Genomic DNA, 72089 nt, shown 5'->3' with positions numbered 1-72089 from the left:
ATGAGCTGTGCAGCTCTGGTCAAATATAAAATATTCTTATTCGTATGAAAATAGTATTTTTTATTTATTGTCTACATGAGAAAAAAAAGTGAATAAATAAATAATGATTCTTGTTTAGAAATCGTGTAATTACGTTTTTACAAATAAATGAACAACCTGAATAAAATATTTTCCGTATACATACAAGCATGTGTATAATATAATCTCATTTAATTTTTTCCGTCTCGAGTTTTAACTCGGAGGAACACGCAAATGATATTATATACTCGCTTTATAAGCTCGGCGTGTGTTCCAAAAACATCTGTGGGATGTGAAAACACTTGTTTAATATGCATATTATGCGTGTATTAAAATACTCCACCCCACCCCACCCCACCCCACCTCTTGTTATATTCTGGCATTAATTCAAGCCACCCACCCCCCACCCCCCACCCTCGGCTAGTTTCAGTGTAATTAAATACCTCCATCCCATTGTTTTACACAACAGCCTGTGCAACGGAATGCATTCAACTTGTTTTTTATCCTCGTGTGTATAATATCACGTATATATATATATTGTAACACTTTCGGAAGAGAGGCTGCAGTCGGTCAAAGGAAGACGCGGATGAATTCTTCCTCGTGTTCTTCTTATTCTAGTTTCTTCTTCTTCTTCTTCTTCTTCTTTTATCACTCGGCGTAAGCACACTCGCAAGACGATATTATACCTTCCCTCTTACTACTCTCATTCGTCTGTCTGCCCCACACGCGGGGGATCGTCTTCTTTGATAAAAATATATATACAAAAGCAATACCAGGCGCATCGTATGCATCGTATATGCAGTAGCACTTGAAAAGTTACATCTTTTAACATCGAGGCTTTTAGATTATGCGTTTGTGTGCATGTATATGTATATGTATGACTATATATATATATACATACATATATATGATCATATGTCATTTACGGAGTGACAGGTACTTTTCTGACACGCTCTTGTTATATCTGTGTCGAGATTTCCGTTCCCTGTATATCCATCACTCTTCGTTCATCTCATTTTTTATTTTATTTATACATTCTCTTCCTCTCTCTTTCTCTCTCTCTCTATTTGATAATCAGTATTCTTACATTTTCCATCTTAACAAAAGTTCGAAAATTTCGTTTTTCTTGTATCGAAACTAGACGAGTAATCCTTACGATTATAACGTCAGTTTTGCTTAACTAACGACGGCCACTAATCGTAAGTTAAAAATAATCAACGCATCGATTAATCGAGTATCAAAAATAATAATCGATTTTTTTTTTATGCTCATTCCTACCGAAATTATGTTAACCCACATCGCTGCAGCATCAGAGCTTAACTAAAAGTACGTACAAAGTGGATTTAATCCTTCATACGTATGCGCTCTGCGATCCATGCAACAACAGTCCGGATCTCCTCTGCATCCGCATGCAGCGGATGTTCGAGGTCCCCCCCCCCTCCCCCCACCACTCTTTTACACACCTATTAAGTGTACCGGGTGTGTATTACAGTTTCATACTCGTTAGTGTCGCGACATCGGTTCAAAAACGTAGAGTTTAATTTCCATCTTTTGAATTCGAACTCGAATTCCTCTGATCTAATTAAAGGAAAAAAGGTAAAAGTTTTAAGAAAACGGTGACGTTGACACGAAGAGAAAAGAAAAAGAGCAGATTTTACGAAAAGAAAGAAAAAAAAAAACTGCAGAAAAAGATGGACGCATCAGAGTTTTTGGTAAAAAAAATTAAATACAAAAAAAAAAAAAACAAACACCTATCTGAACAATAATTTTTTAGTTTAAATAAATTATAATGAATGAAAAATAATTATTCTACGGTAAATTTTACATTTTACGAGCTATATTTCAACGAAAAATCCTGACTCGTTCCTTTTTTTTTCCTGCAGGTTTTAGTTGTAAAATTTATTCTTTTACGTTCTCTCTCCGTGAAAGAGAGAGAGAGAAAGAGAGAGAGAGAGATTGATTGATTGATTGATTGATGTTTATTGGCTTTCTCAGCTATTTGTTGTAGCATCATATTACACGTTACTCTTACTTCTATATTGCACTTATTTCATTTCAACAACCCAGCAACATATATTTATTGTTCCCCCCTCTCTTATCCGATATTTCTTTATATTTAATCTCTGTGATTAAAAAAGAGAGAAAGAAAATAGAGAGAGAGAGAGAGAGAGAGAGAGATAAAGAGAGCACGTGCTGCGACCTCCCAGGTGAAACGATGGAGTCTTCTCGATTTGATAATGATATCGAACGGTGTTAGAGACGGACCTCGAGACGGACAGATCGGAGGGGGAGGGCGTGCATTCGTGGGACCGCATCGCTTCTGATCGTCGAGCCTAACGTCGGCCATTCAACTCTCAAAATCGCCCGATATAGGCATCATCATTGAAGGAATCACTCACGTCAGTGCATCATACCGCAGCGTCGTCGAAACGGTGCATCGTGTTTGTTCTGTACATCTACACATTCGACATCTTCTGCTGCTGCTGCTGCTGCGACGACGAGGAGGAGGATGAGGTGGAGGAAGAGGAGGAAGAGGAGGAGAATGATCGGCACGGTGTCGAGTTCCCCGTGTTACATTGTTACCGAACCATTCGGTTCCCCGATCGTTCCACTCCTCGGTTACGAGGCGTGTTCAAGGAGCCTCCCCTCGACCCTCGACCACCTCCTCCTCCTCCTCCAGCACCGCATCGCATCGCTCGATTCATACGCTTGACAATCGACGCGACGAACCTGCTGCGAAGATATTATACTACACTAGACACGCGCCCGTCTTTATTATCAGCTTCTTATATCGCTCCTGCACATCGTGCCAGGGACTTCTTCCGACTTACCGGCATATAGGTAGGTATGCAGCCTGCGGACCACCTGTGCTGTCATGTCGCACCGCGCGACACACACTCGGAAGTACCTAGTACGTCTAATTATTATTATTATTATTATTATTCCTGCTATCGAACGGAAACCGTCGAGGACGTTCTAACAGGGCCGACTAATTGCGGTTGGTATTAATTACGTAATTCACGCGTCAATTCATTTTCACAGATATTGATATATATATATATATTAGGGTGGCGCAAAAAAACCGACTATTTTTTTTTTTTTTTCTTCTTCTTGAGTCTCGTGTGACAAAATGTTAGTTTTTGATGTTTTAAGAGCCCACTCCGGAGAACAGCTCAAAAAAAAAAATTTTAAGAGGTTGCTCCAAATTTTTAAAAATGTAAAAAATCGTCAAAAAATTAAATTAAAAAAATTATATTTCAAGTATTTTGTTTGATTTTTAATTCATGTCATGGTGTATTGTTATCGATTCTTTCTTACTAAATTGAAGAAAAAAAATTCGTGAAATTTTAATATGAATATTAAAAGGTCGCTCGAAAAGATCTAAAGAAATGCACGAAAAAATTGAAAAACAAATTATGAGCGATCTTTCAAAATTCAAATTTTGAACTGAAACTTTCGGAAACTTATTTTTTTCTTGTCTATAAAATTATACCGTAACGAGAAGTAAAAAAATTAAGAAAAAAAAAATCGATTTTAGACGATTTCTGACGTTTTAAAAAATTTGGAACGACCTCTGTATACATATATTTAGACGTATTTTCAACATTCTATATCGTACTTTGTTAAGAAAACGATTTAGAAAAAAAGAAAAAAAAAAAAAAAAAAAAAAACGACGACGGTGACGACGAATAAGAGGAAGAACATTTCTCGTGGATATATGTATACGTACGACATGAGACATTTCCTTTAACCGAGTACCTATGTATGATAATTGTGTTACGCAATGATTGCTCTGGCGTTTACGCCGCCGAAACACGTCTTAAGTTTACCGTTCGATAATAGATAAGATTGGTTGGATATCTCGCTCGGCTCAAGCCTGATGCCCTAGTCACGTTGACGAGAAACCGCGTGCATCGGTACCTACATGTATATGTATAGCATACATATTTGATATCAGATTGTACATACATGCATACATATATTCGTCACTCTAGTGCCACTCGTTGTAGGTACAACACCTACTATGTATAAATATCATCGCGGTGTGAGAATTCATATTTCAAAACGGGAAAAATTATTTTTTGGTTAACTTCCATGTACATGCATTCGCAGGAAAAACTTAAGGTTTCTATATATGTGTATAATCGAAAAACGCACGTTGCGTGTAACTCTATGTATATATATATATATATATGATAGGTATACCTACGTACAATATTTGAAAACGTGAAGAGGAGAGATAAGTTTTTGGCAGTAAACCGTAAATAGTTGTATAGCAGGGTCGTTGTTCGTTCTTTAAATATATATATAATACAAGATTTGTTTGCGCTTAAGGACACGTGTATAATAGCAATATTTCAACGTCGTATCAACTCGCGTTTTTGTCACGTGTTTGCGGGGTATCGCAGGGTCTCCCGCGTTTGATAGTATACACATATAGCATGCAGTAATAAAACTGTTGACGAAAAGAACGAGACAAAACTTGTCCAAAAAAAAAAAAGAAAAGGGTTATCAACGTGACACATTTTCCACGTGCGATTATTATACAATGTATGTATTACACGATGCTTGTTTGACTACTCGCTGTGACTTATTGTTAGTCGTGCTGCATGGCTGATACGAAAAAAATTATGTCGCAAGGGGAAACCAACGCTCTACGAACCCGGCTGAAAAGAATAGAAATTTTAAAATGACCGGCTTTAGACTGCCCGTGAAACGTTCTTACACTGCAGGTTTCAAGTTCATAGAGAAAAAAAAAAATTACGTTCCATTGGATTTTCGAATTACAAAATCCAGATTCGTGATCAAAGATTTTAAAGCCCGAGGATACCATGTTACGTGAAATTGGCACGATTTTTTTTTAAATTTCGAAAGTCTGAAATTGGATGACCCAAAAATCTCTGCCTACCGAATTTCTACCAAAATCGAAATATTTTTAGATTTTTTTAACCACCATATCCGATCGATTTCACGATCTGACTTCAGATTCGTGATCAGGCACCCAACAACCCGACGAATACCAAGTTTCATCAAAATCCAAATGTTTTTAGTTTTTTTTTTGTTTTTTTTTTTTAGCTTATCGAATACTCGAAATTTAAATTTTTCAAATCTGATCATAGATTCGTGATTATCGACCTAAAAATCTCACGGTATCAATCTTCATTCTAATCGGTTAATCACTTCTCAAGATGTGATTATTTGTATTTCTTCTTTTTTTCGGAATCTCATTATTCAAATAATCGAAAAAGCGCCGAACCGATCAAACCCAAAATCTAATCAATTCTAATTCTAAAAAAGCCTCGTCGATCGAGACCAAAATCATTGAAATCCTGTAACCCATTCTCCACATATCATCGAACAAAAAATCGATCACACACCCACACACTCCCACAGACTTCGATCTGAAAATGATCGAAGATCATTCTGTAAACTCTAAAACCTCGCAAGATCAATTCAAAACTCGAAACTATCATTTCCGGCGTGATTGTAATACTTTTCTTTTTTCTCTGAGCGCGCAAAAAAAAAAAAACAAAAAAAAAAGAAGAAGAATAATCGAATCTCCTTAACTCACTTCCTGACGCACCTGGTACTGGTGTGCTACCTACCTACCTACCACCATGCTGCATAAAGGTCCGAGTCTGCCATGCAGATAATAAAGCATACATAACGGTGCCATACGGGGCGAGCAACGCACCACGCGGTCAGTACGAACCGAACTTGACTCGGTGTCAGTACGTCGGAGTACCTCACCTGGGGAGGACACGATGGACGACGGCACCTGTCGTTCACCTCCTTGGGTCTGGTGGCTCTGGGTTTTTGGTGCCATGCCGATTGACTGACTGTGAGGCGATCCGATGCAGTGCGCAGCGCTGTACACCCGGCTCAGTAACTCGCTGCCACTGTCGGTCCTCTTTCTTTCCGCGAGCCGTGCCGCGAGTCACGCTGAGCACGGGTACCCACTCGACACTCGTGCCTTCGGTACTTCAGTATACGTTCTTCACTCGGGCTGATAAGACCTTGAACATATTACCGTCGCGCGTAGCTTCGCCAGTTTGGTTATCCGGTCACGCTTTCTTTCTTTCTTTCATTTTCTTTTTTTTTTTTTGCTTATTTTTCTGTCATCGGTTTTATCAGTTTCGTTACCGTCGTGACGACAAAGACAGTAACTCGCGAAGAGCGAGGAATTTTCTTTTCAGAGAATTTGTTATATAGATATAGTCACGAGTCTGGACTATATCGTAATTTCTGCATATATGATTCTCGATTTAATTTTAAATTCTCAGCAAAGTACGGTATATTTGATGGGTGTAAACCATATTATTTTTTTCGTTATAATACGACGACTGTTATATATTCAATTTCTCCGTGAAATCGATACGACTTTACGCACGTCGATTGAAAAGGTAGATAGTACGGTATAACACCAAGTTGCTTCGGACGATCGGTTGTGACAAATCACCGTTACCATTACAACTTGTGGTGTTTCACGGTGAGAGTAGGCGGAGTAAAATAATAATAAAAAACAAGAAAAAATAAATAAATTTATGCATTAAATGTAGCGATGTTCAGTTTACTTACATCGGTTTTAACACACAACGCATATACCTAGTTCATGCTTGAGCTGCAATGTTCGTCATCGAGGGCCGTCGAGGGATGTATTATAAAACGGAAAAGTGCGAGTGCAGGATATATGTATAAATTCGAAAGAATCCGATTGGAGATATATAATAATATAATCCAGTGATAAAAGATGCGAGGCATGGACGTTTAGAATTTTACCACTTTTTAAGAAAAAATACCTAAAAGTGCCTAAAGTTCGAGATACAGATAAGTGCCGCGTGGAGTGTTCCGTTGTAAATCTTCTTATCTCTCGTGGCTGGTCGTCTTAGTGAAAATGACGGGCGTTTCGTTGGATTGATGATAAAAGCACTATATCCACGGAGACGGGACGCGGCGCTAGTTGTGGATTAGACCTTTCACGCTTCAAAGGTAGGAAAGGACACAGTGCCACCGTGTCGTGTAATTATGATCGATCGAATGTTTGAACTAGAGTGCAGTCTGCGTCTCTTCTTCCCTCCTCACTTCCACCACCTCTCTCTGTTTACACTCCCCCACTTCATTTCCGTCTCATGACGTACCTACATCTGTCGTATAAATAATAGACCCGAATCTCACGCTTAGCCCATCGGGCCAACAGACCTACGTGCCTATAGTCTAAAACTCCGGAATCGTCGTCGTTCCGTTTCGTGGCTCTACGAACCGTTAGGAAAGTGATCTTCTCCTCCACTCTCTGCTGACGCTTTCGACTCCTGGACCACAGCAGGCAGAAGTTGGATCGTGGCTAACCAAACCTTACTTTGTACTTTATATTAACTATTTCCGTGGAGAATGTTCTAACAGCTTTTCAAGGGAACTTACCTCGCGTCATGGGTCAAGCTAATTTGTGATTCCAAATACTCTTGCGAAGATGTTTATGTTCCGTAAGTTCGTCATCATATCCGTGATACACAGAAAGTAATCCCTGATTTGATAAGTAGGCAGTTTTTACTGCGCAATCGATCGGCCTCAATTCAATTATAGATATTCGGCACGATTTGACGGGTTAGGATTTACCTGAAAGCGATAAGTCAGATTGATCAGCTACATTTCACCCGATCGGGACGTCGGAGAGTTCCAATTTCCAGGGTGTCTAGAGTTGCTTGTACCTACAGGGTGTTAGTCGACGACACCTCGAGCGAAAATCTCTCTCCGTAAGGTTCAGACATGAGGGAGAGACTATTTGCTCGTTAGAATCTGGTCGCTAAGTGAGTGTCAACGGGAGAATATACGTAGAAATCCATCCATCCTTCTCGAGCCTTAAGTGTACCGCATGGTTGGCTTGGTGCACGGAGGGCTCAGACTTATGGGTACTTGAAAACTTATCGCGAATTGTAGGGTTCTTGTTCTCCTTTTGATGGACGAAGCAAGTGAAAAGTGGAGGCGTTTCGTCTTCCTTACGCCTGATCGATAAGCTCAACAGTGTAAAAGTTGGATCATGATTCTTCAGCTGGATGATGATGATTCGTCTTCGTTTTACGTGCGTGCGTAGTATGAACCTGTAACAGGTAAATGTCATGTATTACCATACAGTTGCCTCTGGATAACCGTGCGAAATATATGCAGCGTAAAATTTACCGCCAGTTATCCATTGTTCAGGGTGCAAACAGCGAGTTACTCTTAAGTAAACTGTTTGTTTAGCGAGTTGGTACCAAGTCTCACGCGTTACACCTGTTGCGCGATTGTCATGATAAATCACCGCAGGTATGGTACACGCGTGGTTTGCTGATTGCCAGACGAGGATCCTGAGTATGTATCCTCCACGTACACGGCGATTGGTGCTCACTATTATCTATGCTCAAGATTTACACTTCAATAAACTCCGGCTATTTATCAGCAATAATTTAAAATCATTCAGGGCTACTCAAGGATCGGTGTATTTATTAGGGGGGTCCGAAAATTTTTCACTGGAACGCCCTTCACGTCTGTTTCAAATCATCGCAAATCATTGGAGCAAAAATCTGTGTAAAGGTCCAAGTCTCTACGTCAAGTGCAACACTTGCCTCTTAGTTTCGAAAGTTTCAAATGTAAAATACATATAGTTTATATAACCACTTATTTTGTCTTGTATGACATCGGTATAAATTAAGGTTAACGATATAGGAACAAACCTTGAAAACTTAAAAATTTTATCATAGTTTTATTTTGTATTTTTTTTTTTTTTTTATATAAGCTTAATAGCATCACATTTATTGAATAATAATTATAAAATTTTGTAATTTTCAGGGTTTATTCCTATCATTGTAAGCAACAACTGCCAAGTTTTAAATCGACCCCTTGATTTATACCAAAGTCATACAAAACAAAATAACTTGTTATAAAACCAGATTTTTTTAAAAATAATTTTTCCAACACCTAAGTAAGGACCACCCTAATATTTATAAATACGTATAAAGTTTTGAGCAGCGCATCATTATTTTCCATTTGATTTAGGACGCGATTTTCAACAACGAAACTGCAGCCGAAGAACCGGCAGCGACAAGAACTCGTTCTTTTCTCAAGGAGAGAGACACAATTGGTGCGGTGCTGAGGAGGGTAGGGTGTGGAACGCTTTTCGAATGAATGGTGGAAAACGAGCCGAGAAATATTACGCCGGTGCTCTGGATGGTGTCTAATGAGTCTAACGCTCTGTGGCAGCCGCCGGAAAGCCGGGAGTCTCGGTAATGGCCACGTGCGATCATTTGCACCGAGTCAGTTCCTTCTGGCCTCTGCGGTATAAATCGACCGAGTATTTGACCAGTCTTTAAAATTTTCAACTCACCGTGTTCCCATGACTAGCAACCACGTCTTTACCGTTTGTTACAACAACTCAGGTGCCTCGGGCTCACCGCATCGCCTAAGGTCATGTCGTACATTTGATTGTCTCCGAGAGGCTCATGTCGATCGTTTTGCTTTCCCAAGTCGGTCGGCCTCTCTGATTCCCGGTCGTCGCCTCGTATTGAATGATAGGCACTCACTTCCTGGTAGCAACAGCCAGTCCATGATATTTAAACCACGTTAAACCACTGATCTCTATACTAATTGGATTGTTGACTAGCGTCCTTGCCCCGAGTCGACTAGAAGCAGATGAAATCGACACCAGCGCTTCGATAGCTGAAATGGACTACTATCGAATCACGTGGTTCACCGCGTATGGTTAGAGTGACAGAACCACGTGACTAAATCTGTTTCTGACTGGCTATCGTGAGCCACGTGACCCGTTATTTTAACTTCTGGTATCACGGCGCTAGTGTAGCTTCTTGGTGCTTCTAATCGGCACAAAAATAGAGATCAGCGCGTGAAATCCTCCGAGTCGATGAATTAGAACGAGGAAAATGATCGGTGACAGGTTCTCAGTGTTATTGTTCATATTTTTTTCCACACCATATCTGCGAACGGCGAGAGAATGATCATCAGTCACGGTACAAAGCCGAGTGAAATATGCGGAGGGATCTCGATGGAAGAGAGAATTAAGAGCCGGGCATTCTTGCGGAGATTAGGAGGTTCCAATCCGGCTAAAGACGTGTTTGAAACTGGCATCGTCGATTGGTAATCCTTATTCTCGACTTCGCTGTGTGGCGGCTCGTGCCTCCAGCTGTCCTTCTCGCTCTCGAAGACGTCCTCTCTTCTCTTGGTTCTCCTTCACCCTATGATAAACTGAGCTAGTCTCTGAACCCCTAATACCGAAAAAGAGGAGCTGAGTTAGTTATTCCTTGATCCCTTCGACTCGCCGTGTTGTTTACGCGAGCTCGAGCTTTAGCCGACGACGGGCAAAGGATCTAAATATTAGGACATGTCGGATATATTAATGGAGCCGTTGATTCGTCAAGGGGATTAGGTATACGGAGGGGTGCTCACTTCGGAGGGGTCTTCCTCCTTCGTTTACGGTGTTATTATTATTTCTCACCGTATGTATTTCATACTACCGGCAAACTCTGCTTTCCTTTTTACCAATTTCATTTTGCAATTGAGTATAATTGAGTGCTTGATTCGGCCTTAGATATAACAAATACCGAAGCTTACGTGATTCGGCGAGGAAGCTAACGATCAGTATCAACATTTCATGACGATTAAACGGCGATTCGACTTCGTCATCGTGAGGCGATAAAAAGGAAACGTATTCACCTGGTGACATAAGTTTACATAATTGAGTAAACCAGCGAATGATTTTGCGCTCTCGTTAATGACTTCTGTCAAGGAAAACGCACTCGTGATAAACGATCATTGCATTCGGAGCTACGGGCTTTTCTCTCGATTCTTCAAAAATTTAAACGTCAATTAATTTAACGAAATAATTAACCAGCGGCAGCCCCGGCCTTTTAATAATTCCAACGCATTCCCCAGGGATACGAAGTAACTAGAGTCGTGGGCCTAAGGCCCTAACCACAAGCCACTTTGTCTTGCGTACAGAAGCTGAATATTAACGAGGCTTATAACACGCTGTAGCCGTTGAGCACATGCATTATTCTATCTTTCTCTCTAGAGAGAGAGAGAGAGAGAGAGAGAGAGAGAGCGAGCGTATTTTCAGACTACGTTCGTTGCATAATCAGGAGTTTATCGAATCAAGGGTGAAAATTATCTCGCCACCGTGTAGCAGGTCAAAACATGATTTACAATCGTCTGCACGGCGCTCACACGAGGCTTTTACACGCGCTTTGCTTATGATCAATTCATTACACCTACCGGACACGAAGGGGATGGCGACCAACCTCCAAGCAAACGTGAGCGTCTCACACGATCCTTGATTATCATCACAAGATGCTGGCCAAGAATCAAGCTTCGCGCAGACTTAATTTCGCTTAATTGCAACCCGCGGTGTGCATAAACGATGAGGAAGGGGGTCAACCTTCCAATACCATCGTAAAATAGTAATTACACTGTAGGTATATTAACGGGCAAACATTGTACGCGGAAGTAATTTCACATTTTCGCCATTTATCAGACCGAGACTGAGGTGTGGCGATGAAGACGAGATAAAGTGCATATTGCATAATCATCATCATTATCATCCTCGTCATCGGCACTCGCCGACTACCTTTCGTCCAAATCTACACGTGCACTCCATCGTTGATAGTCTAGCACACCATGCGATGTAGTGTATAAGGTAGGTACCAATGACACGTTAGCGTTGTTAGTGCTCGGCCTCCAGGGTATAGAGAGGAGCACTATCGCTCGTGAGGAAAACCTCTCATACACAACCAGCCGACCTTGTGCCTGGTGGTTACCGATAAGCGGCAGTCCCGACGTGACTGCTAAGTTTGCGTCACGGATTCTAGGTAGGTGTGCGCATCTGTAGTGCAGCACACGCTTGTGCCCCATGCCTCGTTGTGCGCACACGCGATTGGAGGTGAGTGACCCACTTACGCCTCGAACGCCAACTGCACACACTTATTTACTCACGCTCCTCGGCTTAGGACCCGGTGATCGAACGGTGCCCTGCAAGTCGCCACAGGTGTTGGTGACTTTCGGTATCCACTCTACTCACTATGCATCGACTACGAAACACCGGTTAGCGATAGTTTGTTTGGTGCTATTGAAATATACTCTTCATACGTTAATGGCTTTTCAATGGTTCGTCAGTTAAGTTGGCGATGAAAATTTAGATGATGCTTGATGGATGTACTCGCGGCAATTCCTTTTCAATGATTTTCGACGCACTTAACATGGCTCCTCGTAAGATCCATGGTCACTACGTAAGGAGCAGGAACTCAAATGGGTGAATTGACAAAACTTGTCACAGTAATATTATCTTAAGCATTAGATTTATTATGTTTAGTACCACTTTGCACCGAAGTGTCATTGGTTGCATGGACACCCAATGTCGACTGATCGATGATCTTGCAATATTTGATTCGTAGAAAGTTTTCACTCCTTCCACTGTCTTCGGTGTATCTTCCAAATCCAATGGAGTTCCTGCTCCTTACGTAGTTTCCATGGTAAGATCGCTGTTTCATCGACAGTTAGACGGTGTCGTTACGTGGAAATATCATCAGTCCATGTATGTTTCGGGCTCGTCGTAATTCCTACTACAAATCTCTGAATGATCGGTGACAAGAAAGCTTGGAATCGATCTTCGGGTTCTTTTCCACGCTGTAGGCTGTCACAACGACGCTTCGGTTGTGTCGGTGATTGTTTGTCGATCCGAACGTATAAAGTTACTGTAATTGAGTGGAAACAGGATTCTACGTTGGTTTAAGTGTATCGCCTTTTCCTCCTCGTGTTTCGATACCTCGCCTATCTTGTACACGGATTAGAACCCGAACTCGACTCGGTGTGGATTCCCCTTTTTCTGCCTAAATATACTTTCGTACAATATAATTTTTCATCGCGTTAAGTCCGCCAGCATAGATACTTGTTTTCTAAATTCTATCCGTAGTCGAACATCTATCATTCCGTTAACCCGCAGTGGCTTGGCTTGCACAACAAGACGTCTGGAGTCTCCCGACGATTCTCCTCGACTCGACGAGAACCTCGTATAATTATTTTTACTCATTTTCATCATTTCACGCAGCATCGTCGATCGGCTCTCTTCTCATGCAGCAGCCTTCTAACCACTGGAATTTCTATGATATCTTCTTTATATACCGAGATCTTCGTTGACCTAATGCCACCCGCTATAGTCATCCTCGTCTCTTCCATACATACTTGGTTGGTTGAACTTGGTTCACGGTTCACGAAGACGAGATTTTTAGAGAAGTGGTCAGTCTTTCCGGTCAGAGAACCTCCGAATTATCGCCTCTCAACTACTTAATCCGCGAGTTTCGGTAAACGGTGCCACTTAGGGTGCTCACCCAGCCTCCCTGCCCCCTTTTTTTTTCTTCGTCTCTCGCTTTTTGTTAACACCTGAGAATACGAAGACCGATTACAAATTTTCGAACATGTAGAAGCAACGCTTGGATTCGAGTTTTACGACGCGTCGTTTATTCTCACATTTCCCCGTACATCCCTCGATCATAAAGCTCCTAACGATCCTTGTTTTATCATCCGTCAAGTACGTGGCAATCTCACGATCAGTATATACATTAGGGTGGCACAAAAAACCGATTTTTTTTTATTGTCGTGTGACCAAATGTTAATTTTTGATGTTTTAAGAGCCCACTCCAAAGGACAGGTCAAAAAAAAATTTTAAGAGGTCGCTCCAAGTTTTTCAAAATGTCAAAAATGGTCAAAAAATTCAATTAAAAAAATTATATTTTCAGTAATTTGTTTGATTTTTAATTCATGTCGTGGTGTATTGTTATCGATTCTTTCTTACTAAATTGAAGAAAAAAAATTTATGAAATTTTAATAGAAATATTAAAAGGTCGCTCGAAAAGATCTAAAGAAATGCACCAAAAAATTAAAAAAAATTATGAGCGACCCTTCAAAATTCAAATTTTGAACTGAAACTTTCGGAAACTTATTAATTTTTTTGTCTATAAAATTATACCGTAACGAGAAAAAAAATAAAAAAATCGATTTTTGACAATTTCTGACGTTTTAAAAAATGTGGAGCGACCTCTTAAAATTTTTATTCGAACTGTCCTTTGGAGTGGGCTCTTAAAACATCAAAATCTAACATTTTATCACACGAGACTCAAAAAAAAAAAAAAAAAAAAAAAATAGTAGTCGGTTTTTTCGCGCCACCCTAATATACATATATACTCACCAATGATCCTCCACGCATGGGCATTTGACGAGTATCGTGCGTCGGTCGTCGGTTGGAGACTGCGTTTCACGCTTGTTAACGGGGCACGTGGTTAGCTTAAATTATTACAATTTGGCCGGACATTTGGCCGTTAACGTACACGCCGCGATTTCCGATCCTCGCAAGTATTTCTCACAGATTTTTCACCGGTCGTTCAGGCTCAGGCGACCTAAGGTGTTGCCTACCTGTCGCCGTGCGAGACAAGTGCTTCAGACGACAAAAAATGAATCTAGTCTCAGATAAGGATGTTGGCTTTGTTGCTGCTACGTATTGTACACCTTATACGTAGTAGCGCTGCGCGTTGCTGCTCTCTTTTTATTTTTATTTTTACTATTTCTTCGATTTTTTTTCGTCCCTACGTGTATGATGTTCTATAAAATTCTAAATTGAAATTTTTATTTATCATCACATTATGTATATAGGTATATGTATGTATAATGGATGTCTTACATTCACGCTCGATTCATTCGCTTAGATATTCTTCACTTTCGTCATTTTGTTCGGATAGATTTTATCGCCAGTTGTAATAAGTACACTAATTAACTGTTATTGTCAGCGTAGAGTAATATCGTTGTCCCGGATTTCAGACCTGTTCGTACTTCGGTACAGAGAATGTGTCGTTCGGCAATATTTCATCAGAATTTATCACGCAGAAGTTACTTATAATTTTAATTGTCATGATTTTATCGTTACTGCAGATTCCTTTGCGCATTCGTTGTCATTTTACCACCGATTGAAAATCTGCACTTTTCAAATCAGTAAGAAGAAATTTGCATTATTTAGTCACGGGGCTTGTGCGTAATTGGTTTTTTCCATTCTTCTTTTTTTTTCTTTCATCAGAGAACAACCATATTATGGGGCAAAGTAATGGAAGCACTCTTTTTCTTTTTCTTTTCCTTTTAATTATTTATCATACTATACCGATTGTAACGGTATAATACAATTTTGGAATAATGAATGTAAAAAAAAAAAAAAAAAAAAATCAACGACTTCACGTGGCAACATGATTAAGCACACCATTTGAATTTCTACTTCGTTATTTTGATCTTCTTATTTTCATGACAGCGCCAAATTTGTAAAGGATATATTCAGTTTTCTATTAGTAATTCAAATCAAGATTTCTATTCCTTTTTTTTTTTTTTTGTAATAATTTTACTGTACTAATTGCGTCTAACGATTGTTATTATTATTATTATTATTGTTATTAAACGCATGACGCGAATGACGAAATTCTCAACCGTTCAAACAAGCTATTCCAACAGTTTATTGTACTTCTATAAGGTTGCTCTGCCCTGAAAACATTAGAAAGCAAAGTCAGCACAAAAAGCTTCGTTGGTGTAGTAAAGAATAAAAGGGGAAAAGGAAAAAAAAAAAAAAAAAGAAAGGAAATGGTCCTACTCGAACGACCACCCACAACCGCATTCAATACCTTCGATAAAAAAAAGTTTCCGATCCAGCGATGCAGATCGAAATCTTTATACAGACGTGATACCAATAAACGTAAAACGCATTATTTCACTACAACAGCAAATCCGTGACGCAGGCTTCGACTCACTTCGTTCGCGAGAAGTATTCGCCACCTGTCGTCACGTGTGAAACTTAACAGGCTTTGAATCATCCTCTAGTAACAATTCTCCGACAAAAAAAAACGCGGCTGTGGAGTGAAGGGGGGTTGGGGTTACAACATGGATTTATGATTGACGGTGAACGTTGAACGTCGTTGCCAACGATTTACGACTAAAGAGTTGGCATTATCCTTCGTTGATTATGAGCCAAGATTCTCGTAGCGTTGGGGGCACCGCGTTTGGCAAGTACGAGACTGTCGCGAATACAACGAGAAAGCCCGGCTCGGTCTCGTGCGCAATTTTCGCGGTTTGTGGCCTGCTGGCCACGTGGTGCTCCAATTCATTCCTCCAGCAGCGGCCATACTCGCTGCGGCGAATCGCACGTACGCCTCTCTCAGCCTCGTCGTCGCGATCGGAACTCGACTCTCGCTGAATTTATTACAGGTTTAGTGCCACGATCAGAGGGGCGGGGGAGGAGGAGTGAAGGGGGGAGGGGGAGGAGGTACAGAGCGAGGAGGACGAGGCCGGGACTCCGGCTCTCCCGATAATCCAGAGTGCTGCTTTTTTAAAATTTTGTTTATTCTTATTTTTCGCATGCACACTCTTCTTCGTACGTTTCGCCGGTTGATCAGCTGCTCGCATTGTTAATACAGACAGTGTTGAGCGTGTCTGAACTCCGAGAGCAACGGCGGCTATCGCTATCGGTTGCTGGTGATTTTTTTCTTCTATCGTTATACATGTGTATACTATATATGTATATAGTATATGTGTAATATTTATGCGGTGAAATTTAACGATCCGATAAATAGAGGCAACGGGGAATATCATTCCCGGGGCGTTTTGGCTGCGTAGAAAACGCAGAATCTCAGAGACAGAGAGAGAGAGAGAGAGAGAGAGGGACAGTTTTCAAGGAAAATATCTCAGCAACGATGATTGCCGCTCAGCAACATGGTGTACGGCATCATGCAGTTGTTATAATATAATATTATGCCTCGACGAAATGTCAGCTGCAGCATTTAACGCCGATAAATCAATGCCCGTGTCCCTCCAGGCCAGTCTATGAATGTCCTCAATCACTGCAACCATCTAACGTGGTCTTATATCATGTACTCTATAAACGAGTATAATATGTATTCGCGTTCCCTGACAATGAGCTGTTTCATGCCTTCTGAGTACAGGCAAAAACGGCACGTGTCCCGACTCGTTAATCCTCGTCTTTCTCCAACCCCCTCTGCCGGTAGCGAAGAAAGGATTAAAGTTATTCTTTTGGTGATGGGAAATGATTTGTAAAAATCACAGGACCGTTTTTTTTTTCTATATACAAAGTTCGGAGAAAACATTTTCAACATTGACAAGTTCTCTCAAGTATATATCGAAATCGAGAGTGCGAAATACTTTCGTTTTCAACCGACTACAGAACGCTTGCTGAAAGAGAGAGAGAAAGCAAAAAGGTAAAAAAAAAAGGAAGAAAATGAAAAAAAAACAACAACAACAACACTGTCAATTATCGGAGGAATCAGTTAAAGTAGGAAGGAGTCTGGGCTTGTCTTTGTCAGGAGGTCGTCGTCGAGTCCGCCTCCGCGTTTGCGCTAGAAGGACAGATTTGTCACTAATTAAAAGGACTCGGTGATAATGAGCTTGATTGAGGCGGCGATAGCTGCTGGGTGGGTGTGACTAGACAGACGGAATGGCAAAAGCGTGATGCTAAGGTGTGGGATTGCTCGGACTTTATGCTACAACGGGGATAAATTGGTCTCTTTGGATGCCTGCAGCGGTTGGATAGAGAGATGGTATCGATCCGCAGCGATGTTTGTTGTCCTCCTCCCCTTCGAACACCGGCGTGGAAGGAGTGCAATTAAAATAATTAGCCTCCGCGAGGTGATATTGGAATTCTTTATATCGCATCGCGGCGATGTGTGCCGCGACGATTCAAAAGATCTTGGCGACGTCGTCCTTTTCGTCTCTTTCCTGTTGTCTGTTGTTGTTTTTTCGTTTTTTTTTTTTTTTTTTTTTTTTTTTTTGTTTTTTACTTCAGCAACAACAGATGTATTCGCTTCGATCGTTGCCTCGATTCATTCGTGATCGTTTTGCGAGATCTCGACGGAGTCTTATTACTTTATCGTTAGTATTATAGGTAGTTAGATGTATATATATATATATATATATACGTATTGCTGTTTTACAAACTTTTTACATACCGTAAAGTCTATTCGAACCACGTACTTATGTCGGCACATATTTAAGCAAAGAGTATTTAAACATGTCTCTAATGCGTGACTTCACGCCGCACGTGCTCAGCGTACTGTGAAAATAAAAAAAGGACCAAAAGTTAGGAGGAAATAAATGACCGGCTTACCACTGCGCTGCGGCGCTGTCTAGGGGACTTACGTACTTATGAAAACTTGAAACAATACTCAAAAAATGACAGCGGAAGATTTAAACAAGAACAAAACAAAATAAAATTTTTTTTTTTAAGTTCGTTCCGAAAACCGATTCGTCGATCTATAGATGTAGTATTATTTGCCTCAAGGCAATACTTAACTCGCGTCTCGCGTCTCGCAGAACTTGTATATATACATATAAGTATAACTGACCTACGCAATGAAATTCATTCCCACTTTATAAGATAGTAGCATCTCGCATTAGAAATTATCGCGTGTGATGTGTACGATACTGTTTATTTTTATTTATTTTATTTTATTTTATTTTTTCTTACTACACATATTTTACGAAACTCTGTCCAAACTTGTAGACAGGTTTGCGTGGCTGTTACAAATTCCTATTCGTGGTTAATAACGTGAAACTAACTGTCAAAATGGAAGAAGAAAGAAATGCCGAGAGAAGAAACAAAACACTGCGGAGGTTGGAAGAAGAGGACACCGGGTGGGATGGTCAACTGGTGAAAGGATTGAAACGGTTATCCAACAATGGAGCTCTAATCATTCTTTTAATTAGACAAAACTTGCCGGTCATGCATTGTCCGGCCGACGAACCCCTCCACCCACCCCCTCGTCGTTACACCCCCGCACCTCTCGCGACAAACAATACCTCGTCATCCCCGATGAACACAATACCTGCACATCCACCGGCTCTGTCAACCCTGGTCTCGCAGCCTCGAGCCACCCACGACTCGAGAATATCCATCCACGAAGACGAGGAGTAGAGTGTCGACCCAACCCTGAGATGAAATGAAATTGAATGAAATGAAATACAGACCAGAATCAGCTACGAATGGTCTTTTACTCTGGCCGAGTGTCCATACACGGCACATGGTGTCTGTCACTGACACGGAAGGTATCTCAGATCGATCTCTCCCATTTGATTTCTTTTGTAATATGTTATAGTAGACTAAAAACTAAGCGACACGTGTTTTTTTTCATCTGCCGTTAAACACTTTAAGGGGGTGAAACCACCCTCCAAAGTAAGGCACATTTTACATTTCTCGTTATGAGAAGTCTTCTTTTCCAGTTGGATTGGTTGAAAAATATTATGTTCTTGTGGGTGCAAACTGACAAACCATCCCTTGACATGCCTTACTTTGCATGGTGGTTTCACCCCATTAAAAAAAATACACCTTGTATGGTTTTTAGTCTACTATAGCATGTTACGAAAGTAATCATATCGTAGAGATCGACTTGGGATATACTGACTTCCTTGTGAGAGTAACGAGAATTAAAGTCGGCGCAGCAATCTTTGACGACACCAGAAACTAGTACCTTATTCTATTCTTCTCAGCCCGTGCCGCGTTATGGACAGTCGTTGAAGAGGCGCGGGCGAGTACAAGCCGCACCACACCTTGACGGAATAAATTTCCATACACTCGGCATGGTGGGGCGATAGATAAGCGCTGGTACAAGGCGAGTTCCCGTGGTACCTTAGCGTCGAGGTTGGAACTGCTCCGGAGATTTCAGTTTTCAAGAACGATGAGGAAAAGCCAGGCGGCTGGCCTTCGTCCGAAGGCATCGTCGCCCCGACGATTAACTTTCTTACGCTGTAAACCCTGAAGCGGGTAATTAAACGGCCATTTCTCTAGACTGTCACGGGAAAATCCAACGATTTATGCCATTTACTTACTAACTACCATCCATCTCGGCTACACACCGCGACGCTACGTGCTTCGACCAATAAGTCACGAGCCTCTTTAGCTTCGTCGATTCCTCGCCTCACCTTGTGTGCTGTAAATGCCTGCAGCATGCAAATCGGATTTATTGCCGAGAATTTATTCCAGAGCAACGCTGTGCCCACCACCACCAGCACGCACCTCTCGAGTACGTCTTTCCTTTATCTTTGGCCTTGTGGTCGTCGTCTTCCCAAAGACCGTTCGGAACGGTCTTAAGGTGCTTATACAGACACGTTGTACACCTCGAAAACGCGGGGATGCAAAACTCATATACCGCTCAAGCGATCAGAGTGAAACTTGGGCAGTTAATGCCTTATTTTGGCAAAAAGTGGAGCGTCTTTTTACTTTTTCAGAACTTGGCAAAAAATTTTACAGATTCGTTACCACCCACAGAAAGTGACCAAATTTTCACAGTTGCACTGAATGGATCAAACTATCCGGTATGATGCCACTCGGCGGTGATGAAACACACATTTTGAGCCTAGTTCCATGAGATTTGATGGTGAAATGACGAAATGGCAGCTAATTTGGTTTTCGATTATGAATAACACCAAAATCTCATTTTGGCGACACTTGTTACCGATCTTTCACGCCTGCCGGTAATTTTTTACCGACAATACACGCATACATTACCGGCATGCGCGTAATGTCGGTAACAAATGTCGCAAAAATGAGATTTCGGTGTTCTTCGTAATGGAAAACCAGATCAACTGCCATTTCGTCATTTCACCATCAAATCTTATGGAACTGGGCTCAAAATGTGTGCTTTATCACCGCCGAGTGGCATCATACCGGATAGTTCGATCCATTCCGTGCAACTGTGAAAATTTGGCCAATTTCTGTGGGTGGCAACCAATCTGTAAAATTTTTTTCCAAATTTTAAAAAAGTACAAAGTCGCTCCACTTTTTGCCAAAATAAGGCATTAATTGTTCAAGTTTCACTCTGATCGCTTGAGCGGAATAGGAGTTTTGCATCCCCGCGTTTTCGAGGTGTACAACGTGTCTTTATAAGCACCTTAAACAGTCCCAGAAACCACTCGGATATTCCTCCAATCTGACATGCCCAAGTGATCCAGATCAGGACTCGGTCCCAGGTGATGATCAGGACTCTCTATCCTTACTCAGCGGCACCCAACAATGCGAGAAGGGTATTTCGAATTCACCGTCGGCGGTGGGTCTCCCAGATGACTCCCGGGTCCCGCAGGGCGTTGGAGTCTTGCAGGTCGAAGAAGTTATGTGTCTGGACCAGGCCAGAGTCCGCCGCTCGGAGTTTCGTTTCCTCGGTTTGTCTCAACCGCGGCTAGAATAATGGGATCGTAAAGTAGCCGGGATTATCAGTCGGCGGTACATGGTCGGAGGGAGTTCCAAGTGAACTTCTCTGTCCGATGACGGATGACATAATAATGCAAAAATCTCGCGGCTTATCACTGGTTGCATCTTTCCTTTACGTATTATATTTGTAATAAATTACCAGCGCCGTGGTGTAAACTCTCTCTCTCTCTCTCTTTTTCTCTCTCTTTCTTTCTATACAGTATAACTTGAATACCGAAACGGGGTACTTGTAGCTACTATATATACGTGTAAGAGGTATTTGCGAAGGATATATTTCTGGGAGGATAATTCATTCGGTGACTACGGACCGCTCTATTCCCTACGTCCCTGCTACATCGCACCCGGCGCGCATAAGGTATAGCGGCGTACGTATTTCGCGAAATTATTTATTACCTATGTTTTACGTATGTATTATAGGCGCACGCGTTCATACCGCACACGAGCTGGTATAAATTATGCTAATCCGTGACCTACCGGGTCATAAGTTTTGGCGTAGGGAAGAATCTTGCGCTTGGAAAAACAAGGAGCTAAAAACAACGGGGGTTGTTATTATGCACATCCCACATGCATGCATGCACCCTCTGACCATGGCACATCGATGGATAAATATATTCGTCTTGCGTCTTTATCTCGGCATGGCTAAAGTCACGTCTCTTATATTCTTATTCTTCATCTTTTAACTGAAAAATTTTTTCCATGCATTTTATATATCATACATTGCTTTAATTTTTCATTCTCTTCAAGCAGATACCGAAGAAAAGGTAAACGCCAACCACATGCCTACCCATCGACTGACTCTTCCCTCCTCTTCCCTCCTCTTCTCTCCTTTTTCCTTTCTCTGTCTTTATTTTCCCCGTCGGCCCACGCGCAGCAGCCCTGAAGGACACTAATTCAGCGGTTGAGAATCGAACTTGTATTTCTTAGGGGTTAATGAATAATTTATACCTATCATGTAGGTTCCTCTCGCACCGGCAATCAGTGCACTGCTCGACTAATGTCAGTTCAATAGCACCCGTGGGGTTGGGACGAGGCGTAATTTCAGCCATGTATTATCCACGCCATCGCGCAGCGATTCAACTATAATGTATCCCTTTTCCGCCACCCTTAAACGACCTCCTCCACTTCACCCACTTCACCCGGTTCTCGTGTCAAGGGAAATAACTCAGGTAGGCAGAGGCAGCTCGCCTATCGACTCATCCTCGTCGTATATATATACACGACGACATCTTCGGAGAATACAAAAAGAGAAACGAGCGGCGGTGAGGGAGGGGAGAGGGAAAAAAAGTTGTAACAAGTTAAAATTGAAGTAGGTTCTCGTGTAAGGATCATCATTGATTGCTCGTCCCGTTCGGTTCTTCTCTCGTCAAATAGAATAATGACTTTTCTTTGGTTCTTTGCTCATTGCCTCTCGGATCCTCGACGAATTTCCTATTTTATATATATATGTATACACATATATGTATATTAGGGTGGCGCAAAAAAGCCGACTATTTTTTTTTTTTTTCGAGTCTCGTGTGACAAAATGTTAGTTTTTGATGTTTTAAGAGCCCACTCCAAAGGACAGTTAAAAAAAAAAATTTTAAGAGGTCGCTCCACATTTTTTAAAACGTCAGAAATCGTCAAAAATCGATTTTTTTTTTGATTTTTTTTCTCGGTACGGTATAATTTCATAGACAAAAAAATTAATAAGTTTCCGAAAGTTTCAGTTCAAAATTTGAATTTTTGAAGGTCGCTTATAATTTTTTTTCAACAATTTGGCGCATTTCTTTAGATCTTTTTGAGCGACCATATAATATTCATATTAAAATTTGATAAATTTTTTTTCTTCAATTTAGTAAGAAAGAATCGATAACAATACACCACGACATGAATTAAAAATCAAACAAAATACTGAAAATATAATTTTTTTTTTATAATTTTTTGACGATTTCTGACATTTAAAAAAATTTGGAGCGACCTCTTAAAACATCAAAAACAAACATTTTGTCCCACGAGACTCAAAAAAAGAAAGGAGTCGGTTTTCTTGCGCCACCCTTATATATATATATATATATATATAGGTAATATACACATACTATATATATGTATACAGTCAATTAACCGCAATTAATTGCAATTGACCATTTCACAACGTCAATTCCAGCCTCCGCGAGTGCGTTTTATAACTTCTTCACAGACGCGAAATGGGGTGGATAAGGACGAACGACAACTGTCCGTATTCTGTATATATACATTGTCTAAGCTCTGGGTTTCGGGGCGGTTGACACCCTACGGGGCCCCACGGGACCCTTCGCCTGGGTCCTACGTCGGCGCAGCACACCTAGTGAGTTTGACAATGGACACGCGGTGGCATTAATAACGACTCGCAGCCAAACTGGGGTTCTGGGTTATCTTTGCATGCATTTGTCACCGAAAGGGTTGCGCGCGAGGTGTAGGAAGACACGGTTAAAACCATTTCCTTCAACTGACGGGTGTCGTAGATCTTTCATATTGCGTTTATGAAACTCGATATTTTTCCGTTCCTTAAATTTATCCCCTCTTCGTCCACCTCTACTATCGGATTTGCCTGATCGCATGCAGGAAATGATCGCGGTCAATTATCCGTGGGGGTAAATAAGTCTGCATGTATGTACATACCTTCGAGTATAATAAAATATTCACCCCGGTCGCAGTCGTCGCTTAGCCCATCCCTAGACCACTGAACTGGCACCGCCATTTTTCTCGAATAATATAAATAATGGATGGGATCCCGAATCGTTTCATCTTCCTTAACCCGGCGGGGAAAAGGCGACCCTTGCAGACTGCGGGAACTGTGTCATCTGATAAGGAACCGGGACTGCGTGGAGAGAAAAAATTCTTGGACTGATTTCGTTCCCACTTACTAACTAAACCCGGAGGAAAAAAATCTATGAGACTAATTTCCTTAAACCCCTTTCGTTCATAAATCACCAACGAAGCATGGCGCCGTCGTCGATGTTTGATACACAAGCTGAGCGGTTGTTATAAAATTCAAATTTCAAGTCCGGTTGGACTGTCGATCAGCTTCAACAAACCGAAACGTTTTTCACAACAGCTCGTCGTTGTTTCAAAAGGATAAAAAATTGCGTTCATTTACATTTTCGTTTGAGATCAAATGAAAATAGAGAGCCAGAGGAGACACTCCGTTCTCCTGGAACAAAGGATGACGCGGCCCGTTAACTCCGTCGACGATACGGAAGGGTGGACAACCACGCGGTGCACGCGTTTCGACCCTCAGGAGTGAAAAAAGTAGGGACTCTCCACGCGACCCGGTCAACTCAGACCGAGTGCGGCTGCAGTCACCTGTTTGAGCGATTAGACACATCCATCATAAACGTGGAGGGAATAGGTATCTGATTTTTCAGTTCAACTTGTGTGGTATCGGGGCCTGGATTTTCGGCCTCAGCTACATGAACGAGCGTCAAAGGGTGCCCTTTTTCATTGTCTAGATTTTCGACCGATTCAAGTCACCCGCTTCCCTTTGTCCCATTCTCTCCCAGTCTCTCTCTCTCTCTCTCTTTCTCTCTCTGTCTCTCTTTTTTTCTCTGTCTCTCCAAAGCTTCTTCATGACGCAACTTTCCAGCTAAACGGTACGTTGTTTGTCAGTACGTACGTTCAAATTCTAAACATGCGCTGCTGCATAAATAGCTTATCTTACGAAATTTATGGAGACCTTGGAGCGTCGATTTGTCTTTACTCGTGTGGTGGAATTTTTATTATTCGTCTTCTTATCGCGCTACGGCTCTCTGCGCATAGTTGCAGGTTACAAAAAACTCGGGGAGATTATAGATCCAGAAAGTTTAGCTCGTGACTCGGCCAACTTTCGCCGCGAGTCACGTCTAACGGATTAATTTCTGAAATATTTAAATCTACGATCAACAAGAACAGGTGTCTAAATTTAGGGTCCTTAATTTCTTGCATATATCCCATAGGGTACACGTGTCAGGTCGACTCACGTCAAGTCTGTTTTCGTGATAAATCAAGCACTTTATATTTTCCCCAATACAGTATTCTCTAAGTAATCCTGGGCGCAGAGACAATTTCAGTGATATTAGCTACTGTTTCGTACGCGGTTTAAGCCGGCATTTAACTTTGCATTAAACCTTGGTACCTAATCTGGGGAGTTTAAGGCAGGAGAGATTAGAATTGAGGGAACGATCGGTCTGGTCGAGTAGCCATGGACGTAAGCCGAGCATAAAACCAACTTCGAATCCCGATTGATAGACGCAAAGATTCGAGCGTTGTTGGCATCATGCATGATGCAGGTATTAAATTCCTAGAAACGAGGCTTACGAAATATTCGAGTCAGGCCGACGCGACGACGGCTGGAATCGGAATATTTTCGAACAGGTTCGAGAACACCCGTTTTGAAAGGCCGAGATCAGGTTCGAAATCACTCTTCGTGCGTCATCGGTCCGAACTTTTGAAATATACCTGCATTTCTTATCTCTTTAAAAGGTGTTCGACCTGACCAAGTTTTCGCAGCCCTCAAGGGCCGTCGTTCAACCAAGTCCAAGTAAACAAATTTTTTCTCTGAGACCAAATACCGCGTCGCATATCATTAAACTTGAACCCAAAAAACCGCCGTCGGCGGAATAAGAGAGTTGGGCAACTAAGTAATTGAATTCACTGCCTACTCGTCGTCGAAACTTCGAATACACGTCAAAACTTATTTCGAATCGTTCTTGCAGGCCACGCTTTCGTTCGCCAGTTGTCGAAGATCCTGTGTAGTGCAGAAGTGCAGACAAAAAACGGGCCGACGGAAAAAAACTCGTGCGGAATCTGCGGGACCAGTTTTGTCCGCGAGTATTAACGACGACCGGCCAGTTATACGGGTTTGGATTACGTCGTATAATCGAATACCTCCCACGTCTACGGCACCTGAGCCGTACGTAGTATTAACGATGATCGACGACCTGCATAGGCTAATGCATGCTAAACCATGCGAATAAGTAGATGATTCCATTTTTACCGACTCACGTATGTCTTGTATGTTTCTTCGCTGTAAAGCAGCTGTTAGGAGATACCAAAATCATTCGTCATTGGCGTCAGGAGTCCAGTAACGATCATGCAAAGGTCGTGAAACCCACTCGTTTCCTTCATATTCTCCGTTCATTCATGCCGTAGTCGGTGACGAGACGTCGAGTGAGGAGAACAAGTTCCGTGTAGGTCAAACCCACCAGTCTAATTAGAATTTGAACTCCCATTGTGACAGACGCCCTTGAGTTAGTGGGCTTTTGTTTCCTGTACTTCATTTTGCTTCATCTTCTTTTATTCCCTCTGCATTTCCTTGCTCGTTTATTCCTTTTCGTCTCGCGCAACATCGGAACGCAACGGAGATGTGAAGAAAAGAGAGACACCGCACGAGTAGGTATGTTGTAGGTACCTACGCAGAGAGAAGCCGCGACGCCTTTACCGAAATGATTATAACATCATCATTATCCAAACGACAATGACGACGACGACGACGTTCCGCTCGCTTTTTCTCTGCAGGGCGGTATTTTTGGTCTCACCATCTCATTTCAGCCACCCTGAGAAGAGTAAAAAACAATTCAACCCCGTCGTCCAATTAGGTCTTGTCATGATCAGCTGCGTGCGTATAACACTTTCCAATAAAAACATGAACCTGTTGCACCGTCGTTTGTCACCGGTGATGAGCGATCATTATATCACCTTGGATGGATCGAAGTGGTCGATACCATCTCACAGTCTGTCTCTAACTCCCGATGCCGAAAGGCGGCGCCTGATGTTCTTCTTCCGAAGGACCGAGGCGACCGACTTTGAGCGATCATTACTCGACTAGGAACGACACTTTTTCGCTTAATTGAACAATTTTTTTTTCTCAGGGGGTAGGTTAAGGGGGAGAAGAACAGGGTCCGTTTATCGTGTATCATGTGCAAGCAAACTCGAATGGAACAACAACAATTGGCCGTAGCTAGCAAACAAGAGCTCTTGATAAATTCGAGAGAGAGAAACCATCTACCTACAAAACTTCAAAGGAGAGGTGCCCATACTTTTTCTTATTTCCATGAACCGAGTTTCCGAGTCGTAAAGTTTGATCAAACACCGTCTTTAGGTTTGTTTTCGCACCTAGTAGAGCCTGTTTACCGGATCCAACATCACCGGCGTTGAGCTCTTTGATACCCTGCTTGCTGGCCACAAAATTACATTGTTGGCGCTAAGGAGAATGTTGCCAGATACTTTTCCGTATGGAGTAACAACACAAATTAGGCAGAAGCACACACAACGCTTCACTCTTCACCGGCTGTTGCTTCGAATACCATTCACTACGAGAATAATTCTCGCTTTATTTCTCATTTGTCAGACAAGTTACGGGTATCATTTCCCACCCGTTATATTATATAATTGGGTGTATGTATGTATTGTACTTGTTACTGAAATGATGCTGAACAATAAGACGCTGAGAACGATTAATAATTGTTCATATTCAGCTTCTTCCTCTCCTTCTTTAGCTTCGAACTCTTACTTCTCATACATACACGAACACACACGTGTTGCCCAATATCTGTAATTATACCTCCATCATCAGATAAACGCATCGCGATGCAGGTTTATGGCTGACCGAGGAGTTTTGGTTCTTCGTTTCAAACGGCAGCGGCAGCGTGAAGTTGGTTCCTTGGGTTTGACGGACATTAGACTACTTTACGTAATTAATTCGAACAATAAGACGAGTGTCGGGTTTCACCCAATTTCTACTTCCGCTCCTTGTCTCCGCCTTCTAATCTAACTAGTATAGTTCCTGGAAACTTGAAGATAGTTGAGGTCTTTTTCCTCGCGTGCTTCTATTTATCGTAAATTCTTAACCAGCTATTGCAGTCGAATGCACGCGAGTGCAATTATTCTTCTCCTGTATGGTTGTAATCGGTGCATTTCGAACGTGAAAGGAAGAAATTACTCTTCTGTAACTCCCGTGTCGCTTTTAAACCCTTTTCAAGAGATTCACTTTGAAGCTGCGACAATGAGAGGTCGCCGAGATGTTGGAAACGCGGAAAATGGAAAAACCGAAACACTTTCAAGATTTCATCGTATCTCAGCTGCTCTTTATCGCAGCGTTGCAACGACGATACGATTCTCGGAATCCTTTTGTTCTCTAGCTTTCCTAGTTTCTCAAAGTCGTAGTCGTTATTTTGATACACAGTATATATAGGTATCGTGAAATTATGAAGAAAGGAATCTCGACCTCGTTATTATCTGTAGCAGGATCTCTTGGATATGTAGGCCACTCAAAAAAACAGAAGGCTTGAGACTTCGTCGATACGAAAATTGATTTTTTTTCTTTGAGAAAGACTTACGTATCCAAGATCCTTTTAGATTGTACAATTATCAATTCAGAGTCGAGATCTCAGTTGGTTAGAAAAATTCACTGCAGATGAAGATAGAGATGAGAAACTAAAAGAGAATTGAAGAATATAAGATGAAGGAGGAGGAGGAGAGCAAGAGGTCGTTAAACGAAACGCTTAGCTGTGGCCTGCGGACTAACCTATACACGTGTAGACATTTTGTACGAGTTGTTACTTCGCGGGCGAGCGCACTTGGAGAGTCAGATGAGAGAGAATTAACGGTCGATCGAAAGACCGAAAGAAAGTATTTCGGTGCGGCACAAAGAGGCGAAGAAACGAAGCCCGCCCCGAGAGCATGAGTGAAAGACTCCTTCCTCTCCTCTCCTTTCCTCTCCTCTCCTCTCTTCTCTCGGATAAATGTTTACGCTCTTTCCTCAAGTTGGGAAAAAAAGATGCCGGGTGGTTTTTCGATTCGCGGTTTATAGTTTATCCCTGAAGGATGCAGCGCCGGCGACGTGCAGGGTCGAGACGCTCACCGCAACCCCATAACGTAAGCACAAATCGACCTTGAGGAAGACGTTGCCACTTAATTTGACTTAATTTTAGATCCCTCTCGACTCTTTCGAGGAGGATTAACGACACCCACGATTGATATACGAGCAGGTGGTGAGCTTTTACAGTTGGTAGGTACCTACGGCACAACAAAATGCCTCCCATCGTCTTACGGAGGTCGAATCTGCTCTCGATCGTTGCTTTTCTACCTGACCGACCGTCGGTGCGACTTTCTTACCCTAAACTCGTTATCGTTTCACAATTTTTCTGCCCTGTCAAAGAGAAGACGACCGAGGGCTTCTCTCGGTCACCTATCGCCAGTTTATGACCTTTTGGTAATCGACTCTCCAAGACCTGAGTGACGTTTAAGTGACTCTGGAGCCACCGTGCCAACTCGAAAACGAGTCATGCCGTTTCGACGGACACGTCGCGTCGTCTCGGATGACTGACGAGCACAATCTCCTCTAGTGGCGTCAACGCTGTTTCCTTCCTCTTCTTTTTCTTCTTCTTCCTCCACTTTTACGTCCTTCATCTCCTGCACCGTTTTCTTCCTACATCACGTATCTCTGGCTGCTGCTCTACGGACTAGCTAGTTGGATGGTATTATCTCGTAACTAGAACGGCGCCTGAAAGCGTTTGACCGAAGAATTCCAAACGACGGAACGATCTTTTGCTCTCTTATATTCTTTGCACCGCGATACCAATATTACCTTTTTTCACACTGTTTTCAATTCTTGGGATACGCGAGCCGAAAAGTCTTCCCACGTTGTGTCGGACCTTCAACTTTCGCGCTTATCTCACAATCGGTTTATTCCCGATATCATCCGGACCTCTTCCTTCCGACAACTCGATTGCTTGCTCGCCCGTTCGCTCCAGTAAACAAACAACTCACTTCCCAGATGAGTCCGACGCTTGTGGCTCGTTGCGGTTACACCTGAACGGTGATTCGTACGACGTTCCTTACACCGTTCTCTTATTTCGTCCCCGGGTGATGATTCTTCTCTTTCTCAGCGTTGTACCAACACGCAACCTCGTCGTCGTCGTCGTCGTCGTCGTATCGCTTCCAGGAATTCATCGCTGACCCTGTGAAAAGTCAGGACATCAGCCCCACTACCGATAGAGAGAGAGAGAGAGAGAGAGGAAGACAGAAATACCTACTTATTAAAATTGTTTCGTCTCAAAAATTGACTACAATAAGAAAAAATCTCGTCCCCATAACAGAATTGTCAAAGATATATTTCTGAACCTATATCACGCGCCGATTGTTGTGTGAGAAACTGTAGACTCTGTTCTTCAGGTCACAATAACATACCACAGATAAGATCGGTTTGTAATTGTATATAATCTTGCATGTTCCAGGGGCGAAAAAGGGATCAAGATACTTGGCGATCGTTGGAGAATTGGGAGATAACAATTGGCCAGTGGAGGGGAGAGGAGAAGAAGAGGATTGAAGATCGTCTGGGGCGGTCGCGTGCTGTCTGTCCGAGATTCATCCTCGTCGAGTCGCATCCTCGCATCAAATCACGTCACACGTCACATACTGGCAAGACAGTGCGAAAGTGCGTAGTATGAGAGAGGGGAGGACGAGGGAAAGACGAGGGAGAAATAATAAGAAAAAATAAAGAAGTAAGAAAAGAAAGAGGCAACGAGAGAGGAGAGGAGAGCCGTGGATCGTACCTACGCAGAACGCACGCATAGAGATACAACGAGAGAGACTCGCGCTCGGGATGGCGCAACGGATGCTGCGCTGAGTCTGGATCTCTTCTGGCGTTGCCGTTTGATGCTGCTGCTGCTGCTGCTGCTGTTGCTGCTGCTGCTGCTGTTCGCTGATGCTGCTGCTGCTGCTGTTGGTCGTCGCATCGCCGAACCCGCGGCAAGCCGGCGTTCTTCGTTCAGTAGTTTCCCGGACGTCGTACCGGCATCATCCGAACTGCTACAGATTCGAGACACGAGCAGTGCCAACCCGACCACCGGGACACACCGCGACTCGCTCTTATCGCGCCGAATGAAACAATTCTAATCGTTCGCACGTCGTTTTTCATTTCATCGTTTCCTTTTTTTTCGTTCAGTTTCAATTATTTTATTATTACTGATTTGTTTGTTTGTTTTTTTTTTGTTTTTTTTTTTATTTCTCTTTCTTTCTTTCTTTTTCACATCGTCTATCAAATGTTCGCTTTATATACTCAAGTATATAAACGTGTATACCGAGATAATATTTTCGCGGATATAGATTGAAATTTGATCGAAAATTTTTTAATTTATATATCTTATTAATTTTTTCTTTTTTAAAAAATTTTTTTTTTTTTTCATCTCGTTTTCTCTCCACTTAAATTACCGGTCAAGTATTATTGTTATTATTCACTATTCGATTGACATTATTTTATTTCAATGCCTTGCGTGTCCTTTAAAGCACGTTTGTGCAAAAAGAATTAGCTTTTGTTGCATATTTTTTTTTTTTTTTTACGGTCGTTTTCTGATTTTTGGATTGAATTTTTTTTGCAATTTTTTTTTTTTTTTTTTTTTGCAATTTTTTTCTGTACTAAAAAAGTTTCGTGGTTGTTCAACGTTTGTATTAGTGGCGGGATGTGCTGCAATATATGAGGTGATCAGGGATCTCAAAACGCACCGAGTTGTTCAGCCGAATGAATAATAATAATAATAATGATAATAATAATAATATGAATTGTGTGATTACATGTAAACAAAAGTTTCGTTAAATTTATTTTCTTCTCATATCTTGTTTTATCGGTGTGTAAATCAACATCACGGGAATATCAAGATTTAAGAGAAGAAGAGTTTTACGTACGCATACGAATGAAGAAGAAGAAGAATGTTCGGACAGTGAAATTACGTAACTTCGTAGTTTATTCATACAACTGATTTGTAGAATATCGCTCGAAGGTACGCCGTTACTTCGAAGATTCGAAAATCAGTAATTCGATAGCATATTCGAAAATCAGAGAATAATAAAAGAAATTGACAAAAAATAAATAAATAAATAAATTGTAACATTTTACGAAACCAGGATATAAATGAATAACGAACAATAATCAGAGAGTATATATATATATATATGTGTGTGTGTAACAAACGAATAAATAAATAAATAAATAAAGTGAAGGAAACACGAATCCGGCACAGTGACAACGATACTGCACGAGAGAGAAGACGAGAGATAGAATATAGTATCAAGGAAGGATAAAAAGGTGGATCGGGGATTAAGTGACGAAGGTTAGGGAGACAAATGCGACCGCGTAAGCCGATACCCTGGTTCCCAATATTCGCGAACAAGCCATTCTGAATCGTAAAATCAGCGAATCGGTTGTGTCGCGATCACCGGGACACTCGGCTGCCCGTAATCGGCTCGAACGATGATGCCCTCGGAGTTCCGGAGGATTCATTTCACCAGGACGATACTTGAAAGCGACACGACGTTGCCATCGATGATCATTCCCTAGACGACCACCATCGATGGCTAGGCTAAAGTAAGGATCTCGAAAGTGGAAAGAACCGCGGAAGCCTCATCCTCATCCGCTGACAAGGAAGTTCCACAACTGTGAAGCATTACAAGGAACACAAAAAGTCCGGCGGCTATTCGGCCCCGGCAAGGGAGGGCAGAGCAGGCCTCATCATCGTCAATGAGACCGTCATGCTGGCCTTGACCTACCCGGACGGGTCCAGGGTTCAGCGCTGCGACAACCTCCCCGAAACCCCGGCGTCACCTTCGGGACGTCCTTCGATCCCGCGGCACCGCCGCCGCGTGGAAAAGCCTCTTTTCCTCACCTGGAGCTCGTACAACGCCTCGAGGCGACGACGACGACGCACCTCCACCACCCCCGGGGATGACGGAGTCCCGAACGAGAGGCGGGACGGCGACCCCCGCCTACCGGAGACCGGGGAGACGACCACCCTATCCACCGACGAGAATCCGTCGACGACGGCGACGGGCGCCTGCCGCGATTACACGCGACCATCGTCAACGTCATCGAAATCTAGTCATCATCACCCGGATGCAGATCCTTGCCGGCTTTCCCCGCCGGTCAGGAACCCCCAGGAAACCAAAAGATCGTCCTCTTGGCCTGGAGCCGGACCCCGAGCCAAGGATCCATGCCTCCTCCAGGTCCTCCTCATCCTCGTGCTACTCGCGGTTGGGTGCAACAGACACTGTGGACCCTTTGGGTCGAAGGTTAATCGCACCGCGTTCGGTGCCCTGGCGATCGGATCTGTAATCGCTGGCGCCGGCTGTGCTCCCGTCGACATACTCACAGACTCCGGTGTCAGGTCAGAGAGGTCCGCTAATTTGTCACACATCACCGGCACCTCACGCAAGATACGGTTGTACCTGAATTACCGGTACCTTCAGATACTTCCGGATGGCACCGTCAACGGATCCGAGGACGCAGCTTCTGATTACAGTGAGTTTTACACTTTTGATTCTATGTATTCTTACTTTTATGTATATGGAGGGTAGAGGTGCGAGGAGGAGTATATATATCAGATGAGCTTTTGACTGAAAAAATGGCATTCGACTCTGTCAAGGTTCATGTAAACCTACTTTGAAAGAAACTGAAGCTAGAATTGATGAAGGAGGGTTTTAAGCAAGCAGGTTCAAAGGTAAATCGGTCAACTTTTGACTCTCTTATTGTCAAATTAGGGTCTGATAGAACCTTATTTACTATCCTCAAGCTCTACGTATGAGCTTTTTTAAGGTAGGCGTTAAATTTCGTCTCGAAAAGTCACCAGAATGGCGCTAATAAGTAAGCAGGGTGTCGACCTCATCTCGGCTCTTTCTTTTCAATATCAAACTTTCGCTATGGAGTAAAACCATCATCAATTGTAGTTTATTTTATGGACACTTTCTATCGACGGAGAGAGTACACCTCACCTGTACCCTCTACCCTCCATAATCCTGTTCCAATGACGTTTTCGATTTCTTGGCTAAGATGACATCGCGAGGCTCATTGGTCTATAAATGTAACACCCAAAAGACTCGAGACAACTCGTTTACTTTCGAGCTTACTGTACATCAGCATCGGTTGAGTAATCCGTTCCGTAAGTCTGACCTTTGCTGGTTAGTGCGTGTGACTAATTGCAAGCTGCTGCAGTCTTTCTGTTACAGAAGCCTCATTTTCTTTTCTTTCTCTCTCTCTCTCTCTCTTCTCTATCATCGTCTTTTATTTTAATACACTCCGAGAGATAAGTCTTTGTTATTATGCTGATTCCGCACTGCGCTAATCAATTATCATACGCTTTCGTTATAGCGGCGTTTTGTTGTTCATCGCACATGTGCGGGATGGAATTCACATTATACGAGTAAAACTTTTCAAAAATTAACCGACCATATTTTATCCTACTGCTGATTTCCTCGTTTCTCTTGATCAACCGAAATAGAATCAGGAAAAGTGTGTATCATATAAAAAAGAGAAAAAAATATGTCCGCATGAAATCGCGGTAATTGCGGTTTAAATCAGCGATGTAATAACGTAACACAGACAGAGACGTAGAGGAATAAAAGGGATACGGGAATGAGAGAAAATGAACGAGACACTCGCGTTCGTCGCGAGATTCATTGATAAGTCTTGAAACGCGTTTATCTTGAGTATAATTCATGTTCGTTTCGCCGCCGCCACCGCGCGAAAGATTAACCCGGTTTACAGTCAGATATAGATGTACGTGTAAAATAAAGTACAGATATACCTGCGGTTTACCTGGTGCAGCAATGTTATACTACAACAGGGAAGATCGCAGAGTTGATATTCCTGATTTACTTCGCTACCCGAATCCGCCTTATATAAGTAATACGTATCGATCATCATCGTAAGCCCGTGTACAAGAAAAAAAAGAAAAAAAAAACCACAGTTTGAGTCTCTCTCTCTCTCTCTCTCTCTCTCTCTCTCTAATTGATCACTCCTTCGGATTTACATTCTATGCATAATATAATATGCGCGAATATATATATGTATAATAGCTGTGCATCATTCTGCTATGCTATATGTTGATTCATATTCTCCACCGCTATAATCCAGAAGACTTATTTTATTCACACCGATCAAGTGGCCAGGCTAGATCCGTCTTAATCCTCATTAACATATGTGTGCGATGGTTATTAATTAGGTTTATCATAATTGGCACTCGACTGCCACACTCACGTATAACGAGAAATTTATTGGTACGGAATTTGATTTTCTTTTGCATTTTTTTTTCTTCCTAATTCAATTTGTTTTTTTTTTTATTTTTCGCCAATTGATCCACAGTCATTAGATATAAAATTTATGCGGCGTCCATTCATGACCTGCCTCAACTGGCGCGCCTCATCATCATAAATTGGTTTGTTGATTATTTCCTTTCCATTTGAATTGGCTTCGGAGAGTAGAGAGAGAGAATAAAACGATGATCATACTTTTTCCCCAAGTTTTTAACAAGCTATGCTGTATGGGATGATTTTTTCTTCCTTGTCGGTGTGTTTTTTTTTTATCTCTCTCTCACTCTTTTTTCTTTCTTTTTTCGTCTTTTACGCGGTCCTTTTGACCTGCCTCAACTATCAACCAGCAGCTCCTCAGACACGTGCTTGAATGCAATCGTACAGAGTGTACAACGTTCATCGCACTCAACTACCGTGAACTATTAGATACGAAGTCACGTACGTTAACAGACTGGCGGCGAGTTGGCTAGCTTACTTATAGCTGTTTTACAGCGAAAGTTGAAAACGTGCACAAAGTTCCCCTGAAAGATAGACTGCTTTTTTGTCATCCGGTATTCGAGCAGCGCAACAATCGGATTAGATAATAACTTTCGGAGGCACGCACCGTATATATGCGGCAAACACGATTCACTCGAGCGTAAAATATCGCCGTATGTGTGCGTATAACCACACTAAACGGTTGAAAAAAGGTGGGCATCATCGAAGAAAAGGAAACGCACCTTGTAACAGCAATAAATGCAGTATAAGCATCGCTTAAGGTGCTTATAAAGATACGTTGTACACCACAATGTCACCAAAATGAGATTTCGGTGTTCTTCGTAATCGATAACCAGATCAGCTACCATTTCGTCATTTCACCATCAAATCTCATGGAACTGGGCTCAAAATGTGTGTTTCATCACCGCTGAGTGGCATCATACCGGATATTTCGCTCCATTCAGTGCAACTGTAAAAATATGGCCAATTTCTGTGGGTGGTAACCAATCTGTAAAATTTTTTTCAAAATTTAGAAAAAGTAAAAAGTTGCTCCACTTTTTGCCAAAATAAGGCATTAACTGCTCAAGTTTCACTCTGATCGCTTGAGCGGTATAGAAGTTTTGCATCCCCGCGTTTTCGAAGTGTACAACGTGTCTTTATAAGCACATTAACGATGCAATTTCTCGTTAAATAAAGCCCCTTTATTCAACAATGAGATTGAAACATTATACCCGCTTGATCCTGTGATTTGTTACGGAAAGGATTACGCCGCTTCAGAATCGTTCTTTCGATCTGCATATCGTACAGCCAAGAGACACCAATGAATATCGTTTTTACGCCTACGGTATATACGTACGTATCTACACGTGTATCTAAACGTCATTATTTCACCTTGCAAAGATAAGCTGCGTGGCGTTTGATTCGATTGCTTGGGAAATTCTCTATCGTTCAACTGACTCGAATCAACAGGTGGGCTTCACGCTCAAACCCAAGTGGCTCTCTCTCTCTCTTGTGGGGTTATGGAAGTTTATAATAGACTCCGAGGACGAAAATAGATTAGGATAATACGTTTACTATCAAGTGTATAGACGGAAACGCAATCAGGCGGATTGTTGTTAGGTGTGGAAACAGTCGCGCGCGCCGGGGGGGGGGGGGGGGGAGTGATTAACTGCGAGATAAATTGCGAATACCAAGCATGCAGTCGAGGAACCGTGCAATTATCCTCGCGTGTAGCAATAATTCTTTACTACCGTCGCGGAATAAAACGAACTACGACGAAGGTGAATTTGTGGTGAGGAAGTTAAAACACCAACGCAACGGTGTGTATACATGGGAAACAATGAAACGGGCAATTAGTAACGCGAAGTTGTTTTTTACACCGGCTACTGTTCAGTGCGCCATGTAACCTGGATTTATGCGATAGTAAATGTGGGTAGTATTATATATATATATATATATATATACACTGTGTAGACACGTGTTAAAACGAGTAAATATCAAATAAATCAGAATACCGGAGATGTTAATTGGCTCTGAATGCCTGGCAGTGATTTAATCAACCTATTTAACGACCATCGAATCCAGTCTCGCGGGTTATTCGTGAAATGCGTTTAAACGATCCTCGAAACTGCGGTGAAGGGTTTGGACACTTTTACCGAGGGTGTGAAGAGCCTCGTTCCTCGGATTCCTGCGGAACCGTAAAACGAGGGGGCTGTGCTAAGTAAACGGCGATCAAAAATTCCTTAACTCTTTGCGCCGCTTCATCATCCCTCCTCTTCGTGGAGGAGGAGGAGGAGGAGGAAAATAATGATCGGTAAACGGCGGTGGTACGAGTCAAGAGCGTTAAGAAGAGCTGCAATGCGAAGGCGGGGACGAAGGCTCGATTTAGGCAAGGACCAAGATAGAGATGAGGGTGAGAAGGCGGAAAGGTTGGGTCGTTGCACCCCGGACGGTGCTGCTGCGTGTTTGCTTTCGGTTTATTGGGTTGGTTTGTTTGAGTTTCATAACGCTGACACGGTATAGACAAAAGGAAACAACGAGAAACCGTCTCTCGTACCTGAAGAGAGTGAGAGAGTTGGAGAGTGAGAAAAAGAAGATAGGGAACGAACGGTTTTTACTCCCGCCTTGAAATAGTCGGACGTAAAATTATATCCTCTTCCTTTTGTCTGGTCATGTTTATTCTTCTCTTGCATAGACGCAATGTACCCGCGAAGATGGGTCGTACCGTTCATTCTCGTTCGCTTTACAATGCTTGGTAAAAGTAGTCGAGCTCTTAGGGAAGGAAACACCTCTTTTCTACCAAAGTACACCTTCAATAACACACCCTCTTCATAATCTTTCGACTTGAACAAAAAGGGGCTGTAACTTTACTTGCAGTATCACGAGTAACAACTTTCACACAATAGCTGCACGCTGGTGGTGGTGCTCATCTTTCGTTCGTCTGACTGTCTCTAAATCAGTCGGGATAAACGTTTCGATTCTCACGCATATACAGTTATCCTTGGAACAAACGCTGGGAAAGGTGTCCTGGTGAGGTCCTTAAGCACCCCCGAGTTGAAATCAAATCAAAAATCCTACGTTGTTCCTCCAAGTTCTAGAAATTTCGGAATAAATTCTACATCGAACCTCCGAATCCTAAAAATTTGGAAAAGGGTTGCTGTAGCTCGTAGTAAAAAATGAAACCTGCTGCTCGCTCCCCGAGAGGGAAGGAAGATATGAAAAATAAATCAGGATCAGTCGTAAACGCTGTGCCCTGGGGTTACACGTTGGACTGCAGGCTGGGCGGTTAAGTCGCACTTAAAAGTCGATAATGAATGGCTGCATTCAGGAATGATTGAATCCGAGTGTTAAATCAAAATCGCTGTTAGAATATATCGAGTCCATGCAAATTTCGTACGGAGAAATATACGGCCGCGAAGGGGTTCGCCGGTCCTGCGTGCTTACACGCGTACAAAGCCGTCCGCCACCCCCCTCTAAGCACCGGAATTGATTACGCGGCCGTCCCCGCGGGTTGGTTTACGACGTGCCGTGTCCCCCTCATAATCAGCCCAAAAGAGCGACAGAGAGAAAGAGAGAGAGAGAATCCGACCAACTTCTTCGGGCGACTCTATATAGTTTAGTGGTAGGACCGATCTTGGAAAGGACACCGATGCAGACGATGAGGTCGCACGCTGTGACCAGAGATTGGGGCAATTCTAGGCTGCATGGTTGTTGTCGTTATGGGTCTGGAGGAGGAGCAGAGGAGCTGAGAGGACCGCTTCTTCTTCTTCTCTTCTCTTCTTCTCTTCCTCTTCCTCCTCCTCGGCGAACTGTGTAATCGGTTACGAGAAGTTTAGATAAACTCGGCTGGACGACAGTAATGCATGCATGCGATGACGACCCAAGCCTCGTGCCACTTCTTGTCCCTTGTCAATGGGGATATAGAACGGCAGATAAAGACCCTGCCGGTACGCCACTGAGCCAGTTAATTAATCCCGGACACGCTACATGCTTCTGTATATGGGGACGGAAAAATCCCGCGTCCCATCTTCTTCCTGGGAGAAGTTGCTGGCTGCCCATTCGACGCCCTTCGTTCGTACCTGCTGCTGGTCTGCGGAACCGCGATGCTCCAGGCAATGGACCAGCTGCACGCCACCGAGATTCGAGATTGGCTAGCTTACGACGTTTTCGATTTTTCTCGCAATGATGGAAAGGGTCGTTCCTCTTACTTCGAGATATATTCAGCATCTGTGAATCACTGTTATAATAAAAACTACGGTTTTGACTTTTTTGCTGTCAATCTCAACACCATTAAATGTCAATTTAATGATATCAGACAAAAAAAATCATTCTATAGCAGTTCACACCATCCACTTTTACTAAATTTTAACATCGTCATTTTTTACAGTCAATTTCCTTCTCTTTGACTATATTCATAGGTGGGTTGGAGTTTTATGGGATAATCCATTTTCCTCTTTTCCATTTCAATGTTTTAGAGCAAATCGAATTCCACTCGTATTTTTATTTTACGTAGTTTTCTTTTTCTTTTAGGAAAATTACCGACCCGCTTCTGTAGACACAATAGAAAAAAAAACATTTTTCGATTCCTGACAGGGTATTCCATGCTAATTCGGGCAGGTTTTGATCCTACCGCATTTTTAACTCGATTGAAATTTTTTAGCATCGCAAATTTTTGTAATTCTACAACACTTCGTTCTTCGATTTTTTTTCCTCTGAGTCATGAATATTTCACTTTCATTCAAACTCTCAACATATCTAGAAAAAGTTACAATCCTCAAATTTTGTTGATTTTTTTTATATTTTTTCTGTTATTCAGCTCTTCGAAGTTGAAGAAATTTAAAAATGTTTTTTCAACTAGATGTAAAAACAATAAACCCGTTTATTCCCTTCTGAGCATCTTAACATTATTCTCTTGGGAAAAAATCGGTTTTGCTCAACTATGTAAAAACAAAAACACGTTTATTCCCTTCTGAGCTTCTTAACATTATTCTCGCTACTCTAGTTTTCGTCCCTTGGGAAAAAATGGGTTTTGCTCAAGCGAGCGCGACTCGAACCCATCGCTGGAATTGATCGCGCGTTTCCTGTCATTGAACTTTCACGAGGCTTCGGTCGCAACTATACACACTCTCGGACCGAGAGGAGCCGCTTTCGGTCTTTTAGCCTCGTTTCAGAGAGCGCAGCATCGGGAGGATCAGGAGAAAGAAGAGCAGGAGGGGGAGGAATTCGCTCGATTCATTTGATACCGCACGACGACGACGAGGAGGAGAACGCGTGTGTACCGAGATTAGCACCACGTCTACTCGTCGCTCGCTTTTGTGTCTGCGAGCTTTTTTTCTCTCTCTCTCTCTCTCTCTCTCTCTCTCTCTCTCTCTCACTGCAGTTGTTGCTTTCGTTCTCGTTCGTATTTTTTCAGAAACTGCGCTCTCGACTCTCGAGTGCGTGGCTCTTATCTAATGTTTAAAAGTCGCTCCTCCTCGCTCTTCGTATTCGAGTGGCGAGGAGAGCCTCCACCGCAGCAGAGAGACTCCTGGAAACACACGAAAATACAGAGACGACTACTTACCGTAGCTTCCGGATAGTTTTTTTCACCTCCATCAGACGGACTCAGAAACTCGCGTCTAATAATAATACAAGCTCGTGTCTGGGCTTGTAATGGATGTAAGAAACGAAATTCCGCCCTTTCTCTCTCTCTCTCTCTTTCTCTCTCGACAGAAGTAGGAAGCCTGGGTTTCTTTCCTCCGAGAGACTCTCTTCAACCCCCCGGAATCGTTTCGTTCCGCGTCTTCGGGGCGGGCCGTTAATCACATGGTATTACGTATTACGTCGTTGACACCCTCAGGAATGCCGCGGCTTTCTGGAAGACCAGAAGAATCTCGATGCGGCATCTATCCCTTCCCATACAGGGGAGGTTAATAAACTTTTTACGACCCGCTTTTCTCCCTCTCTCTCTCTTTCTCTTTCTCTTTTTATCCCAACCACTGCGGGGTTAACCTGCCTCCGGAATCTGAGAATAATCAATGAAATTCAGGGAGGACACGATAGATTATAAAAAATTATTTTTTCCCCTCAACTCGATCTCCGTTTAAGCGATAGTTCGATTCAAAATATCGTACGTTATTCCGCTCAGGGGAATATCTCCGAGTAAAAATTAAACAACATTGTTTACTTTGTGTAATATAATTACCGAATCATCGAGATCAATTCGAAGATTTAACATTTTACTTTCAGATTATTATTAGCCATGAAAATTAACTGTCTGGGCATCAACTCTCTCTTTTTTTATTTTCTTTTTTCTTTTCACTTATATAAAAATCGCCTTGTTTTCCAACCATGTTGTATGCGATGCTTTTAATTAATCATCAGGATTCCACCTTAATAGGACTTGCTTAATTAGAACTCGAGGTGTTTCTGCGGGCGCATTTAAACTCCGGTGTTATTCGGCATCGAGCTAATTGGTTACACGCAGCGAGCTTCGTCCGATACTTCGAGGCGGTGGAAAAAATGATTTTAATCACATCGTAATGCGTTCTCGTAATAAACATCTTTCTGCATCTCTTTTCTCGCTCTCCGATCATCGATCATTGATCATTTCCTGGACCCGTCGTCGTCGTCGAGGTTTTATGGGATTCTATATACAGGCACTTGTAATCGCGAGTCGTTTGATTGGACAGGTATTTTATAAAAGAACTAAAAACATATAAAAAAAAAAAGAGAATACTATTTATATGGCGCCTCTGGTTTTTTTTTTTGTGTACGAATAATTGTCGACAGTATATATCTATGTGCATGTAAGCGTTTTTTATCGGCTGGCTCGATCTGACTCTCCCTTTTAAACTCTCTTCTCTCCAATTATAATTAAAAGACAATTTTATATACCCATATTAGACACCAATTATATAACATGATTACCATCCCCCTTGTATTCCTTATTTTTTTTTTTCATATCTACTTCGTCTTCACTTTCGAGGGGCTGATTAAACGTCTCGATAAAATATCTTTTTATTCTCGTGTTCCAACGCAACAACTGGATTTTAAAAATAATGATAATCATTTTTTATTGTAAAAACGGTAAACTATCGTGAAGAAATATATATTTTTATAAACGAGCTTCGGAAACTGTTTCAAGATTTCTTCTCACCTGCATATGTAAGAGAGAAAATTGTCACCGTTCCAATATAACCGAGTAATAAATTCTGAAAATAAACTGTCGTCGCTGCAGCAGTCAGCCGTGGCGAAAAGGTGACACAGAAAATATTCGACGAAGTCGAATCCCGCTTTGCGGTCACGGTATTTGAGTTAGCAAGGTTAATGTTACGGAATATTGGAAGAAAAAAATCAACGTTTCGCAACTTTAGAAAGATTTTCAAGCAGTTATTTGCTTCATCGCTCGGCTGTTTATCCGCTGTCTTAAATAGAGAATTCCAAAGCATCAAAGTGACGAGGCTTAAGTTAGTAAAGTTAAATCTTTGAAGCGGATGAATTTCCTTAAAATTCCTTGAAACTTGGTATGTAAGGGTAGTCGAGATCGGTGATTTAAAAAATCGCGTTAGATCAGAAAAATTTTTAAAATTCAAAATGCTGGATATAATATCAGCGAATGGGATCAATTTTTACATTTTTAGTCCGCCATATTGGATCACTATTTTGAATATCTTCTAATAATAATAATCACAAAGTGACGGTTTTTCATTAAAATCTAAAAAGTTGAATCCCATTTCCGAGTCACCCCGTAAAACGCTCTTCTTCTTCTTCGTCTTCTTTTTCTTCTTCTTCCGGGCTCGTGCCGAGTGAACAGAGCGCATTATTACGTGGCATAATCCCGGCTCGCACCCTGTCGCGAGTATTAGCCCCGTGTAGGTGCGTATAAATATGTATAAATACAGGGCGCCCGACAGCCTCAGCATCGGCATCAGCATCTCCTCCTCAAGTCGTCGTTGTCCTCATCCCACGAGTCTCGATAATCCTTTAGAAGCGCCGACAACGACGAGGAAAGAGCCTCGGTGCACACATCATATAATATATTATGTATCTTTGAATCTGTCGTCGGTGCTGCGAGGGAAAAAGGCTAGTCGCTTCGCCCTTTCCCTCCCTCCTTCCCCCCTTCACCCTTACACCCTTCATTTTTCAATATTACCCACGATACATCATTTAATAATAAATAATATAGTTAAGGATAAGAGCCAAGGACCTGCAACACCGCCGCCAATAGGCTTCGATCCTGATTAGAAGGATGCTCGGGGGTCACTGACTTCCCATTCTTCTTCTATTCTCTGCTCTTCTCTTCTCTTCTCTTCTTATTTCCTCGTCCTCCTCCCCCTCCCCGTTTTCACCTCTTCATTTTTACTCACCCTTTTATCATCATCCCCCCCCCCCCCCCCTGCGACTCGTCTGGGTTCATTAGTCAGCCGAGGTGAGCGGCTCGTTCGATCACTTTCCGATCTTCATCTGTCCCGCTGTATTTTCGATCGATTTGTGGCGCATGCTTCGAAATTCCTGAGACATTTAGGGACCCGCAATTACCGATGACGTTCGTTCGGCTCTGTGGGGGGTCGGCGTTTCTTCTTCTTCTTCTGATTCTTTCTCTTCGTCTTCTTATTCTTATTATTCTTCTTCTTCTTCCGATCTTGTTCCCCCAACCTCCGGCAGAAACAAACGATCGGTTATCGAACGATCTGACCTCTTCGACCTTGCGACTCGAAGTCCGACTCTAGAGAGGATCGCCTTTCGAGTCACTATTATGTATTTTATTTCACCTTATTCTCTCCTCTCCTCTCTCACTCTCTCTCGGTGATTCCTTACACTCTCTTCAGCAGCAGTTCTTGCGGTCAGATCAGACAGACGATAATCGGGGTGCAACACGGTTGGATTCGAAGGCCAGATCCGTTCGCTGATAAATCATTATAAAATGCAGAAGGAAAGTTTAGTATTAAAGAAACCATATCAGCCAGCTCTATTAACCCCGTCGTCGTCGTCGTCGTCTAAACTCGCTTGCATTATACAACAGCTGCGCTGCAATTATTTCATTGGTTCCTATTATACTGATATATAATAGATTCGAAAGAATCACTCGAGGAACGATGGCATTCGGGGTTATTTACGGGTGATCGATAGTCGAAGCCGCACGAAACTGGACACCTTAATCCCTCTTTGCTCACCTCACCAGCTTCGGGGATCAGAAAACAGCTGTTCTGGACCTGAAGTTATCGGCTCGCGACGGTATTTCGGGATCACTCCGCTTCGTAATCGATTCATTCGCAAACCAGAAAGGAGAAAAAAAAGAAAGCCCAATTTTTCTGGAAGTGCGGACGGTTACTAAACTGCAAGTCCTTAACGTCCTGGAAATGTACTTGAATTTTGCTCGTTCTTAAAAAAGTCCTGGAAATATCCTTCAATTTTTCTTCTATCCCGGAAATATTCTATTTTTAAAGTTCTCTGCGAATCATAAAATGCATTTGGATTCTCATCTTGAATCGCATTTTTCGTTACCCTAAGGTTGTATTTAAGTAATAATAATAATTAAAAATTTGGTGTATTTTTATTTTTCACCGGACACAACGAGACTCCAGCGCAGATCTATAAGCCCCCCCCCCCCCCCCCCCCCTCCCCCAACTTTAGTCCCGGGGCTTCGATCCGCGTCGCTGAATGCGTCAAAGGATTACCCGATTAACCGATTACCCTTGATCACCGCCTTCACGATCTCGTTCCTCACGAGATAGCTCAGTTATTTACTGATGAATAATGCATCTTTGCACCGCAAGGCGGCAAGCCGGCAAAGCTGCTGCTTGTATGACGTCAAGGTGCGAGGTAAAGCTTGTTGCTCGCATCGCGCTTACTCTCTCTCCTCTCTTAACACTGTGAAATTCCACCTCGTGTCAATCAACGATTTAATCAGCGAGAACCTATCTCTCCTCTCCTCTCCGACACTCCATGCTGCTATACTATATACGTACAAGCGTTTATATATATATATATACTCTGGTATATCTATCGATCTGAAACACTCGGGACTCTCTCGCGCCGTTTTAACAAGCCCTTCAAGACCTCGGATTATCTACATCATCGCTGTTCCTCCACCTTGCCCTTCCCCCCAGTCTTACAATACGCCTGCAATGATGTAAAATTATAATTTACCACACACGGGTTTGTTACAATATCGTGAAATCTTTGAGGATATTTTCTTTTTCTTTTTTTTTTTTTTTTTCTTACACTAAATTTTGATTAGAATAGCTATTTATGTGGCATGCCCGTAAATCGCCTGTTTTTTTGACAAGGATAAAGATTTCAGGACGAGCTGAAGGCGAGCCGGAAACGAGTACTGAAATTATCCGAGCCAAAAAATGTTTTACGGGCTAGCCACGTACAATATTTTTTACGGTATGGGCGTTGAAAAGCAAAACGAAGAGTGAGGTTATGTCGCGATCTGTTCGACGAAGCTACTTTATTCCCCAGTTTGGGATGCGCACTTCGAACTGCGCATCAAAACTGAGGAATAAAGACTTTATTCCGCAACTTTGTTCGCTGCCGTATAAAGCGTCACTTTACGGTACGAAAGATGCCACAAAAAGTGGACTTTTCAATGCCCATGCCGTAAAAATCATTCTTTCTTCACTTTTTTTCGATCCGGGTATGAAATATTCGTATCCTGCTCTCTAATTTTACGGTGATAATATTGGACAGGCTCGTTAAAATCTTACCGCGTTACAAGTTGGCTAATCGCATAGCTGCATTCTGGGTGCACTGGAACGAGAGCCTTGTAGCAATAAGTTATGAAATAACTTGAAAAGAAATGGAGAATTTTACTTAGCTATGGTTAGGTGTTATGTAGAGACCGTATAGAATTACCCGGTGCTGTAATATTCAGTAGCGTATAATGTGCCAGCGATATATTAGGTGATATGATGAATGTAATGTACAGGGTGTAACGAGTAGAATAAAACAAAACCTTTTTAATCTACAGGGCGTAACTTTCTGGGAACTCTGGCGGTTGTCTGATTAGTAACCGGCTCATAAATCGGCTTTAGATTAACGTACCCAATATCGATCGTGATCTAGAAATCGAAAATCGAAATACCAAGTGAACGCCAAAGTCAGTACCAACGCGATTCAACCGTTTTTATCACAAGACGATAAGGACTCTTACCGATCACCTGCATGGTAACCTGCGATGTGCAGCGTGCGACGAGACGAGACGAGACGAGACGAGACGAGACGAAACGATTTTGAATGAGACGTTCACCGAGGTGGGAACCAGACAGCGACGGCCTCCATTTGTCTCTCGGTAGCCCGGAGGCCGGCTTCTCACTCACATACATGATGGTTATATTTAGTCGGTCGATATTTCGGGACACCCTGTAGCCCGAGGGAATCTTCGGTGTCCGAGTAGAAAATCCGCGTTACGCAGTATCGGGCTAAGATTCTTTGGGACGTTGCAACGTCGTTTTGAAATTTGTTGTTTTTCTACCGATCTGACAAAAAAATTTTACACTCGATACTCCGTCCGCAGTGTCATCGAAGCTACGAGGAAATTCGAGACGTCTTACATGTATTACATTATACCTACTAATACGTCTGACCAATGCCAACATCTGAGAATCTCACGACATAGTTTTGGGAAAAAATCAAAAAATTTTGAATGTAGTAGTAGAATAGGTAAGCATTCAAATGCTCAAGAATCACGATTCACCGTCATTGATATTGAAATTTTACAAAGTTAGGTTATGTGCCGATAAAATGGCGCGCGTATGACGTCACGAGGACGCTTTCCATCGGCATAAACTTATCTTCTTCGGTTGTGTTTATCCGCGTTGACAGGAAAGTTTTTCTTCCATCCCCTGCGTTGCTGGATTCCCGCTTCTGACCCAATTCTAACGAACGGTTTGTCTTTAAGGCTACTTTTAACCAGCGTCGTTCCACGTGTTCGTTCCTTCTTAAAGATTGAAAAGAATATATATATATATATATATCTGTCTCTGCTCTGCGTTCAGTGGAATTTGCGATTTACGTTGCTGCGTGGGCATCTCTTGTGTATCAAGAGAGAGGCACGCGCCAGGAATAATGAAAACCAGACGAAATTGAATACCGAACAGATGTGAAGATACAAATGACGATAACACACTAACACACGCTGTTTTTTCTCACAATTTAGGATTTTTTTCTTCATCCGTTCTCACTGCAGATGTCATTATTCATTGCTTCGAGGAGGAGGGGGAGGAGGTGAGCCGATGGTAATAAAATCGAGTATCGTATGTATCTATAAACTTTGGAGAATTATACCCTGAGGGGTGCGGGGGGGGGGGGGGGGGGGGAGGGTGAGGCATCCCTTCGCTGATGATTTTTTGCCCTTATTTCACTACTTTTATCTTCCACCTTCTCACCCGTGGCGTCAATCTCGCGCATGGCAGCGTGCTGTTCTCGATAAGTGTACGGACCTCATATATATATATAAGTTATTAAACAAGCCCGAAAGTGTTCATAAATTCCGATCTCCACGATAAATTCCTCCCGACTTCGACACCAGACGAACGGACTACAATTTTCGGGTAACACTACACTGCTCCCATCATGCCTTGAGGGCATTATGGAAACATTGCGATAACCCGGGGCGACCTCGGGACCTCGGGAGCGTTAACTAGTAACTAGTTTACGAGTGAAGATTACACGCGATGGCGAAGGACTTTGAAAAAGAAATATATGCTGAACGGTGCGGCACAAGGATTAACCTGCAGCTGTAAATTTTTATGAGCTGAATTTTAATCAGACGGATTTTTTTACCCCCCCAAACGCCCCTCTTTTTTAACCCTTTCCCACGACTATCGATTTTCGGGGAACTAATCCGAGCAGCCGTATCGATGTTCTTGGTTACTTATCGACTGACTCACTGACTCATTGACTGACTGACTGACCGACTGACTTGACTCGTGATTCACCCGGAGGTGTGAAAACTCGGCATTATAATCGTCTAGACGTCGTCGATGAGAACGCGGTTCTTTACCTCTTCAGGTACAAGCTAACGCACTACAGAGAAAGTGCGTGGGCGGTTCTGATCGTGAGAGTATAAAGAGGAGCTCGCACTTCCTCCTCCTCCTCTTCTTCTTCCTCCTTCTCCTCCTCCTCCTTCTCCTCCTTCTTTCGTTCGACCTTGGCCTCGAAAGTAAGACCTCGCCGCTCGCGATGCAACGACGGCGGTGGCGGTTGCGATGCCGTTTTCACTTTCATCCTTCTTCCTTATACATACGTAAATGCGATTAAGGAAGTGTGGGATGTACAGTCGGGTGAAAAATGCGATTAAAAAGAAATCTTTACCAATCAATTGCGGTTTAAACATCCAAGTGTAACGGAAGTAAACGCAATTATTTTATGGCAAAAAGAAAAATAAATAAACATATATCTATATATATATATATATATATATATAAAACACTTAATTTCATTTCAAATCCACACAGACATAATTGTATATTTATAAAAAAAAAAAACATTTTGGTTGCTCGATTCTGATGAACGGTTGGCGAATTTTTTACAAATTGTTTCGAATTAGATTACGGTTGAAATAATGCGGTTTCTCAATAAACTTTATTTTCATGACAAGGTGTTTGGAGATGAAATTGAAAGTTGAAAATTTTATCTTCTTTCATCGAAGATATTCTACTGATTGTTATAACTTCAATTCAACTTTTTCGTCCCGGTTATGTTTCGGGAGATTTTTGATCCGACTGTACGTCCCACGCATTCTTAAGTAAGCGTTCGGCATTACAGAGCAGCGGCATGCGTAATGCAACTGCATTGTGGGAGTTTGTTGTTGTCCAGTTACCCATTAAATGTCGTGATTGCAGTGAAATTAGGGGAATGCCGACGTGGTTCGTTTATCTCAATTATCGTACCCTCGGTAACAATTGATTATTAATTTAAAGCGGAGCATGTGTAATAACTCGGATGATTTCCGGCCACTCGTCGGCCTCTAGGGATTCCAAAAAAAAAAGATGAAGAAGAAGAAGAAGAAGAAGAAGAAGAAGGACCTTTATCTCGAACCAGTGATTTGATTACTCTTGTTTCAACGGTGCCACGCTCGCGGTTCACTTCTCTCGCGATATACGAATGTTGCACTCGGGAACGAGTTTACAGGCATTTCGGCTCCACCCCAACCCCCGTTCCTCATCCTCCTCCTCCTCTTTCTCTTCTTCTTATTCTTCTTCTTCTTATCATGGATTCAGTCACTCGTGTACGATAAAGCCCAATATTAATGGACTCGCCTCGCTATCTGGATTACAGAAAATACTTTTCTCCTCCCTCGATATATATATATATATATATGTATACAATTAACCATATATTATATAGTATAATTTTCTTTCTCTGTCTCTGTCTTCTGCCGCTTCATTCCCCTCCCACTGCAGCAGCTGCGTTGCGCGATCCTACTCTAAATTGGTATTTCAATTTGTCCCTGTTGGAGTGATGAAAAAACGATACACAAAAAACGAGAACAGAAGTCAAGAAGGAAACGTGCAGGATGTAAAAAACGAAAAGAAAATTGATCAGGGTGAAGAAAATTGTTGCGTATACACGTATACGATTTCAATATCACGTCATATTCCTCATGAAATCTGGATCGTCATCTTCACGCTTGTTAACGAGGACGTTAACGCCCTGCGACAAGCGGTTGAAGTCTGTTTTCCATGCAGCTCGGCCAATCAGCTTAGCTCTTCTCTCATCGTTAATGCATCACGGTTGCAAATTAACGTGTGTCGGGGATCAAACGTGTAAGTCGGTTTACAGCTGCTGCTCCTGCTGCTGCTGCTGCTTCAGCTTCAGCATGCCGGTACCTAGACGACTTGTAATGCTCACACCAACTACTCGGATAAGCATCAAGTTATGTTTATTTCATCGTCACGGTGGCTCAGCTCGACGATTACTTCCTCCGCCAACCGCTTCATTCATACCTAAGTACATGAATCATTATTTAGTCGACCAGCGATTTCGCCAATAATCGTCGTTTCAGTCCCTTGGGCCGTAAAACAGAACCGCGTGATTGAACTTGCTTTTCAATACATAATTTTCACTCAGTTCCTCATCGTGCAACGAGGATGCATCGCGTGTTTCATTATCGGCTGCTCCCTCAGCTTCGGCATCTACTTCGAGCACCTGGACCACTCTCCAATTTCCATTTAGCACCACAGAGAAACTGTTTGCGGCTTGTTTGTTGCGTCCGATTCGGATCCCCTTGGATTCTTTATCCCTCTTTGGTTAACTCTCCGTTAATTCCTCTTTTTTACGTGTCTCGTTTTATTTTTGGCTCTTTATTCTCCACAGGATTTCCCCTCTCCGACTATTCTTGAAAGGAAACCGACTATCCTCTTTCACAAAATCTCCCCTCTGAACGATTGGATTCTTCTTTATTCACCACTGCACGAGTTGACTGGCCAATTTTTTTATCCCATAAGTTTCTACAGCTTCCAGCTCTCTTTCACGCCTTGAAAAAACACCCCGAGCGATGCCTTTTCACAGTCCGAACATCTCAGACGCGATACGGAAACACAATCCAGAAGCATGTAATCAGGATTTAAGGTGCTTATAAAGAAGCGTCGTACACCTCGAAAACGCGGGGAAGAAAAACTCCTATACTGCTCAAGCTATCAGAGTGAAACTTGAGCAATTAATGCCTTATTTTGGCAAAAAGTGGAGCGACTTTTTACTTTTTTTAAATTTGGAAAAAAATTTTACAGATTGGTTAGCACCCACAGAAATTGGCCAAATTTTCACAGTTGCACCGAATGGATCGAACTATCCGGTATGATGCCACTCGGCGGTGATGAAACACACATTTTGAGCCCAGTTCCATGAGATTTGATGGTGAAATGGCGAAATGGCAGCTGATCTGGTTTTCGATTACGAAGTACACCGAAATCTCATTTTGGCGACATTTGTTACCGACCTTTCATGCCTGGACTGAGATTTCGGGGTTCTTTATAATCGAAAACCATATCAGCTGCCATTTCGCCATTTCACCATCAAATCTCATGGAACTGGGCTCAAAATGTGTGTTTCATCACCGCCGAGTGGCATCATACCGGATAAGTTCAATCCATTCAGTGCAACTGTGAAAATTTGGCCAATTTCTGTGGGTGGTAACCAATCTGTAAAATTTTTTTCAAAATTTTGAAAAAGTAAAAAGACGCCCCACTTTTTGCCAAAATAAGGCATTAACTGCCCAAGTTTCACTCTGATCGCTTAAGCGGTATAGGAGTTTTGCATTCCCGCGTTTTCGAGGTGTACAACGGGTCTTTATAAGCACCCTAATCAAGGCGGTTGAAAATCTATAACCTAACAATTTTCAGACAAAATAACGAGATTTCTTTCGTCGTAAAGTTCGCGAAGATTGACCCTGAAAATGCATCAAGCTATGATGGTGATTCGAAAAGGATTCCGAAGCCCCTCATTATGGTAGACAATTTAATGCTGCACCTTTGGAATCATTTTTTGTGTTTCCAACGGTACGATCCGCGTGTAGATATGCAGATATAAATGGTCGAGGAGACCGATGATCCGCGGAGTTGATTCACATATATCAATTAACGCGGATTGCGTATATACACATGCATACGTGAGTTCGTTTATTTCTCGTGTTATAAATAACGTGATTATGCATCGCGCGCGTGTGTGTGGGTGTGTGGGTTTCTTCTCTCTCTTTATTTTTTCACATGCTCACGAGGGCATGCAGTTATCTCTCTTCCATTCCAGCTTCTTCTTCCTTTCCGTCGCTGCTGTTGATCGGAATTATGCTGCCGCGATGAGAAACTCGTAACAAGACGCGGTTACAATTCAACTATAATTGGCCACATTTCGATAAAAATGCATAACGGTCACACACAACTAGGGTGAAATTCACCCTAATTCCAAAAAAGTGATGTCCTGCTTCAATAATGACTTCTAAAAATCTGATAAAAAAATGGTTTTCTAACCAAAATTCATTGTTAAGTACTGTTAAACATCGGCAAAGTCAAACTACCAAGGGACTTTACGAGGGAGTGGAAAAATGTTTTGGGTTCCAACTTCGGTTAACTAAATCGAATAATTTTTTTCTGCACGACTCAATCTTGGCCAGTTGATGATCCCCCTTCACTATATCCCCCTTTTTCTCCTTCGGTGAGTAATCGACGTTGAGGGCTAGATTCCTCCTCAGCTTCATTCGTTTTCATCTCGAGTAACGAGGACGCGGCTATTGCTCGGGTTGATCAGTGCTTGAAAATCAATTTCACGGTCATCCCGACTGTCCGGAATCTCTTTCCGGATTCCGTAACGATTAGCCGGGGGGGAGGCGACTCGATCTTCGAGACTTCCTTGGGGAAAATAATGAATGTCGATTCGTGTGCGGTCTTCTCTCCTCCTTGGGAGTTCGGTTTCATTCCATTCCATTCCATTCCATTCCATTCTCTTCCGTTACGCCACGTGTTATACCTTCGAATCCGAACAGCCGTGACAGTGTTCTCTCAAGGGTGTGGATTTTACGCCATGGGTGATAAATCAAAAAAGTGGGTCATTAACTGACATGGCGATAATTCAGAACGAAGGATTCAACGCGGTTAAGAAATCATATTCTACATTCTCTCACCGGTAAAATTCTCCTTCTTTATCCACTGTAGTTCGTTGACCTCTTGGCTACCGCAGGTACCGATGTGTTCATAAATTATTTCTTTTTCAAATTTTTTCTCCAATCATTTCGAGGATGCACGGAAACGACGGGATGCTGTAAAAGAAACGCGAAATCTGATCAGACGATCGAGGCATCCGAAGAGAGAGAGAGAGAGAGAGAAACGAGGAGGAAAAAATCTCGGGTCCAGATTTCTTTGGCTTCATGATTTGTCAATCGATATTTTAAGGCGATTCATTTCTTACGAGTCTTCGAGACAGTTTTACCTGCCATAATTTATCGATTGATTAGGTAGAACTCAATCGGCAATTTCTACACCGGATTTGTTGCTCCGAAAGCTCGACGGATCTTTCGTCGCGAGGATGAGAGAAGAAAGAAAGAAAGAAAGAAAGAAAGAATGAAAGAAAGAAGAGTCGAAGCTCGGGATGGACGGAGATGAGGGGGAATAGAGTCTGAACGACAACGGGGAGAGCCGATTCTATTTTCGAGCAAGAGAATGACGCTAAACTAGTGCTTTGCAGTGACATAACCACCGGGTTACTGGCCTGCTGGTTCCTCCGCAGTCCCCATCCTCTATCTATATATCCTCATTTTCGTCTAATAATAACAACAGTGAAGAGAGTCAGAGAAAGCTGAGTACGACACGTGAAGCTTTATCGTCGCTGCAAACGTCGTTTGAACGATGATTATGGAAGAAGAAGAAGAAGAAGAAGAAGAAGAGACGAAGATCACGACGAAAAATTCAATCCCATTTCCAACACACCGGCCTATTTTCGCAACTCATGATCGGTTGAACTCTCTTTCTGCTTCTATCTTACTCCTTCTCCTCCTCTCTATTTCTCTTTCTCTTTCTCATCGTCAGGTTCAAATGATTCCGACTTTATAAATAGGCTGCAAGTAGGTAACGGTTCAGCGCAAATCTGTCATCGGTTTGAAGAACCGCGTGACTTTGAAGCCAAGTCTGGATGCGAATCGTTGTCGTTTTTGTGCCGCACTTCCGGACGATATTGATACAGAGATCTTTGACGAATCGGAGAACCAGTGCAGGTTGGAAAATAGCTCTTCCGTTTCCGGTAGAATTTAAAATCGAATTTCTTAGCTTCTTTAGTGACGACCTGAACCATCCTTTAGAGCAACGACTTATCCGAGGACTAAAACTCAGGAGTCAGAGTAAGAAGAGAAAAACGAACAACGTGACCGACCACTTTCAGGAGGGATGCAGCGAGTCACTGCAATCAGCGAAGATGTGTGACGAGGGTCTTGCGTTAAACGTGATTATTGATTAATGCTGCATAGCCATGCACTAGACGCGAAGTTCGAACTTGGGAATGTCAGCCTTGATTGTCTCTTCGTGTCGTCGAATTCGCGTCTTGTTAAAATTTAGCGTCTACTTTTCACTCTACCAAGGTTCATGTAAACATGCTTTGAAGGAAACTGAACCTAGAAATCCTACGTTGATCCTCCAAGTCCTCAAACTTGAAGTACCAAATCCTACTTTGACTACTTATTCAATCTACACCTTCTCCTTCAGACAAGTTCAATAACATTTGAAACTTAAGTATCGCATTTCAACTCTATTCATTCAACGTTCTCATTAGAATCGATGGACCTTTATTTTGAGCGTTAAAGAAGGGTTTCGAGCAATCAGGCTTAACCCTATCTCCGGAGGGTTAAAGGAGGTTCTACACAAACCCTACTTTGAGTCTAAACTTGGTAAATCGTTAAATTTCTGACATTTTAGCGTCAAATTAGAGTCTGACATTGTATTGAAATCGAACCTACTTTACCATAGGAGTTCCTTTAAAGTAGAAGTTAAATTTCGACTTGGGTTAACGGTAGAAATTAGAAATTCGCTCCTGACACAGGTACTCTTGGTCTGTTTTTTATGCAGTTGTAAGTTCCAGCGGCACGTGATTTTACTGTCTTACAGATACTTATAGGTACGTCTGCAAACTATTTTTGGATCGTAGAGTGAATAATGTACTTCTGCGGCATTGTACCAACGGTTGTATTTCGTCGCTGGTCCTTCGACTGAAAACCACACGACAAGACTGGCATTTCGATTTATACTTATTGTATACCAGGTATATTAATGCGATATTCTCACCTACCGATGTGATGTATACAGTTGCGAATGGCATGCGAGGAGGGAGAAGCGAAGCCGCGAGTTTTGACAGAAACGAGGCGTGACTTTCTGCACGTAGACTCTCTGGATCACGCACGCGGCGTGTATCATCGCCGTATCACTTTGACATCGTGTGTGTAACGGGTCTATGCATGGGTACACCTACGGACACACTATATGCCCGCATATTTGCTTGCTCGGCAAAATTGTATGCGTTACCATACTCACGCAACGCGTTTAAACACACTTTTTACGTTTGTCTCGACGTGGAAAAAAGGCGGTTTCACGTTTCTCGCATCTTCTGTCCTCTCTTTCTTATGTGTGCCAACTTCTTTATTTGTCATTTACGGATATCAAATTGTTCGTTATACTCGTCATTCTATCCTGTTTGAACACTTCACACTTCCTTCGTTTCACAATTTTTCCAGCTTTCACGCGATAAAATGAATTTTGAGAAAAAAATAAAAATAAAACACCACATCTTTGCGATAATATTACATTATGTAATATAATCCTAATTTATTTATAGTCAGGTTATTCTTGATTTGAAAGTTTTATAAAATTTCACAATTGCGGAATCAACTCTCCTATTCTTCCTTGGTAATCAGTTCATTTTTCTCTTTTTGATTTTAATATTATATTATTTAATTAACATTATACTATGTAGGTTCTGTTTCAATGTAATATCAGGCCATAATTTGACGCTAAAAGTGTCCGAAATTTAACGATTTAGGTTTTTTTAGAAACTTCTTTAACCCTCCGGAGGTAGGATTTGGTACTTCGATTTTTAGGAGTTGAAGGTTTGATACAGGATTTGTTCTTAAATTTCTAGGACTTAGAGGAGGATTTATAGGTTCAGTTTTTTTCAAAGTAGGTTCAAATGTAAACCTTGATAAGATGAAATGTAGGCGCTAAATTTCAGCTGGAGTACGAAGTGTTTTTGATCTGAATTGTAAATTAATTAATATTAAAATTTCATCACCCGTGTGTCCATAATTGTAATTTACATCGGTATAAGGATTTTTCTTCTCATCTCTTATTCTTCTGTCAAAGTACTATTAGGTACCAACATCCGATGCTTTTGTGTTATTCAGATGCGTGTACAATGAGTTTTGAGGCATTGTTATTCAGTCTTGATTGAATTTTAGAGTGACCGCAGCTACTACGTCGCGCTAGAGGCTAACTATTTCATTTCTATATACGAAACGATTTTGATATCTGATCTTGAGCAACGTGATTCTGATTAACAATTTGTTTATTCCTTCTCGTCTAACAACGAGACGACTTTACCTAACGATCTCATCTCTCTCCCAGCCTATACATATAGCACCGGCTCTTGCTGTGCTCTTCGAACAAATCATCTAATTGTAAGCCGGTTGGTATATACATACATACATACATATATACACACGCGTAACAAGTCCTCGGACTTTTTTCAGCCCGGATCAAGTCCCGATGCATTCACAAATGTCGTTATAACCGGTCCGAATATCGATCCTTGCATTTCGTTACGATATTTCTGCGACCGATTTGTCTGACCTGAGATTAAGAAAGATAAAAAGCTGCGGCAGCATTGAGAAAGAGATGATCATTCCAAGCACGAAAGTATCCGCAGGCTCAATTAATTACTTACGTTTGTGTGTGGTTTTTGTTTTTTTGTTAATTTTTTTTCTCGTCTTTTTCTTTTCCTTACACATATTGTAACATATGTCGAATCGAGAACCAGTTTGATCTTCGATATTCTTTTCTAGTCACCTCGATCCTTACCTCAACTCATAAATTTTGACCAAAGAGATTGCCGCAGATCTGGTTAATCACTAATTAGCCGTCATTATTATCGTTGTCCCTTGAATAAACATTTTATTGCCGATTCGTTTAGTCAATTTTTATATCATGTTTCTCCTTGTCTTTATCTCATTTGTTAAAGAATTTATCATACGTGAATATAACCGTTGAATATTTTTCTCTCATGCAAAAGATACGACGAGACGGGATACGATGATTATTTTTATGGTCAATGAATGTCGAAATCCGGTATAACGTTTCGGCTTTATTACTACGTTACGCGTTCTGAGAGTGTTTAACATGGTTTTACGGTCTCGCGACAGAAGGAAAAGTATCAAAGCTTATCACATTGTACGAGGATACCGGATATTAATGACCACGTGTCGCGGTTGAAGGAATTCAGACTTATCGCGGATAATAAGCTTGGCCTTTGATCGTCATCTGATACTTGCCTTCCTCTCCTTTCTTCTTCAACTTTCTCATTTAATCACTTTATGGAACATTGCGTTTAGCCAGAGATTTCTGCTGCCACGGTTAACGTTTATAATCGAACTACGATCGATCAGCTGCAATGAGAGATGCAGGAGTTATGAACATAGTTAGACATTTGCTACCGACATTACGCGCATGCCGGTAATGTATGCGTGTAATGTCGGTAAAAAATTACCGGCAGGCATGAAAGGTCGGTAACAAACGTCGGCAAAATGAGATTTCGGTGTTCTTCGTAATCGAAAACCAGATCAGCTGCCATTTCGTCATTTCACCATCAAACCTCATGGAACTGGGTTCAAAATGTGTATTTCATCACCGCCGAGTGGCATCATACCGGATAGTTCGATCCATTCAGTGCAACTGTGAAAATTTGGCCAATTTCTGTGAGTGGTAACCAATCTGTAAAATTTTTTTCCAAATTTTGAAAAAGTAAAAAGACGCTCCACTTTTTGCCAAAATAAGGCATTAATTGCCCAAGTTTCACTCTGATCGCTTGAGCGGTATAGGAGTTTTGCATCCCCGCGTTTTTGAAGTGTACAACGCGTCTTTATAAGCACCTTAAAGTCGGCGTTAAATTTCTGCTCGTCTATCGCGCGCGGATTTTCTTCTCCTCGGACTGACTTGCGTGTCTATCGTATTTGCTCCTCACATACGACACGGGCATGTGCAGTGTAATGGTGTGATGTACGGGGTGTTTGGAATTTATCTTGACTCAATTAGTGCGCTGGGTTCAGGCAGCGGCGGTTCGTTAGCTCTGTTAACCCTAAACGCACTTTAGAGATCGTTACTCTGACTCTAGTTGTGTGGTGCAGAGCTAGTTTGTTCGTTACATACCGACGGCGGATGGATAGATCCTGCTTTGTTTTTAAATTAAGAGGACTAAAGGAGCTCGGGTGAGAAGAGAAGCAAAGGTGACGCAACTTCTGTCGGAGAAAGAGTTTCTGTTATAGGCATACATACATATATATATATATATACCTACCGGCTTCGGCGTTACGCGCCCATAACTTCAAACGGTAAACCGCTGCTGATGATGTCCGCGTTGAAATCCCATTCACGAAATTTCGTCACCATGGTTCATCGATGATTTCGTTTCCCACATTTCTTCGGACCAGAAAGCTTCTTATCAGCACCGAGACGCGCTCTAAGGTGGTCCACGTTCGGTTAGACAGTAGGAAAAACGATGTCAGTGGAAGGAAAGATGAAACGACAACTCCGTCATCGTCGATCACAAATCGACCGGCTACGCCTTATAAGTAATATTCAAGCCGCGTATTCTAACGCCTTCCAAACTTTGTCAGGAGAAGATGATTATACAACAACGTCATTTGTCAAATTCTCCGCAGTCGTCTCGCGTCCGAGAAAGATTTTTAGACACGTTGAAAGATGTCGCGAGTGTAGAGGAGGAGGAGGAGGATGAGGAGGAGAAACAACGATCTTTGGCCCGAGGAACAAATTGTCACAGTGGGGATGTGAACTACAATGTATTTTAACATCGTCTTCGTCTTACACTTTTATTCTCCTCCTTCTCCTCTCCTCATCTCCTCTTCTTCTTCTTCTTCTTCTTCTTCTTCATCTTCTTATTCTACTCGTCTTGGGTGTGCCCACGTCGTAGTTTTATTCCCCTTGGTGGATATATTTTCCTTCGAGATAGAATAAGAAGAAGACGACGAAGAAGAAGAAGAAGAAGAAGAAGAAGAAGAAGAAGAAGAAGAAGTGCCGCAACGAATAGCCTGAGAGCTCGGAGCGTCTCTAATAGCGGTTAGTGGCGCATATACCGAGGACCGGGTAAGGAGATGCTAATGTTATTCAGCCTTGAGATTTAAAAAAATTGTCGGTGGAGTTAATTTTTGAGATCTAATCACAGATAAGGAACGCGCATCCATGAACGGCTCTCTCTTCTCTCTCTCCTCTCTCTCTCTCTCTCTTTCTCTCTCCTCGAGATCACGGAGCGCGTGTAACAAGCCGCGGAATCGAGCGCACTGCAGAGCTATTTAAAAGCTTCTCTCTATTTCCCGAAAACATCTCGCACCAACTGTTCTGTCATCCCGATGTTAATTGCCGTTTGTCTTTACTTGGTTACAGCCATACTTCAGAGGGCGTCGGTCGCCAAGGGACTCCTCAGAATTCAGGGAGTCGCCACGTGCTTATTTCTCTGCATGGATTCCTGCGGCCTTCCCTATGGATCGGTAAGCCCAACACTATATTACACACCATGCATCTTGTCTAATACCATCAAAGTCCCGCAATCCTACATCGCACGATGCAACCTAGAGTTCATCCTCCTGTGGCAGAATAACTGGTCTTTCACTAAAAACCATTTCGTCGACTTAGAATAGCACACGTTCGAAATTCTCGACGACTAGACCATAAGACTAGACATTTGGTTATAAATCAATCCAATCCATTATTCCATAGCTATATCCTATTCAATGTAAATATTTATTCACTATACTGTCACTTGTAACTCGTACATCGTTCTTTTCGTATTTCGTTTGCTATGCAAAAAAGAAACATGCATGGCAGGTCTCGTCGTCGTCTCGTTTTATATTTACGGTTGCGGTCCATCGAGATCGAGGATCAGAATCCGGGTGTCAGATAAGATCATCCACTTCTTCTTCTTCTTCGTCTTCTGTTCTTCGTCTTTGTTTAATTTTTTTTTTTTTATTTTCTTCTTTGTATAGGATAAACAAACGCGACATTAACGAATGATTATCTTAAATACTTAATTTGTACGCCAAAGTTATAGTAGCTGCAGTTTCTCGGGCTTGTGACTTCAAAGGCGGCTGTTCATCGAGCAAACGGTCTCGCATAGGGAATTCCGGCACCGGAATTGTGGCTCCGCGGTATGTCAGGGAAACGGTGAAAAATTGCATATCTTTAAAACCTCGAGATACCAGAGCAGATTAAACACACCGAAATTTCCTTAATTGACTCTCGTCCAACGAGATCGACGCGGAGCGGAGATGAGCTGATTATAATCCGAAAAACGGCGAGGCTCGATTTCTCTTCTCACAAATCGGCGATTAATATTAATCAGCCACGCTCCGTGCAACGAAATGGAGAAGAAGAAGAAGAAGAAGAAGAAGAAGAAAGAAAGGACAGATTGAATAATCCTTTTTTCCTTTTGGCGACAAGATATCCTCCTGTTAAAGTCCCGGCTAATCGTATATGTAGACGATTTTCATCTCCGGGACAAAGTCACGGTTGTTCACGGGTTGGTTTTCCCGGTTTAATTGGCTGTCCAGCTATCGGCCCGTCTAACCTCTCATAAATAGAGCCGAGCCTTTCTCTCTCTCCCTCTCTCTTTCTCTCGAACTTCTTTGGCTTCGTAACGATCTTGACATCTTCCTCTCTTTCGGGTGTGCAATTCACCCCAACTCCAATTTCAACCACCCGGCCATACTTAAGGTGCTTATAAAGACACGTTGTACACTTCGAAAACGCGGGGATGCAAAACTCCTATACCGCTTAATCGATCAGAGTGAAACTTGGGCAGTTAATGCCTTATTTTGGCAAAAAGTGGAACGTCTTTTTATTTTTTCACAATCTGGAAAAAATTTTTACAGATTCGTTACCACCCACAGATATTGGCCAAATTTTCACAGTTGCACTGAATGGATCGAACTATCCGGTATGATGCCACTCGGCGGTGATGAAATACACATTTTGAGCCCAGTTCTATGAGATCTGATGGTGAAATGACGAAATGGCAGCTGATCTAGTTTTCGATTACGGAGAAAAGCGAAATCTCATTTTGGCGACATTTGTTACCGACATTACGCGCATGCCGGTAATGTATGCGTGTATTGTCGGTAAAAAATTACCGGCAGGATTGAATCTCGCTGTAATAATATATCTATAGAAGAAAAGTAGATTGAATAGCGTTAAAATGGGTTCAAATCGTCCACTGAAGGCGTCAAACTAGGATTTGGTACTTTGACTTTTGGGAATTGGAAGTTTGATACACGATTTGGGTCAATGTCGGATTTCTAGGTTCAGTTTCCTTCAAAGTAGGTTCATCGTGAGTCGCAAAGCGAGGAATAAACTCGGGACGGTTGTTCATCGGCATGTGAGGCACCTCCTCACGGGTACGTGGAAAAACCGAGAGCAAGCGAGAGGTAACTTAAACCGATGACACCAACACAAATATTATGATGCATGGATCGTTGCGCTTGGCCTTTGGCCGTATACTAGCTCCCTAACTACGGTGGGCGGAATCGGAATGCCCCTAAATAATCCTCACTGCTGCAAGGACGGGCCACAGATCCTGACGACCGGAGACCCCAACCCTTTTTCTTGGGTTCTCAAACGTTTTTTGGATACCCTTCGATTCCCTGTACACGTAATCGTGAAGGATCCGCGCAGTTCACGGCTGCGGAAATTCAGTTTCATTTTTGTTCCGCGTATCAGTAGAGAATAAAGAATTAAGAACACACGATTTTGTCGTATCGGGTAAAAAGACAAGAGGAATTCAAATCTCCCGCGGCAGGGTATAAAAAGTGGCCAAGAACCACTGAGGATATAACCGATGAAGCTTAGTGCAGCGTCTTCATTTCGGGATGAAATAATATCCCAGAAAACGCGCGAAGGGGAAAAAGAAAAACTAGGAGAAAAAAAACCACAACCTCAGTATATTGTCCTGTTGAATCGGATTTTTATCGTTGCCCGTCGTGTAGTCCGTGTATTGTAAGGATAAAGGAAAGAAGAAAAAGGCGGCAAATCCGAAAGCTCCTATAATCGTCTAGTTTCTTTTCTCTCTTATTTTTCTTTCGTTCTTTTTTTCACCTTCTACTATCCTTCCCGGGCCTCGGAGGTGGAGAAGACAAAACAAAAAAAATTTACGGAAAATTCTCAACTCCGACGGTACCTCGAAGTAGTGCGAAGACGTCGCTTATTCAACGAGTGAACTGACTAGCTGACAAAGTTGAGGTGGACGGAAATAGATCGTCAAAGCACACCGGCGAGCGATCTGCGTCCGGGATAATTCTGAAATTTTTGCCTCCTCTTTTTCTCTCACAATTGTCTCTTTTTTTTGTTGTTGTTTTGTTTTGTTTTTGTTACGCCTCGTCTCTGGACCGTCGTCGGCCCCTTTCGGACTGTATAACAACGCGCGTTAACGAGGCTCGGCTTCGATATAATACCGTTAAAATTTTTTCGTACAAGCAAAAGTTTTACGAGCAGTTCTTTTATCGCGCTTCTTGTTATGCCGGAGCTCTTGGCTTTTGCACTGTAAAAATTTACAGCGGTCCTCCGGAACGGCGACGAGTTTATTGCAACATGTCTGATCCATCATCGGTTGTATGAGAAGAAATTGCGTGATCGTTTCACGTCAGATATTATTTTATTTATCGGTAATTATCACGCGACATCGTTGCAGCGAAATCGGGGTTTCGTCACGCGGTTTTTACCCTACCGTATGATGAAAGAAGAAGAAACAGCTCGGGGTGTTCGACCGGTTTCGTCGCTATTTCAGTATACTCGGGCTTTTCATTCCGCGGTTTGGGGACAGAGCTATAAACGTGTAAGTCGTCAGGTATATTGGCACCGACGGGCATTCCTAGGTCGCTGCATATAGATGCGAGAATACTGCAGACTTCAGTGTTGTAGAAATTTAGCGACTATGTTTGACCCTATCAAGGTTCCTGGAAATCCATTTCGAAGGAAACTGAACCCTGAAATCTTACGTTGATACTCCAAGTCCTAGAAATTTTAGGATGAATTGTACATCGAAACCTCCAACTTCTAAGAACAAAGGTACCAAATTTTTTTTTGAAGTTCTCAGTTGACGATTGAATCTATTTTCACGCTATTCAATCTACACCTCATTCATTGGACATTCAAGAGTTCACAATGAATAATTGCACTGAAATCAAATCTACTTCACTATCTTCAAGTCCAACGCAGGAGCTCCTTTAAGGTTGGCACTAAATTTCGACTCTGTTCGTGCTGCAGAGTAACCCAAGTTGTCGACCATCTTCCTCTTCCACTTTCCTCATCTTGACGATTATCTTATCATCAATGCTGGTAAAGTCGACGTCGCGGCTTTTAACTCCGTGACGTGAACGTCAAGATTCTCATCCAAACAGTCGGTGGTGGTTATGTGAGGTGAATATCGGTCCACAAACTCACTACTCACGAGTCGTATTCTTCTGTCGGCGATTTTTCTTCGCCTTACGAAACTTACGGAACGAAGAGAATAACGAGAAGAGTAAGTCATTCCTCACGCCTCGCTGAAAAAAACTCTCAGAATTCGGTACAGGAATATGCAGGCTTTGTTTGCCTCCGCTCAGAAGTCGAATACCTAAATTACACGTGAGAAGAAACACGGACGCTTAATTTTTTGCTACAACATCTCATCTCGCTGTTGTGAACAATTTCTCACCGGAAATTTAAGGTCGCTCATTAGCGAAGGAACGCATATTTTTTTTCCTAACACTTCGAAAACAACGCTAAAAATACGATCCTGTATGTCAATCAATAATTATTATTATCCAAATTGTGAAATACTTACAGTTTGATGAAACGAATTTCGGAATCTGGACATCCTAACGTCTTTATTGTAAAAAACTTGTTATTCTTGATATTTTCATCGATCTTTCTAACTAGATCGATGACCCAATGATTTTTGGTCTAGTATTCTAAATGTCCGAAGAGTGTATAGATCACACCTTTTGTTTTCAAGTAAATTCTGTCGTCTAGAAATATGGTCGTTATCCACACGATGTTGAAGTTCAGGTTTGAACTTTGAAGATCAAAATCAAACAATCTGCGATCTCTTTTTCTGTTCTTCATTGGCACAAGTGGTACTTATTATACAGACAACGTCTCTTCTGGACAAAGATTTACTCGTTGAAATAGCAAACCAATTTTCATTTGAAATCAGTTTGTGATTGTTTGAAATCGCTTGGTATCACTTCGAATCCGTTTGAAATGATTTCGAGACGGTTTGAAACGATTTAAAAATGACTTGTAATTCCTGAAAACTACGTCGAAGCCATTTAAGATAATTTTCGAAAGTGCTGGAAACGACTTGGAACCCATTCGAACTTGTTTGTCACTCGATCTCTGAGTAAAAATTCACTCAGCCTATAATTTTCTTTTTATGGCACGGGCATTGAAAAGTTCACTTTTTGTGGCAGTTTTCGTTCCGTAAAGTGACGCTTTATACGGCAGCGAACAAAGTTGCGGAATAAAGTCTTTATTCCGCAGTTTTGACGCGCAGTTCGAAGTGCGCATCCCAAACTGGGGAATAAAGTAGCTTCGTCGAACAGATCGCGACATAACCTCACTCTTCGTTTTGCTTTTCAACGCCCATACCGTAAAAAATATTGTACGTGGCTAGCCCGTAAAACGTTTTTTGGCTCGGATGATTTCAGTACTCGTTTCCGGCTCGCTTTCAGCTCGTTCTAAAATCTTTATCCTTGCCAAAAAAACAGCCAGTTTACGGGCATGCCACATAAATAGCTATTGCAAAGACGATGAAATTTTGCCTCAAAACGCACGAATCAGCTCTTATCGTTCCCATTGATGGACTCTGGGCTGCAGTGACGATTGGATTGACTTTGGCCCGGAGTGAACCCGGCGATGGTCGAGTGAATTGATGGATGGATGATCGTCGTCGCGTAATCGTAATACATACCTAGCTAACGTGAATTACGTCGACCTGCAACAGCAGCAGGCAGTTATGAGTTAGGCGGTGCTGCGGGCGTGTTGAAGTGCGGCTCGAATGCAGGAAGACGTTCATTAGAGAATTACGTATTGCCTATCCCCCCGGCTGCAGGCTCAGAGATGATGATATCGTATATCGCAAGGGTGAAGGATTGGCCCACGCGGATCTATCGCCCGGTTCTTCCGCAGCGCGGAAATTTTCTTCATTTTAAATTCTACTCGCGCCGAAAGTGAAAGAGAGAATTGACTTGACCTCTCGAGGTGCGGTGCGGATGATCCTTTCGGCGAAGTTTAACTCCAGCTTCTCGCTATAGTCAGCCTTTCTTTACCGTGAATCGTAAATTCGCAACCTGTCAAAATAACCGCCGTTTCTTATTATAACTCGGGCCTCGTTTCGACTGTATCCAGTTATTTTTTCCATTGGATCGAAGATTTACCGCGTCTCGGAGGAATCCTCCATCCTGGGGAGAAGAACCTCGCACAGGGTCATTGTCAGGGTAATTACCCGTCGAAAATAGGGCGTTGAAATTCTTTCACTTTGTTGCGAAACGCCGTTTAACCTTTTCATCGGTAGCTAGAAACACTCGCGGTCAATTCGGGACGAACGAAAACGACTTTGAATCACTTTTTTGCAAGCAATTCAAAGATGGTTCAACCCTCCTTGCAGCTAATCGATCAGACCATTCAAACTCCTTGACTTTTTCAAGGTTTTCAAGATCGTTAAATTATCCTCCCGCGTTTGCCGAGACAGGGTGGAAAAATTTAGTACAGAAAACCTCATCCCCGACTCGGTGTCGTTGGAGGAATAAAAAAAAAGGAGGGAAAAAGAATATAAGAACAAGCATCGCAAGCATGAGTTAGTGAAACGTCTCGCTTTGACTCCCCCGCCCGGGTTTGAGGCTCGTTAAAGGACCGAAACGACGCGAGATAAATCTCGAGATCTCAGATCGGACTTTGATAATTTCGAACAACGTTATAATAGGACAAGTTTTATTGGCGCCCCCGGCGTAATGATTAACGGTCGAGTTTCTAGGCTCGGGTATGGCGTACGTGTATAAATAGGTCAAGACCAAAGCATCAGACCAAGCCCAGCCCTCGACTATCTTCGACTTTCGCCCTTTCTTTTTCCACCGATATTTAACCCTCGATTAAAAACAATTATCGCCTTCCGAATTCCATCCGAAAACGACCGGCAGGGGGTTCAAATAAACGAGTTTCGAGACGCGGAATGGAACGGAGCTAATTTAGCACTGGCAATTATGTTCCTCGTGTTATACGACTGCGAGGCTCTGCAGCGATCGGCCTTCTTCTCGCTCGCATTTCGTCTCTCTTTCTCTCTTTCTCTCTTTCTCTCTCTCTCCCTTCTCGTGCCGTTTCTATATATAATCAAAGATTCTCTCCGGTTGACTCACTCGCTCCGCAACTCGACAGCGGGCGGCAAGCCCTTGCGGTATAAAGTACGTCTCGTCCCTAACAAAAGTCTGCCGGCTCTTCCGGATTCCGTAACGACGTTTGTTAATCACGCTGATGCGGTTTCAGGGGTTTTTTTTTTTTTTGAGGGGGATTTTTGATTTTCTTCTTATTCTTCGTTTTTGGCCCATCTTTTGCGGATCAAATTATCGCCAACTGATGTAGGCTTTTTTCAATCATTCGATATATGTATATATATATTAGGGTGACGCAAAAAAAAACCGACTATTTTTTTTGTTTGAGTCTCGTGTGACAAAATGTTAGTTTTTAATGTTTTAAGAGCCGACTCCAAAGGACAGCTCAAAAAAAAAATTTTAAGAGGTCGCTCCAAATTTTTTTAAATGTCAAATATCGTCAAAAAATTATATTAAAAAAATTGTATTTTCAGTATTTTGTTTGATTTTTAATTCATGTCTTGGTGTAATGTTATCGATTCTTTCTTACTAAATTAGAGAAAAAAAATTTATGAAATTTTAATATGAATATTAAAAGGTCGCTCAAAAAGATCTAAAAAAATGCATCAAATTATTGAAAAAAAATTATGAGCGACCTTTAAAAATTCAAATTTTGAACTGAAACTTTCGGAAACTTTTTTTTTTTTGTCTATAAAATTATACCGTAACGAGAAAAAAAATTGAAAAAAAAAAAATAAATTTTGGACGATTTCTGACGTTTTAGAAAAATGTGGAGCGACCTCTTAAAATTTTTTTTTTTGAACTGTCCTTTGGAATGGGCTCTTAAAACATCAAAAACTAACATTTTGTCACACGAGACTCAAAAAAAAATTGTCGGTTTTTTTGCGCCACCCTAAGTTAAAAAATGGTTAAACCATCCAAATAATTTTAGTCGACCCGCTGGGACATTTTTTTTTTTTTCTTATTCTGTAACACCTTCCATATGATTATACAGTTTGGCATGTGATTTAACAACTTTTCGAAGCACTTGGCGGGTTTTAGCTGCTAGATATCAAGGGTCAGTTGCCAATTATTTCTCATCCCTCGTTCGGATTAATTATTAATCCGTTTACCTCCCACTGCGGCGATTCGACGAAGTCGCGTGAGCTTCTTTGACAGTTCTCTGCACATCTCACGGCTAAAAGTTTTAGGTACTCAGCATCATCCTTCTACCGGTTCAGGACTTGTTGCACCTTTTAGAATTATCTCGTTATAACTTGTACGTTCGGCGAGTTCTTCGTTTTACGATTTTGAAACGGGAGATCCATTAATGGGACGACACGAGGCGAGGTTGACATGGCGAATTTCTAAAGTCCGAATGCCCTTGTTTCGAATTATTTGGTGGTCTAATCTCACCAAGAAAGATATTCATGGAATTGAAAATCCTAAATCGTTTTTAAAAATTCAAAATTTTCTCGTTTCCATAATTTTGGAACTTTGAGCGTCGGGTTTTGGACCATTCTCCACTTTGACTTTTTCTCAAACTTCGAGTTTCGCTAGGAAAGAATTCGAAATTAAACATTTTCGAAAGCTTTCAAATTCCCAATTTCAACCCCGCCTCGAAAATCCGAAGACCAGTTAAAACCAGCCGTCCAAACGACTCTCAGGGTACAAGTTACACTTTATAACCTAAAAAATATGCATCGGAATTGGAACAACTCTCTTCTTCAACCCACCTACCGAATACCTATATACTTTACCTTTGCTTCCCTTCCGACCATATCAACGAACCAACATACGATTATAAATGACGAATATCTTTGTTTCTAAAAATTTTAGCGTTACTCCACGGCGGACTGTGTATTCAACGAGACAATGGAGCACCACAACTGGAACACGTACAGTTCCAAGCGTTGGTCAACGCGTCGAAAGACGTTGTACCTTGGCCTGAAGAATGACGGACAGCCAAAAAAGGTCCATACAAAGGGCCACGAACCGTTGGGTCATCTGTCGGCGTACGCGACGATTTTGCCGGTGGCAGTGGCGCCAGATCGAGTGGAAGCTCTGCAGTCACGTTTATTGGGCGCTCGTCACAGCGTGCGACACCATCATGGCGGGCACAAATCGATCTGTCCGATATCGATCGACCCCCAAGAACGCGACATTTCTCGGTGCCGGAAGCGGAAGAAGAGAAAGAAGCGTCGACGGCGTTGCCGTCCGGGCGAGGCGCCTCTGACGGACAATTGCGAGGCGCGTGAACCAGGAGTCGAAACGCAGTCAAAACGTTCCTGCGAGGGCGCTGCCGTCGAGGAGGCCTGCAGACGAGAGGCTCTCGAAGCTCCGGCGAAGAAAAGAAAGTCGAGGATAGGCGACGGGGGTGGAGGCCCCAAGAAGCCGAGGCGTAAGAAGAACGCGGGTCCGACGTTGGGCCCGAAAAAAAATGGCGGAACACCCGGTCGGCGGAAGGGTTCCTCGAGAACGACGCGGACCTTGGATTCCTCGCCGGCGATGACGTCGCCGTTGTTCTGGCCCAGGATCGCACCCTCGACAGAGTCATCGGCGGAGTATTCGGGGCGTCTTCCTAAGCCTGCAGCGGCCTCCCTCTCGGCAGTTTCCGTTGCCGCGACTAGCCTCGCGTCGACCCTGACTCTCACCCTGACCTCCACCACCTCCACAGCCCTCGGAATAGCCGGCGTCGATGACGCGATCATGCAGTCCGAGGAGATCGGGGACTCGGATTATATCAAGACTGAGACCCTTGAGGGTAACGGGTTGGTCGACCAGGAGGAGGTCGAAGAGGACGACAACGACGACGACGAGGAGGAGGAGCGAAAGGAAGACGACGAGAAACGCGGAAGGGTGAAGGTTTTTAAAAAAACGGAATTTCAAAGTCCGGAGAGACTGGCTATGTGAGATATTTACAGACTGCTGCTGTTTGTTCGTTTTCTTTCCTTCCTTCCTTTTCTTTTCACTCTCTCTCTCTCTCTCTGTCTTGTTTCTCTCTTTCATTCGAGACTATTGTATAATTATTAGGTACCATATACACACTACGATATACGTCATTTCTTTCGCCGATTTTGTTTATCGTTTTTTTTTCTTCTCTTTCTCTCTCACTCTCCCTCTCTTTCTTCCTTTCATTCGATCGTTTTTTTATAAGATGGTGATATACATGTATTTTTTTTAGATATCATTACCATAACCGAGCGACATTTGTATAATGATTATATCCTAATATACATTTAAACGCGGTTAAGATCGCTCTTGTATATGACTTTCTATATCTATATAAGATACCTAAGTATTTTTTTTTTTTTTTTTTTTTTTTTTTTTTTTATTGCAAATGCCGGAAAACGTGTTATACACGTTTTCGTCCTATTCCGATTGTACGATTTAACAATATTGTACAATATATAGCAAGCGTATAAACTATATTGTGAATATCGTACGACGACCGATGTGTAATGTGTGTGTGTAGGTATGTATTTATAATATTTTTATATTTTACGATATGATACTTATTTTACATATATATATATATATGTATATAAAATATCGTATCATATATATATATATACCTAAATGTATTTGCGACGAAGCTCTTTATACCTGGATCATTGTAATAATATGGTTATAACTATATACCTACGACTAATTATTAAGATCGAGAGTAAAAAAAAAAAAAAAAAAAAAAAAAATTTTTTTCTAAATTATGTCAGCGGATTTTTAATTTACAATAAAAAAATTCATCAAACATGCATCGAAACGTGAGGTAATAAATGAATTATAGAAAAAGCGTATCGTCAGATTATGATTTAAGTATTATTACGATCTGTATGGTTTTTTTTTTTTTTTTTTTTTTTTAATCATTTTTGTTCTTCTTTAATTTGTATATATGCACACACACACACACACACACACACACACACACATCTAATAGACAGCTCTCAAGTCAGAGAGAGAGAGAGAGAGACAGAGAGACAGAGATATGCAAGTGCGCTTCGCAGAGACAATAATGCCAAAACGAACCTATAGTGATATGATCATTTTCATTTTATTCATCCAAGATTTACTCACACATTGTATGTAATTTACTGCACATTTACACATATTATATTAACACTATCGCCTATAGAGTTGTGGTATCTTTACAAGAAAAAAACAAAAAAAAAAAAACGAATAAACAAAAATTCCTCGGATCTATTATCTTTTACGGCTGTACTGATAAGATTTGTACGAGCTCGAGTTTTAGTTTTCGCAAAAAAATTCTTGAAAAAGATTCGCAGAAGTATTAATAAAAGAAATGAAAAATGAGAGAAAATTTGACCATAGGTTTATCGTGCACGTTGATATTGAAATTTGATTGTTTTCCTCGATTTTTGGTCTTTTAGTTTTTGAAATTATATTATATTAATTATATATAAACCCGTGGATAAATTTGAAAAAAAACGACAATCTATACACACACACAAAGTGTGTGTGGTGTAACAAGTAATATAATAATAATAATAATAATAATAATAATAATAATAATAACAATGTTTCAAATTCAAACCAAAAAATTATAACATACAAAAAACGAGAAACAAATTCATTGCGAAATATCAACGATGTAACGGTAGACAAATAAGAAAAAAAAAGAAATGAAAAGAAAAAAGAATGAAAGAAAAAAAAACATGCACACACACACACACACACACACGCACACGCACACACCACTGCCTATTTATTTATCTGTCTTTTGTAGTATGTCTTATAACATAAATACTATTATTATTATTATATATGTATAATGTACGGTTAAACGACGAGTTGATATATATACATATATATACATACATTGTATATAATAATCATCATCGTGCATAAAAAATGACGGAAACGAATTTCAACCTTTCCGCAAAGCCTGCCTATCTTAAATGTATCATTACATTGTGGTAATGATGAAATTTGTCGATTGGGAGTCGAAACGAATGGTTGAATAAAACGATTGAATAATTAATAAATAAACTAATTGTTAAAAAAAAAAAAAAAAAAAAAAAGAAAAGAAACGAAGTATTTCCATTAGCTTCTAGTTTAGGATACGTAGTTTGAGAAAGGGAAAAAAAATCTAAGAAAAAGTATAAGAGATAATTTGAAAAAAGGAAGGGAAGAAAAAAAAAAACAAAAAAACAAATCAACGACCGTCACGATCTACAGAACTTTATTTCCTGCTTATGAAGATTGAAACGCAAAACCGATTTCCATAATTTAATCGCCGTACCGCTGATACGGGACCTTGACAATAATAATAATAATAATAATAATAATAATAATCTGAGAAAACACAGGTATATAGTAATATTTAAAAAAATTACCATCAACGAAATAACAACCTGTTAATTTGCTAGGCCTATTTATATTGTGGATGAAAATTCTGTGGATGAAAGAAACGAGAAAAAACTAAAGAACAAATATTGAAAAATGATTGAAAATAATAAAAAAAGCAATAAAAAAAAAAAAAAAAAAAGAAAGCAAAAAAAAAAATAATTAGCCATTACTATTTATTATAAACAATTCACCACCACGATACGTACACGTGTGAATATGTGTATATACATATATACATATTATATATATATATATCGTATATATATATATGATATATATTATAAAATAAAAATA

General features: G+C 41.8%; 1 protein-coding gene across 1 annotated transcript; it reads left to right on the top strand.

Annotated features, from left to right (window-relative positions):
- Positions 1 to 32156: 32156 nt before the first annotated feature.
- Positions 32157 to 69341, top strand: LOC124414729. The gene is made up of 3 exons (XM_046895767.1): positions 32157 to 33584; positions 59479 to 59582; positions 68268 to 69341. Exons 1-3 carry the CDS (start codon positions 32819 to 32821, stop codon positions 69339 to 69341), a joined length of 1944 nt encoding a protein of 647 aa, XP_046751723.1. The 5' UTR covers positions 32157 to 32818.
- The last annotated feature ends 2748 nt before the right edge of the window (positions 69342 to 72089 follow it).

Source organism: Diprion similis, chromosome 14, assembly GCF_021155765.1.
Source record: "Diprion similis isolate iyDipSimi1 chromosome 14, iyDipSimi1.1, whole genome shotgun sequence".
Classification (NCBI taxonomy): domain Eukaryota; kingdom Metazoa; phylum Arthropoda; class Insecta; order Hymenoptera; family Diprionidae; genus Diprion; species Diprion similis.
The sequence above is the reverse complement of the archived record's forward strand: the minus strand, read 5'-3'. Positions and strand labels throughout refer to the sequence as shown.

Coding starts and splice junctions, on each gene's coding strand:
- LOC124414729 (XM_046895767.1), top strand. CDS start 32,819: ATGCTGGCCTTGACCTACCCGGACGGGTCCAGGGTTCAGCGCTGCGAC. Junction 33,585..59,478: donor GGACGCAGCTTCTGATTACA/GTGAGTTTTACA, acceptor ACTTGGTTACAG/CCATACTTCAGAGGGCGTCG. Junction 59,583..68,267: donor GCGGCCTTCCCTATGGATCG/GTAAGCCCAACA, acceptor TAAAAATTTTAG/CGTTACTCCACGGCGGACTG.